The sequence below is a fragment of the Pteropus vampyrus genome, unplaced genomic scaffold, assembly GCF_000151845.1.
Source record: "Pteropus vampyrus isolate Shadow unplaced genomic scaffold, Pvam_2.0 Scaffold92, whole genome shotgun sequence".
Taxonomy (NCBI): Eukaryota; Metazoa; Chordata; class Mammalia; order Chiroptera; family Pteropodidae; genus Pteropus; species Pteropus vampyrus.
In genome coordinates, this window is record NW_011888873.1 from 1,857,818 (window position 1) to 1,922,415 (window position 64,598).

Below are 64,598 nucleotides of genomic sequence, written 5' to 3' on the forward strand. Positions count from 1 at the left end.
CGGGGCCCCCACGGCCGGCACGGTGCTGAGGCCGGCACGGCTGCTGTCGGTGGCATCGGGGTGCATGCTGCTTCCTTTACCGCTAAGGACAGGCACATTTCCTGCCCTGCTGTCCCCTGGCGCTGCCCTGGACGGTGGCCTCTGCGCGGCGCCTCCTCCCCTCGCCGCTCTCGCGGCGGCTCCGGAGGCAGAGGGAGTCCGTGCTCATGCCCTCGCCGGCGGCCCACGGAGGGAACCGCTCCAACAGACGCCCGTGAGCACCTCTGGGCGACCCCTCAGCGCCGCCACCCGGCGCCGGGCCCGCAGCTGCCCGGGCGCACCCTGGCAGTGGGGCAGTGTTGTGACTTAAGCTGGCAAAGCCCGAGGCGGGGCGGGGGCGGGGGCGGCCCCGAAGTGCGTGCCGGGCGCGGGGCGGAGAGCAACCGCGGCCCGCTGAGTGACGGCTAAGAGGCTCCCGGCCCCGCCCGCCCGGCCGCCCTCCGCGGCGAGGGGGAGGGGTCCCAACAACAGCTCCCCCACCGGGGAGGAGGTGCGACCAATGGCTGCCAAAACGGCTCTGTTCTGCGCCTCCCTGTCCCCCCAGGACACCGTCTGTTGATGGAAAATTTTGCTGCAGGTGTCAGAACCATTTGTAATTCTCCAACTCAGGTGATCCCTTAATCCTCGCTCACCGCACACTGCTGACAACCTCCTCGCATGCTTACAACCCCCTAAATTACTGCCTTATTTTCACCTATTTAAATAGGCAAACATTCCTGATCTTCACTTTTAACAGTTTCCTAACAGCCTTCCCTTTCCCATTCGGCCGCCTCAAGGAAGGAATCAGACAAAAGTGAAGGAGTAAATGAAGCCTGCAATTCCTCGTCGTGCAAAGGACCAAAGAAGTCGGCCTGGTGCCAGACGGTGTACCAGCTGCCATCATTTTTTTGGCTCCAAGTCCCTACATTTTTGTTGCCAAGAATTCAGTACAAATGCTATTGCCCACGCAAATGAACGTGGTCCAAATAATTTTTAGAGTACATATTTTCCTCTTCTATTACGGTCTCAATGTTAATATACAGATAAGACTTACTGAGAAGATGCCAATATGGTAGATAAATACCAATAATTACTACTAAGATCAATAAAGAAGCCGATTTATCTTTAATGGATAAAGGAATTCTAAAAGGATTAATAATTATTTAAAAGGGATGTGATAGAGACAGCATATCCAGAGTAGAAAGGGAAGGGAAAGAAAGGTAAACAGATGAGAGAAGCAATGAGAAATAAAGAAGGGAATAGGAAACATTGACCAGCAAAAGCCCAGGTCTCTTTCCATACAGCAACCATGAAGAATGTCAACAGTTTAAAAGCACTATCATCTAATAAATTGAGTTATATGTTGCTTCCCAGGAAGCATAGTTAAGAAAAATAAGCATTAAAATTTGGTACCAGTGTGTTGTTCTATAAGAAATCATTTGTGTCATTTCAACAAAGAAAAAAATACAACATTCATATTAAGTAAACAACTATTTAGTGGATATTTATTCTTTTAAAGTATCATCCAAGAAGTTATTATTCGAAGAGAAATACCAGTGTCCATGGACATACACAGCCCACCCATGTATTTATGTCTGCATTATTAATTTCCCTAGAATGGCATAGGTTCAAGTGGGAGATAAAGAGGTCTAAAAAAATTATCCCTAACATTTAGCTCTAAAGAAACAGCATATAAATGAATTATTTTATATAGCTATATAAAAACAAATGTATTTACATTCATCATTTTTAAAAAGCTTTTGTTTTTAATATGTTTTCATGGGACACTTTATTTTTATCCTTTGTAAGTCAAAGACAAGGAGATAATTAGTGCCGTATGCCAGATGTGCCTTTGCCATGCCTAGGTGATGCTGTAACCCGTATCCCCCCCCCACACACACACACACTTAGGGGTATGCAATCTCATTTCCATGGGGCTAGCCAGTTTTAGGCTTAACTCGTCTTCTACCACATAGTGTTTTTAATAAACGAATATTTCTCATATTCACTGAGTTGAAATCCATTTCTTCGGCAGTGAAAAAGACCTAGAGGTGTGTATTACTGGAACTCCAAGTGGCCCCAATGGTGACAATGCCATCAAAAGAAGTTAAAACCTTCCTGTTCTCCTTGCCTTCTCCCTTCTTTTTAAAAAAAAAAAAATAATAAAGCAGTGTAACTGATTTTGAAGGAGCCCTTTTGCCTCTAAAAGTTAATATTCATCCCACAGAGGCTCCTCAAAGTGTAACCTACTAATCCAAATTATTTCCAATAAAGCATGGTACCTGTTATTACCAACAATCACATCTTCATTTTTTGACCATTTACATGCCAAGGGCTGCGTGCTGAGGGCTTTATATATATTTTCCAATTTAAACCAATAGCTGACAATAACAGTAACTAATTGAACACTTACTGTGTGCTAGATACTGTTCTAAGCACTGGACACGCTTCGTCTAATCTTCACAGCACCCCTGATAATTTATCTGTACATGAGGAAACTAAGGCACAGAAGGTATAATACTTGCTCAACACTATAAAGCTAATAAACATCAGTGCTAGGATTTGATTATCATCCTACATGGGTCTGGCTTTAGAGCTTATGCATTTAATCACTATGCCACGGTGCTTCTAAAAACTGTCATTTAGTCATTCCATATTACAGAGGAGGAAAAAAACGGGTTAAATCTAAAATCTTAAGACCTGTATTCCATGCTTGTTTTGTTGCTTTGTGAATATAATATAGCTGGCACCATAGACAGCACTCTGACAAGTGTTAAGTGGTTATAACTTAAACCAGTAAAGGAGAAACTGATCTGACTTTTGAGAGCCCTCATCTGTAGCTCTAAAGGCCATCTTTCCAAAACACCAATATACTGTTCCCAAAATAATGCAGAGCTGAAGAAATGTACACACATGGTCATAATATATAAAGCTTATGCCAATTTGGTGCTAAGTCAGCATGGACATTTCAGACTTTTTCTTAACATCTAGTAGCTGGGCCTCTACCCAGTGTAGGGTTTGAGGAACACTAAGAGGTGAGGTAAAAGGGTACAGGGAAGTGAATAGACCAGGAAGTACTGAGGGAGATGAGTCTGGAAGTCAGGTATTAAATTAGAATCCAGGTGTTCCTTGCCAGAAGTCAGTGTTGAGTCCTTCTAGGTCTAAGGGTTAAAGAGCAAATTTAAGTAGGGATACCTTATATTCCTTAAAACCAGTACATTTTGACAGGGTTTGATTGAATGCTCCATAGGTTATCTTCATCATTCTCTTAAGATGGGAATGACATCTGCTTTATTATAAGGATGAACTATGGAGGCGAGGGGCGGGGGGGAGATGACCTTTAAAATGTTATGCAGTGTAAATCGGTAGACACCACCTGATTTCTGCCAAAACGACGCATCTTTTCCTTCACTATTTCTCCTTCAACCCACGGCCCATCTTGGAGATAGCCACAGGATTTGCCCTTGGCCACTTTGGGGAAGATTATGAATAAATATGTTAACATTAGTCAGAAGACCTAGATATCATTCTTCTAGTTTCTTCTGATTCACTATAAGACCCTAAGGTCAGTTAACCCCTTACTTTCTTGTAAACTTTCAAGCAGTAATTGTTTATGAAAAATATAAGTATTCAAACGTCAAAATGGCCTAAGTGTTCAAGTGAAAGGAAGAGTCAAGTCTCTCACTTTAAATCAAAAGCTAGAAATGGTTAAGCTTACTTAGCGAGGAAGGCATGTTGAAGGCTGACAGGCCAAAAGCTAACCCTCTTGTACCAGGTTAGCCAAGTTGTAAATGCAAAGTTCTTGAAGGAAATTAAAAGTGCTACACTCCAGTGAACACATGAATGACAAAAAATCAAAACAGAACAAAACAGCCTTATTGATGATAAAGGAAATTTTAATGGTCTGGATAAACCAACAACAACATTCCCTTAAGTCAAAGCCTAACCCAGAGCAAGGCCCTCTCTTCAGTTCTATAAAGGCTGAGAGGGATGAAGAAGCTGCAGAAAAAGTTTGAAACTAGCAGAGACTGGTTCATGAAGTTTAAGGAAAGAAGCTGTCTTTATAACATAAAAGCGTAAGGTTAAGCAAGTGCTGATGTAGAAGCTGCAGCAAGTTATCCAGATCTAGTTAAGATAATTAATGAAGGTGGCTACACTAAACAGATTTTCAAAGTAGATGAAATAGCCTTCTATTGGAAGATGCCATGTAGGACTTTCATAGCTACAGAGAAGTCAATGCCTGGTTTCAAGGCTTCAAAGAACAGGCTTTCTTACTAAGGGTTAATCCAACTGGTGACTTTCAGTATAAGTCAATTCTCATGTACCATTCCAAAAATTGTAGGGCCCTTAAGAATTATGCTAAATCTACTCTGTCAGTGCTCCATAAATGGAACAAAGCCTGGATGAAAGCACATCTATTTACAAGATGGCTTGCTGAATATTTTAAGCTTACTGTTAAGACCTATTGCTCAAAAGAAAAAATTATTTTCAAAACATTGCTGCTCCTTAACAATGCACCTGGTCACCCATAAGCTCTGATGGAAATGTACAAGATTGTTTTCATGCCTGCTAACATGGCATCCATTCTGCAGCCCATGGATCAAGGAGTAATTATGACTTCCAAGTTTTACTCTTTAAGAAATATAATTGTAAGGATATAGCTGTCATAGACGGTGACTCTTCTGACATATCTGGGCTAAGTAAATCAAAACCTTCTGAAAGGATTCACCATTCTAGATGCCATTAAGAACATTTGTGATTCTTGGGAAGAGGTCAAAATATCAACATTAACAGGATTTTGGAAGAAGTAGATTCTAACACTCGTGGATGACTGAGGGGTTCGAGACTTCAGAGGAGGAAGTAGCTGCAGATATGGTGGAAACAGCAAGAGAACTAGAATTAGAAGTGAAGCCTGAAGATGTGAGTGAATAGCTGCAATCTCGCGATAAAACTAATAGATGAGAAGTTGCTTATGAATGAGCAAAGAAAGTGGGGGGTTTTTTGGTTCTTTTTTTTGTTTTTGTTTTTTTGGGTTTTTTTTTTTTTTTTTTTTGACAGAAATAAGGATTTATTAGTGGAAGAGAGGCAGCATGAAGACTCATGAGTGCAGGGCACGCCATTTGTCCAGGGGGCCACGATTAGGGATGTATTTGACCCCACAGCCATCTGGGATGAGCCGCTTTTCAGCCACCATATCTTCAAACTCATCTGCATTAAACTTAGTAAAGCCCCATTTCTTGGAAATGTGAATCTTTTGACGACCAGGGAACTTGAACTTGGCCCTGCGTAGAGCCTCAATCACATGCTCCTTGTTCTGCAGCTTGGTGCGGATGGACATGATCACCTGGCCAATGTGGACCCTGGCCACTGTGCCCTGGGGCTTTCCAAAGGCACCCCGCATACCTGTCTGGAGTCTATCAGCCCCAGCACAGGACAACATCTTGTTGATGCGGATGACATGGAAGGGGTGGAGCCGCACTCGGATATGAAAGCCATCTTTGCCACAGCTCTTCACCATATACTTGTTGGCACAAATACGGGCAGCCTCCAGGGCTTCGGAAGAGAGCTGCTCATATTCATCCGACACCATGTGGCCACAGAGTGGGAACTCATCCACTTTTGCCTTCTTCCGCCCCAGGTCAAAGATTCGAATCTTGGCATCAGGGACACCTCGGCAGAAGCGAGACTTTGGGTATGGCTTATTCTTACAATAGCGATAACATCGGGCGGGTCGGCGGCCCATGGTGAAGCAGAGATCTTCAGTGGCACACAAGAGGAAATGAGCAAGAAAGTTGTTTCTTGAGATGGACTCTACTCCTGGTGAGGATGCTGTGAAAATTGTTGAAATGACAACAAAGCAATTAGATTACATAAACTTAGTTGATAAAACAGCAAACTTCATTGTCTTATTTTAAAAAATTGTCATAGTTACCCCAACCTTCAGCAACTACCAACCCGATCAGTCAACAGCCATCAACATCAAGGCAAGATAGTATCCCCACTAGCAAAAAGATTACGACTAGCTGAACGTTCAGACAATGGTATTTTTTAGCAATAAAGTATTTTGCATTAAGGTATATACATTTTTAAGACATAATGCTATTGCACACTTAATAGACTATAGTACATTAACTTTTACATGTTCTGGCAAACAAAAAAGTGTGACTCACTTTACTGCAATATTTGCTTTATACTGATGATCTGGAACCAATATCTCTGAGGTATACCTGTAAGTAAAAATATTCATGAAACTTTCAGGCACAAATGACTTTGTATTAATTATCAAAAAGAAAGAGAATTACAAAAGGTTGTAAATTAAAGTAGCTGGTATCAAGTTAAAGAATTAACAAGTATAGATCACAAAAACAGAATAATTTCAATTTACAGTTAAGTTGTGACCTGCAATTTAGGGAAGTGTGGTATGTCAATTAACTTGCTGTATAACAAGTTAATTGTTGTATAACAAACTATTACCAAATAACCATTTTATTTGCTTATGATTTTGTGGGTCTGCACTTTGGGCTGGGGGCACTTTTCACTCTTCTTGCCTGGGGTCACCAGTGAAGCTGTGCATTGCCTGGGGCTGCTTGGTCTATGGAGCCTCTGCTGAGATGGCTTGTCTCTGCTCCCTGTATTATGCTCTAAGAGGTTAACTAGGGCTTCTTCACATGACAATCTTAGGGTTGCGACGTGCAAGTTATTTTTAAGCTCTTGCCTATCATATTTGTTAATGTCTCATTGGCCAAAGCAAATCATATGGCCCAACCAGAAGTTAAATAAGGGAGCAGCCAACACATGGGTTTAAATACAGGAAGGAGTAAATCATTGGTTCTATTACTTTAACAACCTACCACAATTTACTTTGACAGAATACACTAATTACAGTTTCTGGTGGATCATCTGGCTGCTCACCCAAATCAGTAGCATCTAGTGACTTATCACTCAAATGTTAAAGTTCACATTTCTTGTTCTTGGAATTTATTGTTATTCATTATTGAGTCCCATCTACCTATGAGATAAAGAGCCTGGGAAAGGGAGGTAGTACACAACTATTTTTGCCAGTTGGGAATTTGGTAATATCATTTAGCTTTATTTTACTCTAATACAGCCAATATAAAGCCAAAAAAAAAAAAAAAATCTAAGCTCACTTAGATTTTGATATTCAATATTATTGGGCAGCAGATTACGAAGAATTGTGTTTACTTATTACCTAATTTCTCTAAAATGCATGTGAACTGAGAAACTTTTTCAACTGATCTATATGCTGTTTCATGATAATCGTCATGAGCAGAGTAAAATAAAAGGTAGGCAGTACACAATTATTAAGTGTACTTGCATAAATTAGAAAAGATTTTGAATATTTTATTAACACTATGTACATAATATTAAATAAAACTTTTATATATCACCTAAGTCAGTGTCTTTGATTTGTCATTTATTTGCTATAGGAAAGAGAACACATTTTTAGTATTAGAGAATTAATCAGAGTCCGGAACATAGGCTGGCACAGAGTAGGCCCTTAATATTTCTGAATGAATAAATCTGATATTTTTATAATATGTCTAGAATAATTACGTAGACGAAAGTCTGTAATAAAAATAATATCTCATATTTGAACACAAACTTTAACTTTTGGAAATTATTTTTAAAACATGTTCCTCACCACAACTCTATAAAAAGTTTTATAATCCCATTTTGCAGATGAGGAAACTGCAGCTCAGAAGTTAAATGACTTGCCCCAAATCACACAGCTGGATGGTAAGACCTAAACTATAGGATTCTCTTTCATTATGCTATCTTTCAAATACAATAGTTAAAAGCTATGTAATGTCAAAGAACAAATACACTGGTTTTTACATTATACAAATAATGTCCTTACAAAACCAATACAATAATGGCATTCATCTGGCTTTTAAATAGATGACAAATTTCTACAAGGTATTATGTGACTTCTGTTCATTCTTTCCTTCTGTCTAAAAATATTAGCCAGGTGTTTTAGAAAATAGTATAAAATATGGTCTCTGTCCTTGAGCTCACAATCTAATTGGGGTGGGGGGAGAAAGAAGGTAGGAGAAAAAGCATAAAGCAATATAATACATTTTATAATATAGGCATTACAAAGTTCTATGGTGACAAGACTGCTACTAATTCTGCTTTGTGGGAGTTAAAGGAAAATTCGATCCTTGTCTGTGACTCTATGTCATTCAGATTTCTCAACTTCCTGTGTTTATTATAGCATTGGATATTTCGAGCTACTCCTTTAAGATACTCAAAAAATATGAAACTTAACTAATCTAATTTAAAATTATTTATAAACTTTAACCCAGTAAAGCTTTCATCTTTCAAAATTTGATTCTTAAATTAAAAAAACAAACAGCAAAAAAAAAAAAAAAAAAAAAAATCTGTCCACTGGTGTGTAGTTACTGTTCATAAGGAAAGTTTAGCACAGATGAAAAAACTTCCAGATAATATGGATAGGTCTCTTAGCAGCTCTCTATAGATATAGCTAAACCTATATTGTTTCAAGAGGTTTATAACTGAGAATTTTTAAAAAGGAGATGGGGATCTTATTTACATTTTTTCTGACAAGAGTCCAGATTCAGTGATTGGGAAGTACCTTTTTTTCACCCAAGAATTGATGATGATCTATGACCAGAACTATGAAGAGGCACAAAGCAAATAAATTCTTAGTCCTGAAAGAGCTTATTTACAATCTAGTTCACACACTTATTGGCTCATTTCTCAATACAGGCAACTGAGAAAGTGTTCTTTGCAGGAAAAGAAAACCAGAGGAAAGGCAAAGCTTTACAAATCCACAGCCCAGAAAGAGCCAAAATTAAAGTTTGAGATATAATAATTTCTTCTGTTTATGTTTTATCATGGTATAATACGCACGAAACTTACTATTTAAACCATTTTTCAGTGTACAGTTCAGTAGCATTAAGTATATTCACATTGTTGCACAACCATCACCAGTACCCATCTCCAGAAAATTTTCATTATCCTATGCTGAAACTCTGTACCTATTAAACAATAACTCCCTATTCCCCTCTCTTCTCAGCCCCTAGTAATATCTTTTCTAATTTCTGAAGTGAAAGCATACAATATTTGTCCTTTTGTCTATCTTCTTTCACATAGCATAATGTCTTCAAAGTCCAACCATGTTGTAGCATGTATTATTAATTTTATACCTTTTTTGGCTGAATAAAATTCCATTGTATGTACATACCACATTTTGTTTTCCATTCACTACTGATGGACATGTTTTTCCCCCCATCTTTTGGCTGAGAATAATGCTGCGATAAACCTGGTTGTACAAATACCTGTTTGAGACTGCTTTCAAATTCTTTTGGGTATATAGTCAAAGTGAAATTGCTGAGTCATATGCTAATTCTACGCTCAATTTTTTGAGGAACTGCCAGTTTTCTCCAGCAGCCATACAATTTTACATTCCCATCAGCAATGCACAAGGGTTCCAAACTCTTCACATCTTTGCCAACCCTCGTTTTTTATTTTTATATTAACCATCCTAATGCGTGTGAAGTGGTAACTCATGGTTTTAATTTGCATTTCTCTAATGATTAGTGATGTCGAACATCTCTTCATGTGCTTATTGGCCATCTGTACATCTTTGGAAAAATATCTATTAGACTCTTTTGCATAAAAAACTTTGACTACAGAGTAGACAAGCATCCCTGGGAAATGGTGACAGCACAGTCTCATCAAGCAGAATGAAGTGAAATTCTACCTTTCGGCCTACAAAAAAGAACAAAATGACTTTCTGTACAAGTACGAAATGCACTGTGAAGAACAAAACTAGAGCCGATTCCTTAGTGAGGCTGCCCAGGATATGGCTAACCCTTAGTTCCTAACTTTCTTTGCACTTTATGTAAAAATATTTGAGTACCTGTTTTATTAGTTTCCTACTGCTGCTATAACAAATTACTACAAACTTAGTGGTTTAAAACAACACAAATTTATTCTCTTTACTGTTCTGGAGACCAAAAGCCTAAAATCAAGGTCTTGGCATGGTCTTCTTTTGGAGGCTTCAGGGAGAGAATCCCTTTTTCTCTTTGTCTGTTTCCAAAGGTGCCTGCTTTCTTTGGTTCGCAGCCCCCTAACATCACTCTGATCTCTTGATGCTTTTAATTAAAATTTTTTTAAATTCATTTTTAGACAAAACAGACATAACATTGTCTAAGTTTAGGGTACACAAAATGATATGTGTATATCACAAAATGATTACAATAGTCTAACATCTATCACCTTGAACAGAGAATAGTTTCTACTTGTGATCTGAATTTTTAAGGTTTACTCTTTTAACAACTTTAAAATATACACAGTGTTGCTAACTACAGTCACCATGCTTGTACTTATCTTTTGCTTCAACGGCCACATCTCCGATTACTGACTTGCTTGCCTCCCCTTTTATAAAGACCCTTTTGAGTACATTAACCTGGATAATCCAGGTTAGTTTTCCCACCTCAAGATCCTTAATCACATAACTAAGTCCCTTTTGCCATGTAAAGTAGCATATTCACAAGTTCTGAGACTTAAGAGGTAGACATCTTTGTGGTGACATTATTCTACCACCCTATTATGTGCCTGTGAATTCAAAAATGAAAAATTATGGCATTCAATATATTCTAGAAATCATTTTTCTCTTAGATTGTTTGACCTACCCACCTCGTTTACTGGTGGGTGTTACCAGCCCCTGGAATTAGTTGTCTGAACTGAAATTTGCTGATATGAACAATCACAAAGATACAGCCGCACCCATTGTTTCTGCTGTTGCTGTTTGGGTAAGGAATTACAAAAAAATGAAAGCAGCTTTTCCTATTAAATAGCCACCAACAAGCAGACTCATCAGCATTGCCGTTCACAGTGGGAGAGGCAGCAATAAGGCCTTGACGAAGCACTGAGCAATTGAGGGCCTGGACAATTACTCTCTGGAAGCCCATTACTTTCTTCACGTGTTCCTTCCCCTTGGAAAATGGCGGGCCTTACCTCTTGTTCCGCGCCACCCAGAGCGGGCGGGGCAGATAGAGCCTCTCTCTCGGTCGCCACGGCCCACCGTGCTCTATGACGCCCGCTGCCAGGAGCGACGAAAAGCCAGCGCTTGGCACCGGCCCGGGAACCGCGACGCTCGCGGATCTGCCCTTGCAACCAACTTCCCCTTTCCTCTCTCTCCGCTTCCGGAAGCCGAGGGGTGCTGCTGGGAGCCCGGGGGCGGGGCTTCAGGAGCGCGCCGGCGCGTGCGCGCGAGCGCGAAACGTCGCGGGCGGCGCGCGTGGAGGCCGTAGCGGCCTCGGCTCGCAGGTGAGCGGCGCGCGAGCATCCTCTTGTCCGCGCCCGCCTCCCTCCTCACGGTTCGGGATCCGTTTCCCCTCTCCGGAGCCGGGCCAGCGGCAAACACGCAGGGTCGGTATAAGGAATCCCGCGCGGGGGTGGAGGAGGCGAGCCGGCTGGGACCCCCACCCCCAGCCCCTTGCCCTGCCGCCTCTCCAGCCCGGCCAGCCCTGGGCGCCGGGTGTAACCACAACAGAGGCTTCCGAGCCGGCAGGTCCGTGGGGTCGTCCACACCCGCAGCGGTCCCCGAAAAGGACGGCCCGGCCAGTCCTCAGGACGCGTTCGGGCTTAGCATGGGAGTCGGGGTCGGCCCGGAGTTAAGTGGTAGCGACCAGGAGCCGGGCTTAGGTCACCGCCTCTCACCTCTGCGGACCTGAACCTGAATCCTGAGGCGTCAGGGGTTGTCAGTTATCCTCTGCTACCTGGCGGGATCAGGAGGGATGGTGAACGGAGCTTCAAAGTTCCGAAAAACAGATGTTTACTTTGGGCCTAGATTTTCGAGTACCCAATCGGTTACCTTCTTTGGATGTATTATATATCTAACTACAGAAACGTAAAGTCACAGTAACAAAATGACAGTTTGGAAATTTTCAGATTCTTATTTGTGTGTTTTCCTGATCTATCATGAAAGCATTAGTATTTCTATTGTCGGCTTTGCAGGCAGCTTTGGCAAATACCTCATTGAGGACCAGAAGGGTTATTAAGTTCTGATGAGCAATCATTTATTTTTTACCCTTACCCAACGTGTTGCAGTGACAGCACCTAAACCCGAGAGTGGGGCTGTGTAATATTGGGATTTATAAGGCATTTAGTTCTCATCCACATTTCCTAGTTATCTCCCCAAATCCTTGGAATTTCATAAGTCAAGAGGGATCCTGGTGTATTTGTTAATGAGGTGACTTTTGGACTCCTCCCTAGGGTGAGGACTGGGGGTTAGAAGAACTGAGCAGATTTGAGGTTTGGAACTTTAAGTCCCACCCCTGCCCTGTGGGGTGGGGAGAGGGGCCTAGAGATTAAATTGCCAATGGCCAATGACTTAGTTAATCATGACTATATAATGAAGCCTCCATAAAAACCCAAGAGAACAGCCCATTGGTTGTTTTTCTGAGGGCTTCCACGTGCTTCGGTGCCACCTCCAAACTCCATAAGGACAGAAGTTTCTTTATTCGGGACCTTGCCCTATGTATGTCTTCTTCTGGCTGTTGATTCGTATCCTTCAATATCCTTTGTCATAAATTGGTAATCTAGTGAGTAAATGGGTTTTCTTGAGTCCTGTGAACTGTTCTAGGAAATTAATCGAACCCAAGGCAGGGGTGCTGGAATCCTCTGATTTAGGGCATTAATTTGTTGTAGGAAATAATGTTTCTTTTGTTTTAATATTTACTTGATAAAAGTTTTATAATCTAATTTTTCTTAAATCTTTAAAATTTACCTAACATCTTATTTTGGTTTAAATCTAGTAATGTTTTAGAATTTTAAAACTCATACTTTAATTTTCGCTTAGTTTACATTTCCCTGAACATTTTACACCATTTACAAACTTGCTTAATAAACAGCACAATTGCAATTTTAGTATATTTGATTTTCTTAAATACTTCAAACTCCTGACAAGGCACGCTTATAGACGTAATAGAGGACATCTTCCTTAGCACTTAGACATTATTTATAAACCTAGGAAGTCTAAACTTTCTGATTTAATCAGGTTCTCTTAAGTGTTTAAAAGTAGATTACAGTTAAAATTTTATAAGTTTAATACATCATAATCTCTTCTATTTTTTAAAACCTTAAAACCAGACAGATTATCCAGTGATGATAAAATGTATTACCACATATACTTTAACCTATCATATTTAACTTATCACATTAATGGTATAAATTTGGTTGATTTTAAAATCATGTTTATACTTGCTTTTATAAGTTGCAGCATCACTTAAACAATTAAAGGCTGCAGAGTGTCATGACTGATTTAGGTTACAGATTACATAATCATTGCTTGATTGGATGTTATTTAATCATAATTTGAATATAGTAAGCACATAATTAGATTGTTAGATATATGTTATTGGAAATTTATATATTTCTTTCCTTTAACATAACTCATACTATTTGCCCCTTTTGATTATCATTATGGACTCATGACTTTCCCCAGAATTACTTTTTCCTTTTTACGTATATTTTGTGTTTTTTGTTTTATAGTGTTAAATTGTCCAGCTTGGACAGTCCAAGCACCTTTGAACTGGATCCTTTGTTTTATTACCACTACCCCATATCTGGATATTGTGCTTTCTGGCAACAATAAGATATTCTGGGCCTTTCTTGGTTTTTTGGTTTTTTATTGTTCATTTGTGTGTTTGTTGTTTTTTCGACTCCAGAAATGGAATCAGATGCCTTCCAAGGTCCTCATTTTTAAAAAAATTACTTTAAAAGGTTATGTCACAGTTTGTGATTAAATATTCAGAGGTCTGATTCCGAGCTACCTGTATAGCCTATGTATGTGCCTTAGTGGTTTTATTTGAAGGGATTGAGGCAGTTTTTACTTTTAATAGGAGTCATCTTCTTTCTGCTGCTGTTTCAGTACCTGCACTGTAGGACACAATAGGGCAAAAACAAGTGCTGAAATGGGGAAGTGTGTCAATCTTCATTGGACTACTTCCACGAAAATAATGTGTTTGGGCTGGCTTAGCTGATCTCATGAGGTTTTAACATCATCTTATTCTAAACTCTAATTGTCTTTAATTTATAGAAGGCAGATTTTCCTTGGCGTTCACCTAAGTGTCCATGTTTGCAGTATGCCTGCCTCGATGATCTATTATTTTCCTATGAACTGAACTATTAGACCTATTTTCAAATCATTGATATAACTTGATATTGCTCTTGTCACTCTGCTGAGTTGTTCTTTTTGTTTTTTTAGGCTCATGTTTCTTTTTATATATTAACCAAACTTCTCAGTTTGGGAAAATTAGGAATTATTATATAAAGATGAAAAATATTTGGAAATTACTCTTCAGTCTGATGGTTATATTTTTCTCCTTTTCAGATATATTTTTGTCATCATGGATCAATTCGGAGATATATCAGAAGGTGAAGTGGACCATTCTTTCTTTGACAGTGACTTTGAAGAAGCAAAGAAAAGTGAAAGTAACTCAGTTTTTGACAAGCAAAATGGTGACCCTAAAGAGAGACTAGACAAAGATACAGAAGATGTAAACTTGAAATTTGGAATGCAAAGAAAAGAAAATGATCTTACTGAGAAAGAAAATGAAAGAAAAGAGAAAATTCCTCTAGAAGAACACCCTGTAGAAAATGACAATACACAAATCAGAAATTCTTTATTGTTGACTCCTTCTTCAAGATCAAAAAAGATGTGTGATGCTACAAAAGGACATAAAGTACAGTTGACCATTCCAAATAGAATTCCCAAAATTGTAAAAGAAGGCGAAGATGATTACTATACAGATGGAGAGGAAAGCAGTGATGATGGGAAAAAACATCATGTCAGGTCCAAGTCAGCTAAACCATCTAATAACTTTAAAAAAGGCATAAGTAAAAAATATTCCAAAAGTAGTTCCTCTTCCTCTTTGTCCTCCTCATCTTCAAGTTCAGGTACAGATTGTTCAGATGTAGGGTCTGATATCAGTACATCTGATTCACCTCCATCATTAAAGAAACATCTCTCTGGTGTAACCCACTTGTCACCAAAACATAAATATAAACCACGAATAAAATCATCAGGAACACAGCCTTCAAGTACTAAACCAAAAGTCGGTGATTACACTGAGGAATCTGAAGATACTGTGACAGATGTCACTCCTTTATCGACTCCAGATATCAGCCCTGTTCAGTCATTTGAACTGGGTGCATCAAATCATCCAAAAGTAAGAGTTAAAAGGCAAGAAAATGTGAGTCAGGAAGTGTATGGAAATGTTGAGGATTTAAAAAATAATTCAAAATCTTCGAAATCGACCAAAAAAGGGAAAGAAAAACCCGGGTCCAATCTCACCTCAAAGTCTTCAGTGTTAGATTCCAGTGGAGACCACAGATATAAACAAAAAGACTTACATGACACAATGGACCTGAATCATCTTTTGAAAGGTAATTTTATTTTCCTTTTTAAAAACTGTATATTGAATTTAAATATTTAATGGTATATTAAGCTTAAATATTAAATGCTATGAATTTGCATTGGTTTTTCTAGTAGATATGTTTTATTGTTTGAGATAATTGATACTATAACTTTACCAAACATTCCATTTTACCATAAAAATATTAGGAATGGCGTTATTTCTAGTATTACAAAGCTGAACAGCTAAGACTAGAAACTGCTTCAACTAGAGGGACCAGATGAATAAGATAATGAGAGAAGTGGAGCTAGATTTTCCCATGTTTGATAGAGACATTGGCATTGAATATATTTTACTTCCTTCATTAAGGAAGCCAACAGCAAGCATTGAGGATAAAATAGCTGACCTGTTGTCTTCATACCAGAGAAAGTGATAAGAATGCTGGCAAATGAAAGAACTCAGAGTAAACTATGGGGTACTATTCAGATTTTAAGTTAAAAGCTAACAAGCATTACTTGAAAATAATTACCTAGTTGACAAAATAATGTAATTCAAGTTTCAGTTGCTTTAAAATATATTTTTGAATTAGAATCATCTTTATTGCTGTATTTCTGTATCAATTTATTATTATCCATATTTAGTTTGAAAGGAACAGTACATTCCAGGTGAAATAAAAGCAGCTTCAATCTTTCCTTTGGACTCATTTATGTAAACTGTAAAAATATTGGGCTTGCAGGTTAGATTTAGGTCAGTTAACATTTTTAAGTTGTAAATTGGATTCTCTGTCTTTGAAATATTAATTGAAAGGATAAATCTTTAGCTTTATAATTTACATATTGTGGCAATATAAGGGCATAAATAAATCTCTTATTTAAAATAACTCGTAGTTGGATCGATAGTGTATTTTGGAGCAGCTTACACTTGTGAATGTTCCCTCCTTTGTAGGTTTTTCTTTTTCCTTTGCTCTGATTATATCCGTTGATGGTTTAGTGTGTATGAAAAATTGAACTCTCCACTTTGGCCATCATCAACTAGTGGCTAAGCCTCCACTCAATATATCATTCCTGATAAATACTCATTCAGTCTCTTAAAACTTTGAGGATTGAGGCTTTTTCTGTTCTTGCCCCTCTGCTGCTTCTGCTAACAACAAGAGTGACCTTTTAAAAAGTCAGTCAGTCTTACTAGTTTCTTTCTTAATTCTTCAGTGGGCTTACTCTTATATTAAAAATAAAATTTAAATTCCTTATCATAGCCTAATAGACTTGATATCAGTGATTCTTATCCCAGGTGGTATATTAGCATCATCTAGAGAACTAGTAAAACAAATTATAAAAACAAACTATTAAAACAGATACTGATGCCTAGGCCCTGCCACGGGGATTCTGATGCTATTGGTCCAATATGCTATTAAGGTTGATGAGAACCATTGCTCTGCATCATATCCTGTTTTTTAAAGTCTCCTATTATTTTACTCCAGTCACACTGCTTTCTTACTTTTCTCAGAACACACTGCACATCTGTGGGGCATTTGCACTTGTTGCTCTTTTTCTTTGCATAGTCTGCTGCTTTTTCTCAGGTCTCAGCTTATATATCACCTCTTCAGAGAGACTTTTTCTTAACATTCTATATGTTGTAGCTTCATACCCTCGACCCCTGCCTCTCTGTCACAAAAACCTATTTCCTTCCACAGAGTACTTATTAGATCCTGGAACTTGTAAAGTTTGTTTATCTCTCCCGCTGGAGTGTAAGCAATATGAGGGCAGGAACTTATTCCTTGCTAGAATCCCCAAATCTAGCCAGTGTTGGCACATAATAGACAATATTTGTCAACTGAAGGAACTGTGAGGAAGTTTCTATTGTTGCACAACTCTAATAAGAAATATATTTCACATTTCACCAAAACTTCATTTTTGTAATAAGTTACCCATGAAATACATAGAATAAGTCTGTGCCTCCTTCTGTATTATAATAACCTTTAATATATTTGATATTCTTCTCTAGAGAAACTCTATAATTCTTTATCAAGCCATCCAGTGTAACAATTTCCACTTAAAAAAAAATTCTTATGGCCACTTTCTAGTCTGTAAGATTATTTGTATGATTCATCAGATTGATGATTTCATCAAGTTGAGAACTGCATCTACATCTCTTAGAGTTCTATTTACCATATTAGAAATTAAATCAGAAATTTAAAAAAATATTAGTTTATTAAAGAACAGTAATAAATCTATTGTGTATTAACATAAGCTTTATGTAAACATAAGTTAAATATGTTTTATTGAACATAACTATATTTCCAAAAAATTAGTGATCTTTGCTAATCGCTAATACCTGGCAATAGAAGGTAATTGGATTCTCATGTCAGCTTCTGCATGAACTATTGTGATATATTGTTTTTGTTGAAGTATGTGAAGAAAATCTGACCTCACACAGATATGATTGGAAAATAGAGGAATCTTTTAATATCCTCTTTAATTTTAAATATTCTTTGCTACCACACCAATATTCTACAAGTAGTAGTTTCTTAAATGTTAGTTGCAATGTCAAATTTGAAATGAATATTAATTTGTCATCTGTTACATTAGAATTATTGATTTGTCTTACATTTTGAATGATTTTTGTAGCACTGATAGGTTATTTAAAAAATGTTGGTTCACTGAGCTTACAAATGTTGACACAGTTCATAATACACTATACAGAAATCATAGTCATTAATATCACTACCAGTCTGGTTATAAAGCTCTTGGAAAGCTGCCAAACTCAAGTTTACCAAAAATTCTAATTTTTACTGAAGCGCTCATATTTTGTTATTGCCAACAAATACTGTCAGTTTTTTTCCTTAAAGTGACAGGATTATTTTTTAAAATCATATTTTTAATGCAAAAATTGGAAGGTGATCAAAATTAAGCCATAAAATCCATCCAATGAGATCATACTCACTAATATTTTGTTTAATAATATGCATCTTAATATATTTTCCTTTTTTGTTTGTCAAATTTCTATTGCTGTATTGTTTTTAATAATTTCTACCGTGATTTATATGTGTTTAAAAGTAGCGGCCTAACACATGGCATTATAAAGTATCTTATAAAAATTTCTTATGAAATTAGGGTAAAGTAAGAATATAGATATTGAAAAGATAATGTTATAGAAGATAACAGTGTATAATATGACTTACAAGTTTTATTTCTTTTTAAAAATATGGTCTTATTTGACTAAATCATAATTTTAAAGACTCACTCTTTTATTTTTTATTTTTATAAGTACTATTTGATTCCACAAATTATAAGCACCACTCTGTTTTCCAAATGAGAATGAGCAGACATCGCCAATAAAAAGCTTATTTTAGGAAGAAAACACTTGATTTTCATTTGGAATTATCCGGTTTTTAAAAACCATCTAATGGAAAAATAGTCTGTGATATTTGAGCTTTTCGTTCAGGACCATCAATGATTATCTGTTTGTATTGCTTAGGATGATTTTGGATGCAAAAAACAAATTCCTAATAAAACCATGTTTCTCACATAACAGGAGGTCCAGAGATAAACAAAGCTTGAGGGTTGACTGATTCAGTGGCTGAAAAATGTCTTCAGGGACCCAGGTTCTACCACCCTGTTCCCCTACCCTGGTATTAGCTTCATTCTTAGGTTGCTAGGAAATATCTGCAGCAATGTTTAATATTCACGTCCAGACATGACAGTGTTCAGAGAAAGAGAAATTGTCTCCTCTTCATCTTAAATTAGAGGAAACTTTGTAAAAAATCACTTTCAACTGACTTCCACTTATGTCTCATTGCCCAGAATGGGGTTATACTCCCATTCCTGACATAGTTGCTGACAAGGGTAATGGGATTATTCCAGGCCAATCGGATTCACCCTAAAGTTAGAGGTGGGAATCAGGAGGGGAGGTCAGCTTCCCCTGAAAGACATGGCTTCTTAGGAAAGGGATAAAAGTCTTTAAAAAAAAATTGGGGATCTGTTAAGTAAGGAAGAGGAAAATAGGAATGTATGCTAATTGGGCAACCAACTTTATCCACTAGGCCAGAGCTTGTCACCTTTAATATGCATACAAGTCACTTGGGGATCATGTTAAAACATAGATTCTGGTTCAGTAAATCTAGAGCAGAACCCAAGAAGCAGCATTTCCATCCAGCCTGGTGGTGATACCATTACTACTGATCCAAGTACCACAATCTGAGTACCAAGACACTAAAAAATTATTTGGTTCCATGGAAAATAAATACAGGTGTCTTTCACTATTCTTACCTAATTCATTTCTGAAACTTAGTTGGATATGGAGAGCCTATATATTTTTAAGTTTGAAATGGGAATAATAACAATCACGCCTAAAATTCCTGAACAGTTTCCCCAAATATAATAGAAGCACTGAAATACCGTTTCAACAGGGAAACAGCTAAAATGTAGAAGAAAAGCTTTATTCATACTGTTGCACAGTAGGGAGCCCTGATCTCGCTGACCTGCTAGTAAGTGGTGCTCAAGGCTTTTAAACATACAGAAACAAAGGTGGCATTTGCCAGTTGGTACCTCTGTGTTTGAAATCCAAATCATAACAATCACCATGGAGATGTGTGCATGACTATGCCATTTCTGCACTCATTTCTCACTATACATTATCACTTTCAACTACTACTATATGGGCTTTTCTGTGCCTCTTTGTCTCACCTACTTCCTTAGAATATACTTTTCTACTTCCTTAGAATATAAATTTACTTAATGTGAGGAAGATGATAGTGATGATGCATACCACATTTTAAAAATTATAAGCACAAGACGTGATCCTATCAGAACAGCTGAGGTGCTGAGGTAGGAACACAACATACTCTACATCCTCTCAATTTAAACATTTTCACTAATTTTTGATTCAGATAGTGAATTTTGAGTGACAAATTTTCAAGCCATTACAGCAAACATTGAGCTAGAGTCAGATAGTGAGAGATGCCTGTTTAGCTAACAGTATTAATGTTATTTATTAGTTTAAAATAAATTTTGTTAACAAATTTATTAATAAATTTGTAAATTTGAAAGAATTTCACACTATGAAAGCTTATGAAACAAAGTGTGATAAAAGAATATAAAATCAGGTATCCCAGTTGTAGGCCCTGGAATAATGAAACTGTTGAATTTGGAAACGTACATAGCGAGGTGAAGAAAATTCTGCAAGTGGATTAAATATTTTAGGCTTCTGGGTGTTATTCACATGACCATAGATAAGCAGTAACTATTCTGTGCCTCCGTTTCTTCATTTGCAGTGTGAGCCATTGATAGAGGTTGCTAAGGCCTATTCTAAATTCAGGGTTCTGGAGTTCTATGAGAAATATAAGAATAAGGGAAAATCAATATAGACTAACATTATTAGACATCTGACTTTAAAATAGACCTTGAAAATTTATTAGAATTTCTGAATATTTAGCCTCTTTTAGCTCAGTTGGATGGCTGATTTGAGAGACCTCCCACCCCTACCCCAAGCCTGCTTTTGCTATGTAAATGTTCAAAGCGAGTAGTAGCCTAAACAAAAGTTTAGACATTGTGTTTTGGCATGAATCTCTCCTACTGGGAAAGTAGTAAAGTAATTTACATGACTAGATTTGAAGATATGTTTCATACTTCGTGTAGGTAAAATTAGATCAGTTAAGGAAGACTATGGAGGGCAAAATAGAAACACTAAATGCTCCACTTCAAATTTTACTGCATAGATTCTGTATGAAATAATTAGATATATCATTACAGATGTATCCTAAGAAGAAAAACTAATATAAGAAAAAGAAATATGATTAAAGAAGCATTGATGAGCAAATAAACTGGTTAAGCTTATTGCTAAACTGACAACAACATAGGAGGGAATGAAGCAAAGTACCTTATTCAAGGGAGAGACGTGGACCCTGTTACACTCCATAAGAAAGAGGTTACCTTTACAGTAGTCTTCCTTCTTATCCTCAGGGGATATAGGCCAAGATCCCCCCCAACGGATGCCTGAAACCATGGATTTTATGGAACTCTATATATACTATGTTTTTCCCTATCATACATACCTATGATAAAGTTTAATTTATAAATTAGGCACTGTAAGAGGTCAACAATAACTAATAATAATGGAACACTTATAATAATATACTGTAATAAAAGTTATGCAAATGGCCTTGGGGCCATTATTAAGTAAAATAGGGATTACTTGAACACAAGCACTGTGATACTGCCAAAATCGATCTGGTAACTAAATGGCTACTAAGTGACTAAAAGGGCGGGCGGGCAGTGTATACAGCATGGATATACTGGACAAAGGGGTGATTCGCATCCGAGGTGGGACAGTGTGAGCTGTCACACTACTGCAAATAGTGAAACTGTGGATAACGAGGGGTTCCTATACTGAGATTAGCTACTAGCACATCCTCCCTGGCAGCATGTTTTATCCCTTTACTGGCAGCCTGCAGTAAACAGGATCCAGCTAGGTGAGCAGGAAATCTAAGATATCTTCAACACACTGCCAAGTATTACCAAACATTTGAGAAAAGCTAAAATCAAGGGAGGCTACAGACTGACAGATAAAGAACATAATACTTGAAACAGTTAAAAATGAAGCTCAAGGATTTTAGAGGGGATCTACAAAGACAAAACTATTTTCACTAATAGCACTAAGCTGTGATTTGTTTTTTTATACTCTTCTGCCATGTGTGTACGATGGAGTTTTCCAGGGGCTACATGACAGTGACTGCACAACAGAGTGAAAGCAGAAGCTGATATGAGAATTCAATTGTCTTCTATTCTATTATGGCAAGCATCAAAAGATTTGCAAAAATGTTAGATTCTGCCACTTTTCTCACTAATTTTTTTGTTTTTTATAAAAATATGTTAACATCATTGGTTTGTTATTTTCAGATGAATTAATATCTAAATTTTTTCACTTTTATTTCTAACGTAAATATTGATAGATGTACCCCACATAAGCATTCTTTGGGGTCCTTAATAATCTCTAGGTAAGTAAAAGGGTCCTGAGACCAAAGAGTTTAAGAACTTTCATTTTAGAAGAATAGAATTAGATTTGTAGTCTGTTAGAGAAGAAGGGAGAAAAATTAGAGTAAAGAAGAAATTGAAGTGTTTTTTTTTTAAAGATCGTAGAAGAGATCAAACAATATAAGGAGATGGTTTTAACTTATCAGAGGATATTATCAGAGGGGATTAAAATTTTTAAATCAAATCCAACCTAAAAATATATTTTAAGTAATCTAGGAATAATAAAAATAAAGGCTTGAAAAATATGTCAGGTAGGTATTAACAAGGAGAAGATAGAAGTATCAATCCTATTAGCATACAAAATAGAATTAAAGATGTAAAAAGCACGAAAAGGGACAAAGAAGGTTTGACAATAATTAACTAAATACACCAAAAAGATTTAACAGCCATTGATTTGAAATGTATGATAAAAGCAAAACAACTAGATAAGGAAATTGACAAAGCCATAATCACTATGGAAAATTGATCAGTTAGACTTGCCCTTCCCCCAAAACAAAAAACAACAACAAAAAAACAGTAATTACCTGCCTGTTTGTGGACTGCACTTTGTCCACAGTTATTTTGTTTGTCTATCACTATATTTTTCTTTAAAGCGATGAAATATCAGTTGCTATTCCTACATATGAAATTTTCCCACTGCTTAGGATTTGGAGAGACTCAAAGAGCAGAGAACTGGAGTCATCTGAGAGCTGGTTTACTCACATGTCTGGTGTCTGGGTTTGGGATGATTTGAAGATCAGGACTGCTGAGCAGAGGGCCCGCATGTGGCCTCTGCATGTGGCCTCTGCATGTGGCCTGGCTTCTTCACAGATGGCGGCCTCGAGATAGTTGGACTTCTTACATGGAGGCTCACAGCTCCAAGTACAGTGTTCCAAGAAAGCAGAAACCTCATCACCTTTTATGACCTAGCCTCAGAAGTCACATAGCTTCATTTCTTCCATATTCTATTTTAAACAGTTATAAACCTTCCAAGTTTCAAGAGGAGGAGTACAGACCCTCCCTTTTAATAGGACTGTCAAATAACTTAGGGACATGTTTTATCCTCTGTTCACACAATAATTTCTGTTCCTCCCAAACGCAAAAATAAATTTCCCCTTTCCAAAGATTTTCTAACCTTAAGATCCAGGGTCTAAAACAGGTCCAAGTGTAGCTGAGGCTCCTCAGTCATGCTTCCTTAGTTACATGTGGCTCTGTGTACTTTGAGAGTCTTCTGCCAGGAGAGACTAGGAAGAAGGAGTAATTATAGTTTAAACCCTGTAAGTCCTGGCTCTTATATTCTCTCAAAATTTTGCTTGAAGGCTGATTAAGTCCCTTTTTTAGTCCATCTCTATATATACTGTCTTATTATTGTGAATAAAACAAACCACTGATAACTTTCAACATTCTGCATGAAGATCTTCTTAGCCAAATCCACCAGCATCAGTAAGCACCTAGTCACAGCCAACAGTGTTCCTAAAATTCTGCTACTTCATCCTCTTCAACAGTCTCTAGGCCCTTCCATCTCTACTCGTCACCTGATCTTAAAGCTAGTGCCATGTATTTGGGGTTTTTACTATAGTAGTACTCTAATTCCTGTTACCAAATTTGTTTTAGTAACTTGCTCTGATAACAGATCACAAAACTTAGATGTGTAAAGCAGTAGCCTAGGATGACTCAAAAGGTTAGGATCATAGTGCCTGCACAAAGCTTTATGTGGTTTGATTTCTTAACAGCCTGGCAGCCCCAAGGCAGTCAGACATATAGGGTGGCTCAGGGCCCCAGGGGCAAGTATTTCAGGAAGCAAAATGCTTAGCTTGAAGAGACACACCTTAGCTATATCATATTGGCCCAGCTGTATCATATTGGCCTGTGCAGTCACAAGCCTGCCCAGATTCAGAGGAAGGGAACTGGAAGAATGTCATAGGATTTCTCATCTGACGAGTTCATAAAGAAGACAAAAAAACTTAGTAAATTTAATTGTTATTCTTTGAATTATGATCTCAGCTTATAAGTGTTAGATTTTTATTTTAAAAAACTTTTAAAATTACTTTAAAAAGCAAATACCATTTTTATATATATATATGGGATCATGAATATGTCTACAGGGTGGATTTTTTTTAACCGACAAATATATTAATAAGGCTTAATATGGCTTGGGATACAATTTTCAGTGGTAGCATTATACATGAAATTTTTAAATTCTGGCCGTGTCTTAGCTTAGAGAAAGTAAAGCTCTGATACTCCCAGTAAACACTGATATTGAAGTACTATGTACTCCCAGTAAATACTCCCAGTAAACACTGATATTGAAATACTATCAGTGTTAAACACTGATATTGAAATACTATAAAGGGCTTGAACAAAATTGTTTCGTTGAATAAAATTAGGAAAAAACAATATTTCCTAAATATAAGTTTAAATATGTACATATCTGTATAAATGTTTGTATCCCTGCAAGTTTATTCAAGTTAAAAAGTTTTTAGATCTTAATTAGAAAAAACAGTGGATCATATATTTAAAGTTGCCTCATACTAAAGCATATAGCCACTTTAGAAAAATGTAATAGTAATACTAGGTATCGGTATATAAACACTCCATACTTTGACATCAGAATTAGAATGCTCTTTTAAAAAATGAATTATGTCGAACTTCTGTATTTCTTTATTGCTATTGCCTTATTTTACTTTTAAATACTTTTTTTTAAATGCCATTAGGAAAATAGCTTACTTTTAATTCTCTTTATAATTTCATTTTAAAGGCTTTCATACATGGCTAGATCAATCTAAAAACCTTATTAAATTTTACAAAATGGGCATTTCTGGGAAGCAAGATAATTATGTACAGCACATCTATATCTTTCTAAATGTGTTCTCATTCAGATTTTATCATTAACTTGGTATGGTTTCCAACAAATTATCAAGCATTAATTTCCTCATTTTTCCTGTCAAGAAGCCACTGTTAATTTTTTTTTTTAAGTTTCTGTAATCTTTGTCTTCAGTTAAATGTAGGGAGGTAGACTTAAGTTTTTGTGACTGCTCAAATGTTTTAAGTTTTCTCTAACAGTCACATTTTTAAATGGGAGAAAAAATGCCATTTCCCCTTGTAGCACTGTGCTTTTAACAATATAAAATACTCAGCAAGTAAAAGGTACTTGCTTAATATAAAGGTACTCAAGTGAAAACGAATAATGGTTACTTTAAAAATTAAAAACAAATACGCCAGTATGTCATATGATATAATATATTCATTTTTAGTACAGACGTAAGCTGAAACATTCGGGGAGCTTAATTTAGAAACTTCTAACAAATGTTTAGTAATAATTGTACCGGAAAATTGTTATAAAATTTAATTGTTATAAAATTGTTATGAAAATTTAAGAGTTGTTGAAAATTGTTATGTGGAAATTTAAGAATTAAACATGTTGGTAAAAAATTTTATTTAATAATTATAGTATACATAATAGGTTTCTTGGTTAAAAACTCCTATGTAATGTCTTCATTTTGTCTTCTGTTTAGTTAGGAATAACATGTTTGACTTTTACAGTAGAAGTATTTGTTTTAATGCCAATATTACAACCATAAGTTGAAAGTTTCAGAATATTCTGGGTTTATTTTTGCCATTTTCTAGCCATTGTTTCCATCAGTCATTGCTGAGGACTTCTTTTTTTGAAGTGTGCCTTCCAACTAACAAAAACTGTAGAAATTAAGTATTGTATGGTTCACTCAACCAGAGGTTTCTAACCTCCCCAACTATTAAGCTACCTTAGGGAAACATAAAATGAACATAACAAAAGCATTTTCCATAAATTATAACCTATCTTAGAACCAGTACCATGTACATTTCTAATTAAAATAATTTCATTGTATTTGTATAGCTTTTATCCCTAAAGAACCCAATGAGCATAAAACTAGGCTGCCTCTGGGTTTTTTCTACACAATTGTAGTTTAGATGTCATTAACATTATTTCATACTTACCTTTTCATGAATTAATGTAGTTTCCATTTTTAAGAGTTAAAGCATGTACTATCATATTGCTGTGCTACTGTCTTTAACTATTTTTCCCTTTTTCGTTCATTTCTGTAGCTTTTCTGGAATTAGATAAAAAGGGACCACAGAAACATCACTTAGATCAGCCTTCAGTAGCACCTAGGAGAAACTACTCTTTCACAAGAGAGGAAGTGAGACAGATTGATCGGGAAAATCAGAGACTTTTGAAAGAACTGTCAAGACAGGCTGAAAAACCAGGAAGCAGAAGTACAATTCCTAGATCGATTGGTCATCCACCTAAGTTATATCACAGTGCTCTTAACAGACAGAGGGAACAACAAAGGATTGAAAGAGAAAATTTGGTAAGTAACTGAAATTTTTTAGTCATCCAAGAAAATGAATTTGTACTGATTTTAAGTCCAATTTGCCAGAAACTCAAATAGAGCCCAATTTTCAAACTTAATCACATAAAAGTAGTTATAAATATGTTTGTCATGAAAAATATATTATGAACTATAAGCCTGCTTTTTTTTTTTAAATCTAGCAAACTATAAGGGAACATTAAATGAAAATACTGAAAGCTCCATTATTTATTAAATCACTGCAATAGTACATGAAATAGTGTCCAGGGGTCAGATACATATATCTTCTGTGAAGTATTCAGTCACTAGCTAAATCTATTTCATTTTATCCTCAAAAGGTAAAAAAAAATTATATATCATTTATTTTAAAGGATAAATAAGTTCTCAAAGAGGCTAGATTTGGTGATCTGCTACTCAAATGTATGAAAGAGATTGATTATTAAAAATCATAGTTACATTTTGATGTTCTAAGAAATGTATATATATGGAGACTGTAGAAAATCTTTACACTAAAAACTATTAGTCATAGCCTTTTCCTTCATAAAATTCAGTTAATCATAATTGCTGATATTTACTGAGCTCTTACTAATGACAGACATTATTCTTAGTGTTTTCCAAATGTTAACTTATTGAATCCTGACAATATTTTTCAGGTAGGCACTTTTATCCATATCTTACAGATGAAATAACTGAGACCTAGAGGGGTTAAATAATTAGCCTAAGGACACGGAGCTAGTAAGTGGCTGAGCCAAGATTCTAAACCCAGGTGGTGTCTTAAACTAAAATTAGATCCTTTATGAGCACATAAATTCAGAATTAAAATAATTGATAAACCTTTATAATTACTAAAAAAGTTTACAAAAATTCACCCTTATGTTTCATCATCAGTAAAGTCCTATTTATGTACTTACCTGAAATTATTACAACCCTTATAAATTTCTTTATTACCATCACTAACACCAAGAGTTGGGGAGCCAGGGTGTATATTTACAAAAAAATAGTAAAGTCTTAAATCTTTCAGGAAGATTACCTTGCATGTGGCAAGGAGTAGATAGTAACAAAGCAAGTCGAAATGAGGTTGGTGGGTAGTGAGCTGGTGATAGCTTTCCTCACATCACTGTAGCAATTTCAAGATTCATTCATAATTTATGAAAAGGCGAAATCACTGTGCCTTTTTGGTTTATTTGTTTTCACTCTCCCACATGGCTCTGGAGCCTATTTTATTGATTTAACAAGCAGTTACACAGTACATACTGTTTTATAAATTGTAGGTCATTTAATCCTCTTGGTAACCTTATAATATAATCACTGTTGTCGTGGTGGAGTAAATGGGACACTGAATGGGACACAGGGACTCCCTCAAGGTCAAAGAGCTAGCAGGGTCAAACAGGTTACCTAGCTTTGGGTGACTTTTTTTAACAGCTCTTTTGAGATAGAATTCATATACCCATTTAAAGTATATAGTTGATTCAACTCAATTGGTTCTGGTATGTACATTGTTGATTTTTTAAAAGTTGTAGTAAAATATAACAAAATTTGCTATTTTAACTGTTTTTAATTGTTCAATTCAGTGGCATTAATTACATTCACAGTATTGTGCAACCTTAATACTATCTATACTCTGGACCTGTTAAATAATACTTTCCATTCTCCCTTCCCCTCAGCCCTTGGTAACCTCTGTTAATCTATTTTCTGTCTTTAAGAATTTGTCTATTGCAAATATTTCATGTAAGTGGAATAATACAGTATTTATTGTTTTGTGTCTGGCTTTTTTCACCTAGTATAATGTTTTCAAGGTTCATCCATGTTATAGCCTATATCAGAATTTTATTACTTTTTATGGCTGAATAATATTCTGCTATATATATGTGCCACATTTTGATTATCCATTCATCTGTTGATGGACACTTGGGTTGTTTCTACCTTTTGGTTATTGAGAATAATGCTAGAGAACACTGACATAAAAGTATCTGTTCAAGTCCATGCTTTCAGTTCCTGTGGGTATATACCTAAGAGTAGAATTGCTGGGTCATATGGTAATTTTAAGTTTATCTGTTCAAGGAACAAACTTTTACTTTTGAAAAGTTGGAAGCATTAATATCTAGTGGCTATTCTGTATCTGAATAAGATGAAAACTGTTAGCCGTTTCTGTTTATAGCTTTTATTATCCCCCAAATCAGTTGTATATTCAAGCTATAAACAATGGAAAATTATCACTATTTTATCTTTACCTCATATACTTAGTAATTTTTCTCCATTTTATAGAAAGATCTTATTTGTCATACTCAAGAACATTAGAAACATAATGCGAGCCACATAATATAATTTAAAATTTTCCAGTAGTCAAAAAGGTCAAAAGAAACAGGTGAAATTATTCTGATATAATATTTTATTTAACTGAATAAATTCAAGATACTACATTTTAACATGTAAGCAATATTAAAAATTAATGATGAGCTATTTTGCTTGGGTTTTTTTTTTTAGTACTGCCTTTGAAATCTGTTGTATATTTTACACTTAGAGTACATCTCAATTTAGACAAGCCACATTTCAAATGCTCTGTAGCCAATGACCTTGGACAGTGCAGCTCTGAATAAAAAACTAATTCATACAGAAGTGAAAAAAGTAGCTTAAAATTAAACAAGAAAGTAAATATAATTTATTATAAAATATCATTTATTACATTTTGTAAGGAAAGCTAATCTTCCAGATTTATGTTTAACCCTTTATTCTATAAACCAAAATAAAGCTAACTCTGTATCTTTTAAAACTTTTCTTGGCTTTTCTTTTGCATTTATTCTTCATAAAGACTGATTCTTTTTTTAAAAAACCTATTATAAATTTTCATTGGAATTGTGTTAAATTTATATTTTAATTGTGGAGTAGCACTCTTAAAATATTACCTTCCTTGCCAAAAATATGGTATGTTGTCTCATTTATTCAAGTTGTCTTATATTCTATCTTAGTAAGGTTTCGTAATTTTCTTCAAAACTATATATTATATGCTATTGTGCATGATTATTTTATTACATTTTCCAACTGCTTACTTTTGAACTATTGATTTTTGTATATATATTTTATAACCAGCCACCTAACAAACCCATATGTAGAGCCACATTGCCTCTAATCATTCTTCAGTGTGAGCTGATATACTTTTTAATTTGTTTGCTAGGCTGTTCATAGTCAAAACACATGTGTCCATGCACATGTACACATACACACACTTTTATAGTTCTGTGTCAGATGTACTGCACAAGCAGAGGCCATTACTTTATAATTTTTATGATTTGTATTTCTTCACTTTCTTCATCTCTAGTGATAGAGATCAATTCACATGGCTAAACAGCATGATGGCTAAAGCATTTCTGTTCCATTTCTGTTGCATGTTACCAATCCAGAGGCTGTTCAGATGCATATAATTCAAGACAAAGAAGTAGTGCTGTGCAGAGGAGGTAGAAAAAGAGAGGAGAGATATTGTATAAAATTGAGTCATGAGCTTTAGTGTTAAAAGCATGGTGTTAATCTGTCTTTCTGGTTTAGTTTGAGATCTTCATTATTTGTTTCAATAGGCAAATATACCTTTCCCTCTCATTCACAAGGGAAATAAATCAAAGGAATAATGAAGAAAAAGTAATTTTGTCCAGTAGAGGGAGTGCTTGCTACATATAGATTCAATTATATTAGAACTTTATTATTTCCAAAAATGGGACTAATTTTTTATTTCTTGAATCTTGAAATATCTTCATCTGAACATAATATGAATCATATTTTTATGAAAGAGCATAGGAATAATCTTAGCAGAAGAAGAGAGGGTCAGCAAGGATATGTAGTTTATAGTTTCGCTTTACTCTCTAAAAGAAATGAGACTATTTCATTCTTTTAAATGTATATCAAGTTTCCTGAGCTGTGAAAGAAGGAGCGGGGGGGGGGGTGGTAGTAATTGATGAGGGAAGAAGTAAGATTCCTATAGGAATGTATCAGGATTAGAGCCTAGAGTTCAAATGGAGTTAACTTATTTTAATTTTAAATCTAGAGAAAAATAAGTAGACAATAAAGTAGACCATAATTTTTCCACTCAGGAGTTCCTGTGTTAAAATATTATTTTTAAAATAAAAGTAATGCACATATAAATTTAGAAAATTCCAACTGATCTTAAAAACATTAAATAAAAATAAAATCCTCTCCTGTTCTTTGCTGGTCTAGGAGAGTAATTTTAGAGCTCTTAGAATGTGAAGGCTATTAAAAGCAGAGTGATATGTTTTCATAAAGATGAAGATTTATAGCAAATCTTATACCTGCTATAAGTATTAATCTTTTGAATAATCGGTACCTTTATTCTAAGATCTTGAAATAATTTACAGTTTATTCAACCTGGTTTTCCTTCTTCTCTACTTAGTGTCTGTTTTCTCCTTCCATAGAAGAAATAAAGCTAATGATAACTAAGTATGACTCCAGCTGTAGAAAATTGGGGAACAGTCTTGATTTTTCCCAGCTATAGGACAGTTGTTAGTCTTTAATCCCTTCAGGGTCTTTGCTTTATCACTTTACAAACAATTAAGCAATTCCTCTGCTGACAGCTGTAGAAATCTTTAACGCATTAATTATTCATTCATTTGTTTTAACTTTTCTACCTCAGAAGACAGACAGGATTCAGGCTGGGTTAATTTTCTTTCCAAAAACAATAATACTTCCAAGATAAAAAAAAAAAAAAAAAGAAATATTTGGATTCATTATTAGAATCAGATTCGAGTAGCAATTCTAAAATTTTGTAAAACAAATTGGAATATAAGTAACCATTCTTACCATTTTTCAATTCTGCAAAGATGTCTAAGACACTGCAAAGAATATTGAAAATATATTAAATAATGCCTTGTCAAGTAATTTATAACTTAGCTGGAAAGATAATACTATTACTTGTTAAACAGCTAGAAAATAATATGAAGCAACATTAATGATAGCATTCATATTTAATAAGTTTTTCCTGTATATGCCAGGCACTGTTCTGAGCAATTCATGTATATTAGCTCACTTATTACTCAAAACTGATTCTGTGAAGTTATTTCATTGTGAGGATAGTTCCCTATTAAGTCATTTGACCAAGGTAACACAATCAATAATAAAGCTAGGATTTAAATCCAGGTCTTTACTACTAGAGAGTTTACATTTTTATTCAGTCTATTACACATGTTACAACATTTTGAACTATCATTTTTAAGTTTTATGGAGGCGTATCAAATAGATTACTAAACTGAAATGTATGTGCTTTCTAAAAATTTATTTTAATTAGTTTCAAGTATACAGTTCATTGGTTAGACATCTATAGAGTTCGTAAAAACAATCCCCCCAATTGCTCCCTCCCTCCCCTGACCCTCCACGTAGCCAACGTATTAATCCTAACTGCATTCGCTATGCTGTGCTCCCCATACCCATGACCATCCATCAGGTACTAATTTGTACTTCTTTAATCCTTCACCCCATTCTCCCAGCTCCTCAAACCCCCCTCCCCTCTGTCCATCACCAAATTGTCCACTATATTTGTGAGTCTGTTTTTGATTAATTCGTTCTTTTTATTCCTTAGATTCCGCATCTAAGTGAAATCATAGAGTTTATCATTCTCTGTCTGACTTAAATACCTTCTAGGTATTTAAATCAATATCTTTTTCCATCCCCTTCCTTTTAGTCTGTATGTGTCTTTTAATCTGAAGTGAGTCTCTCGTAGGCAGCATATGTATGGGTCTTGTTTTCTTATCCTTTCAGCCACTCTATCTTTTGCTTGGAGCACTTAATTCTTTTCCATTTAAGGTACTTATTGATAGGAATGTAGTTGTTACCATTCTTTATTCCTGTTTTTGATACATGTTTTTTCTTCTTAAAGAAGCCCCTCCAACATTTCCTGTAATAGTGGCTTGGTGTGATAAATTCCTTTAGCTTATTTTTATCTGGAAAGCTCTTTATCTGTCCTTCAACTCTAAGTGATAACTTGTCTGGATAAAGTATTGTAGATCCTGGGTCTTCATCCTGTCAAATATTTTTTGCCAAGCCCTTCTGTCCTGCATAGTTTCTTTTGAGAAATCAGCTGCCAGTCTTATAGTGTTCCCTTATAGGTAACTATCTGTTCTTCTCTTGCTGCTTTTAAGATTCTCTCTTTGTATTTAACCTTTGGCATTTTAATTGTGATGTGTCTTGGTGTGGACCCTTTTGGATCCCTGGTTTTTGGGATTCTCTGAGCTTCCTGGGGTTTTATGTCCATTTTCTTCACCAAGTTAGGGAAGTTTTCCATCATTATTTCTTCAAATAGCTGTTCAACATTTTGATTTTCTTCAAGTACGGATATTTGGACCCATAATACTGTCCTATATGCCCCTTAAATTCTTTTAGTTTTGGCATCACATCTCTTGCCATTCTGATTGAGTGTCCTTGGCTTTCCCATCCTCTAGATAGGACATTTGATCCTTTTCTTTATTCACTTTGTTTATTCTTTTGTTTATTCCATTTAATATATTTCTCATCTCAGATAATGTGTTCTTCATTTCAGACTGGTTCTTTATAATTTCCATTTCCATATTTATGTTTTTTATCTCTTTGTTGAAGTTCTCCCTGAATTTATCTACACTTCCCAAAAGTTCATTGAGCATCTTTGTAACTAGTGTTTTGAACTCTGCATCTGTTAGATTACTTGACTCCATCATAGCTGGATCTCTGTTCTGTTCTCTCATATGGTGTCTGCTTCTTTGTCTTCCCATTTTGGCTGCCTTTCTGTGTCTGTTTCTTTGTACTAAGCAAAGCTCCTAGTCTTACTAGTGTGGATTTGTGAAGTAGGTGTCCAGTGGCACAGTCCTGAGAGGGGTTGAGCTGCAGGCCATACTTAGCCCAAGCCTCTACCCCTCCAGGGCCACCTGTTAAGATTCAGCAAGCAATACACAAATGCTGTGTTTATAGTTGCCTCAAAAGGCCATGCCAGAAACCAAGGCCAGCTGCCTCCAGAGTGAGTCTAGGCACTGCTCAGCAAGGAGCACCTGACTTACTGAGGGTATATGTACCTGGATGTGGCTTAGGTGGAGCCGTGAGTTGGGAGAGGCGTGGTTTCAGGGGACTCTCTGGGTGGAGCGACCTCTGTTATCCAGTTTGATGATGTCACGGCTATGGCAGCACTGTGTCCGGTGCACTGGAAACAGAGAGGGCTCAACAGAGAACAATGGAGACCACCAGCACTTCTGTACAGAGCATGTCTCACCTTGGCCCTCACTCTGACAGTGTCTCCCTGTAAGTCCCTGGTGCACCCTGAGCACAGCCAAATGGGCACTGGTACTCAGAGCAAGCAGGTCCGTTACCGCAAAAATCCACTCACGCCGCAGCCCCTTTAAGAGGCATCTGCCGCTGCAGCTGCCTCTGCCACAGCCTCCATCTCACTCGCTGCTCTAGACTGGGTAACCTCGTGTCCTTGCCCTCTCCTACCTTCTGCCGTTGCAGGGTGATTTCTTGGATTTCTCCCTCGTTGTATGGCTTGTTCATCAAGATCTCAGATGATTTTTCCTTGCTGCTGCTCCTTGTTTCCATCACAACTTTAATTTGGTCTCCAGAGAGATGAACAGAGCCTCTATCATCTATGCCATTCTTTTTCCTCCTTGAAATATATATACTTTTGACTTTAGGTTTTATACTGTAATTATTCATATTTTGATATCATTTATACAAGCAAGAGCTATTTCTATCTGAAATCATTCCTTTAGCTTTTGCTTAGCTTATTTAATTCATATGACACAGACTGATAACATGGTATGGTTCCATGTGGTTTGGATGGCTGAGCCAAAGCATTCTCTTATTTCTCCCGAGTTTCTGCATGTAAATCTGCAGAATAATGGGTTTACTTTTGGCCTTATTGTGAAATTATTTCAGAATTGATTTTGATGATATTTATATGTTTTACATCTGATTAATATGCATTGTAAGTTTCTTAAAATTTTATGAAGGAAAAATACACATCCAACCAAATAAACTTTAAGAGTTTATCTAAAAAGTATTGAAACTTCCACCAGTAAAAAAGCAAAATTAGTAGGTAACTGAAAATAACAAGTTTTCTGTCCCATCCATTTCACCCTGTACATCTCAATAGGTAGTTAATAATAGATAATTAGATAAAACATAAAATGTTGCTCTCCCCAGTAAAATACATTGATATGTGTGATACATAGGAAGTTTTTTAATCAGTCTTAGACCTGATAAATGTCTTAAACCTGCAATGCTATTATCATCCCAGCTAAGTTACAAATTATAGATGGCAGTATTCTATATTTTTTCTTATATTCCTTCCACTATCTTACATAGCTCACAGCATTTAAAAACTAGATAGAGAAGATACAATCTTAGGAGGTTTTGCCTCCTAAATTATACAACTTCTCTGTCTACAAAAAGAGAAAGACACGTGACGGAAAGAACATAGACTTTATAGATGGAACCATGTTTAAATCGTAACTCTCAACTCAGCAAAGAAAACCACTAACTAGTTGGGTAAGGCTTCCCTGAGCAGTTGACTCTTTTCTAGCCTTGGAAAGCTGTAAACTGAGGAAGTGTGTTGCATGCAGAAAGAATAGTTGGCAGGCTAAGTTCTTAGTTAGTATGTCTGTTTCTTCATGTGTTCTGCACATCCACCATTTGTCTCCCAAGTTCTGTTTATTTCTATAACATCTTCCTTCGCTCTCTTTTCTAAATAGCTTTTCCCCTGTATGTTTTGATTTATTCTTCCATCATCTATTCCTTCTCTGGGATTGCTCAGGAACACTGATAATGGAACCTCAGAATAGAAGGGTAGGGGTTGAAAATGCTAAAAGCAAAACACTAGGTTGGGAAAAAGTTCTGGAAACGTTTCATGGTGATGGTTCACAATGATGTGAATGAACTAAATGCCACTGAATTAATGCTTAAAATGGTAAATTTTATTTTGTGTATATTTTACCACAATAAAAGGAAAATAAATTGAAGAAGAAGAGAAAAAGATTGTGTAGAGGAAACTTGTCCTATGACAAACTATGAGGCTTATTTTTTAATGTGAATCTTGGTGAAGAATAGCATTCTCTTTTCAGGTAAAATTCAACGTGCTACAGAGAAATTTTAAATCAATAAAGAAAACAATGAAACACAACCATGGATCAGTTCCTCAATCCATTGATCTGCTTGAATAATCCTTTCTCAATGATACCTGAGAAAATCAAACAAAAGAAACACCTTCACCTTCTGATTTGTGAAGAAAGAAAATAAAATTCAGAACATATATATTAGACTCTTACTAATCATGTTAAAGAAAATGCCATGTTATTGGATATTATGTTGCCTTGGCTAGTTGGTTTAGATATCCTTTAAAAAGTTTTATATTCTGTGGTAGTTGATTTTCAAACTTCTTTGCAGCATAACCATTTTTACCTCCCAAACTAGATTTTAGGAAGAAATGATAATATGAATCCACCATAATATAAAGATAATATAATGATACCATATAACATAAAGAATATAAAAGACAATTCAGAAAGCATAGTTGGGTTGGTAGAAATTAGTAGTGAGAGACCTAAGAGCTCTATCCACTTGGCTTTTCCTCAAGTCCTACTCGCCCTAGAGGCACTGTTAGGAAGTCGGAACAGGTCAAAAGCCACCGCTCTATAATCATATATAGAATTTATAGAAGTTTTGATGTTTATGGTTATTTCAGGGCTCTTAACATTATGATTCCCATTATGTCATTTCTATGAGAAAATCGGGTTTAATGTATTAAAACTTACAGCACCTTTTCTAAGATTGTAACCTGACGTAAAAGAAAGCTGCGCCTGTAATCCGTTGTTAAAATCATAGTGGTTTTGGTTAGTTATACAATAGGTGAAAATCCTTAAAATTTCCTAAAGGTATATTATTTGAAATATTTTTTTACATAGTATAAGTATTTGCCTTTTTTAAAAATATTGTTATTTATCTAACATTGAATTTCAAATTGATTGTCTTTAAATGAAGGCTTTATTGAAAAGACTTGAAGCTGTGAAACCAACAGTTGGTATGAAACGCTCAGAGCAACTGATGGACTATCATCGCAACATGGGTTATCTTACCTCATCACCATCCTCAAGACGAGTGAGGTCGACTCTTGGCCAATATAGCCCATTAAGTGAGCACATTCAAAATTATTTTGTACTTGTTTGTATCTCTAATCTTTTTTTAATGTTATGTTTTTATGACAGAGTTTTAAAATGCTGACTTCTGGAATGAATTTTGTTTGCCTTGTGTTAATTCACTTAATCTCAGGTTTCATTTACAGCAGGTAGTGGCAACATAGGAAGAAAACCAGGAAAAAAGAAAATTGAAAATATCAGTAGTTTTCTTAGATAATGGAAGGGAGACTTAATTTCAATATGTTTATTAAAGGAAGAAATGAATAGATGTGCCATTTAAATGTTGCCGAAACATTCTGCCTGGCCAGTGGAGAATTTTGGTAATATCTTCAGCCCTCAGATGTACTTTGTCTTCCTCATTGAGTAACTAAAACAAAAATTAGCAATCTGTGGAGTCATCAGATATAGTCCCTCTTAATGTTTGATATGTGATCAGTTACACATCTAGTCAGTGATGTATCTCAAAGAATGTAGGCACAGAGTGACCACTTAGTGCTAAGTTATGCAACACACAAAAAGGCCAGACCTCTTCCATTACACAAATCTGTCCTGTTACTTCATGTATGCATTCTGAACTATGAAAAATAGAAGCCAATACTAAAAGAAAGTTGGAACCACTTAAAGTGCCACAACTTCCTAGTACTCATGTGAGTCTTAAATAATCAAATGACTAGTAATTCCATTCATTTTTTTCTCCAAGTATCACTTCCTTGGTATAGTGACTAAGATAGCGTCTTGATCCAACAACTCATACTTAGTATTATGTCTTGAATGTGGTAAATTATTTGTTGAATAAATGTATAAATGGTTATACAGAGATTTTTTTTTCCACTTGAATCATTTCAGAAACTTTTTAAAACATTTTTTTCCACCCCAAATCTATTGAATCAAAATCCCATAGAGTCTGGCCATGTTGAACTCTGAAGTACATTTCTGGTTGAAAATTATATTAGACTATTAAACACGTGAGAGAAGAAAAATTTAGTCTGGACTTAAAATTAGGAGAGGAAGTTTATCAGATGATAATTTTTATATTTAGTTTAAATAATTCAAATTATTTCTTATTTTTCATGTATTTTCAGGAGGCGCTTCTAGGACATCCAGTGCTACCAGTGGTCTCAGTTGTAAGAGTGAGCGATCAGTTTTTGACACATCAGGCGGCCTGTTGCTGAGACCTAAGCCCCCTAATGTCCGTACAGCTTGGTTATAAAAACTTTTTATTTTAAACACTGTTCATCCAATTCTTTTTGAAGTGCTCTTGTATATTACTATAATTCTCTGTGTAATAACCAAATACTATAATAACTTTTAAGAATTTTAAGGTATACAACAGTGAGTTGTAATTTATTATAATTCAATGCAAAATTGTTTTCAAAAAAAGACCAAGTAAAATCAGTGTTTCCTATGAAGATGTATTTATATGAGCTGTATACGTATTTAACAGAGAAATGGTAGTATGCATGTATATTTTCTCAACATAGAAATTGATTCTGCTGTCATGCTGACAAAAACAGTTATGATAGTATCACTGCACGTTGGACCTAAGATGTTAACTACGAAGGTCTCATTTTATGGTTTCTTTGGTTGTTTTTTTCCATTTGTTGTAAACTTTAAACTATGAGCATAGCTCTTAAATTTGACTGGCTTTGTTTTCTTTTTGTTTCAGAATTTAGGTGTTGTGACTCATAACTTGATTGTCAGTTATACTTTCTTATCATAAAACAAATCTTGAAATTTGTTTTCATTGGTAGAGCTGATTTAGATTTGATAAGTAGATTGAGAGAAGCTTGTACTGGAGCAATCCTCATGATTTGCCAGAGATATCTACTACCTCTGTGTAGGTGTGCTCAGTTAGATCTTAAAAATTTAATCAACTATTCCAAACCATTTCAAACTGTGAGTATTAGGAAGTTCAACTTAGAAGCCCTTCTTTCATGTTTTTATACATTCAAGTAAAATGCTGTTAATGATTCTGAGAAATGAGGTAGGCTTTAGAGCTACAATCTACTGCATTATGAATAGTTTGTCCAAGGATCAGTACATCATAAAGACAAGTATTTGTCGAATCAGCAAAATAGCACTACCAGTTTGAAGACTAAGCAGATCCTGAGTTGTGTCAGAACGGTGTTTTAAGTGATACTATTAACAAGTTGTGTTATATTTAGTATTTATTGTAGTAAAAGAAGATAAATAAGAAATACATTGTCTCACAACTTTAGCAATCCCAGCTAGAGTTTTTAAGAGCTGAAAAAGAAAACTAAAATGTAAAGGGGAGAAAAATCACATATTCGTTGAGACTACTTTAAATGTCTGCTAATTTTCTTGTCTTGTTTTGGTTTGGGCTTACAGATTGAATCCTGGAAATATTTTTGCCAGTTCCACTTTTAAAGGACTAGTAATCTTAATGGAGTTAGTAATGCCAAATAGGGTGTAATACAGTTGACTTTTGAAATTAGAGTATTTTTCTGGCAATCTATAGGTGCTTATTTTATCCAACAAAGTGCATCTCGGTCACAGTTGCTTTGCTGTCCCAGTTATCACTGTTTCTCATTACTGGCCTTTTCAGTATATCTTTAGAATGTATTGGAAAGTTTCCATGTTAAATGCCAAACCTTTTTTTAATAGACATATTTGATCTGTAGCCACAAGAAGAAGATTTGTATTTTTCTGGGTTAACTCAAGCACTATAGCATGTATGCTGAACTTAACTTTTCTTAACCCCTTTAGAAGAAAGCCAAACTGCATTCACTAAACATCAATTCAGAATCTCTTGGTCTTAGTTTGTATTGATAGGTTCTGTTTAGGATAGGGCATGTGAAGCATGGGAACAGTGGAGCTAAAAAAAACACTTCATGTGAATACAACCTGACTGAGATTTTTGTGCTTCTTTTTTTGGGCTACGATGTTCATTCATTGTTATTTGGTGCTCTCTGTTATAGTGAACAGGTTTTTACATCATTTAGTATTCTGCTTTATACATAAACTTTAGCTATACTAATCCAAGATTTGGTTTTTTAACTTATTGCACTTTTAGTGTTTGTATAACGACCTGTCTTTAAGGAAGGATAAGATAATGCTGAATTTAAAACTCAGCATTTGAACATCTGTCCAGTAGTGATTAGCCAATATTTTAAAATTGATTTTTAAGTTGTTAGGGGAAAATATACATGAAAGCTTTTAATGTTCATAATGGCATTAGTCTCTGAAAACATTTTACATGGTTTTGCTGCCATATGTCAAGTATAATATATAATTTCATAGATAAGTATCTAAAACTTTGATTTTAGATACTAATTTAATGCCTTTAGTTTTTACTGCATTGAGAGGGGAGGTTCATCTAAGTATAACAGTGATTCATCTTGAAGTAAAAGTTGGGAAAAGCAACAATTTTTTTTTTTTAAAGCAGAATTTACAACTTGTCATGATTACTTATATACGATAAGTATAAGGATAGAAGTTGAAAAATGTGATATTCTCATAAGTCAAGGTACTTTGAAGTTGTTATGGTTTGAGGCATTTTTTTGAAGGAATCTTAAGTATACTATTTTCATTTTCAAAGCACTACTTTATATTTGGTTCACTGTACCTTAATATATATACTGTGAAGATTTATATCTGCAACCAGAAATTATATCAACCCAAGGTCTAAATTATTAGGCAAGATTCCTATTGAGAATTATTTTCATACCTGTCAAATGTTAAACTAATGTTGCCTCCTTTTTAATAAGGTTCTATTAAAGACTTTGAACTAAAAGTATTTCCTAAGGAGAGCTGTTCTTTCATGCTTTCCCTACTTTTTTTACTCTCCATAAAAAGCTACTTTTCTTAACTACTACTCCAAATAAAGTTTTTCTAGTTTGCTTATAAATATAGTGTAATGCAGTTGTTTTCAACCCATTAACCCAAATATCCAAAATGGATATTTAGGCAACTTTAAAAGGAGGTCATTGTGTGCTTCTCATCTTCAGACTCAAATACTGCACACTGTGAAAAGTATTATGACCAATACAATGTTGGAGATACAGGTTTATTATATTTTGATAATTAAATTCATAAAATGTTTAATATCTTAATGCCAAAGTCTTTACCTATAAGTAATTGTATACCATCCTAGAAAATATGCTTACTGCTAATGGCTACTTTAGTTCCATGAATAAAGATTCATAAGAAACTTAAAATCAGTATCGTTTTTAAATTTTTCAGTCCATTGTAGTGTGTTTTAAACATGAAGAACTAGCTTGGCACAGTGAAGGAAGAAATAAAAGACTTAAAATAACTGAATTTTGATTCTGTGTCTATCTCTCAAATGCATGGTTTTGTTCCCATTTTAAAAATTAGAATAATAACTTTTCGTGCCTTATAAGACTAAGAGTTAGAATGAAATTGAAAGGAGGGCATTAGTTATTTATAGAGTTTTTAAAGAGTTTGCTTACTGTTCCATTCTTGATCATCACTCTTTAAACTACATTATCTAATTTGTTCTATAAACCTGTTAGGATACTACAATGGACACTTATAGACTGAAGGAGTGTTTTTTACATATATCTGTCTATATCAACATTTCATATGTATTATATGTCTTATGAGTGATAAGAAATATTCTTTTCAAAACTTGCTGCTAAAACATCAGTTTAGGATTTTTTTGATAAGAGTTTAATAACAACAATGCTATTGGAATAAATCACTGAGTCGTTCCTGCAGTAATATATTTGAGCTCCAACTATGAAAGTAAAGGATGCTTATAGCAAATAACATTATTATACCAGAAAATTTTATTTGGTTTAAAAATTCTGGTTACTGTTTTTTAATCCACTGTGAAGTAACATGTCACTATTTTACTATAACGAGAGACAGGGTTTTTTCTTATGAACCTAATTTCACATTTCCTATTATAAGACAGTAAAAGAATTTGTATAGTCACCAAAAATGATTAAAAACTATGTTTCTGAATTCTTAGAGTATATTATAATGATAGTCTTCACAAAAAAAATCACATATCACATTTATTTCATATATTGGGATTATAGCTGACCTTCAGGTTTGGAGTATGCTTTATTTCATTCTGAGAAAGGAGAAAATATCCAGAATTATGTAAGCAAATATACCTGCTTCCCATGTAGTTATGTATTACTAACTAGAAAAACTGAATTCTACCATTAATTTGAATTTTTACTTGAAATTATATTTTGGGGAATGTGAGAGGGATGTGGACTTTTAGGTGAATATCCACAAGAAAATGACATTTCATAGATTTTGTTGTTTAAATATTAACAGAAATACAGAAAAGGGCACAAAACTTACAAACATACGACTCATGTTCTCACAAAGTAAACACCTGAGTCACCGCTAGAATATTGCCAGAACTCACAGGATCCCTTGTCATTACTCTCTTTGCCTGCCAAGAGGTAACTACTATCTTAACTTTTAAGTCTTGACTGTTTTGTTTTGTTTTTTTTAATGTCATCTAAATGGAATTATATTCTTTTGTGTCTGGCCGCTTTTGCTGATCATATTTATGTTTGCGAGATTCTTCCATGTCACGAGTAACTGCAATTAGCTTGTTCTCATTTCTGTATACTAGTATGAATATACCATAATTTATTTATCTATTCTGTGGTTAATGAGCATTCGAGTTGGTTTCCAGGTTTTGATTATTACAAATAAAACTATTATGAAGATTTTTGAAGGTATTTCTTATATACCTCTGCATGCATTTAGGTTGGGCATATTTTTAGGAGGGGAGCTGCTGGGTCATAGAATCTACATATTTAGTAGGTAATGTCAGAGCTTTCCAGAGTGAGTGTACCAATTTACTCTCCCACACAAGTGTATTAGTTACTGTCACTCCTTGTTCTGATATTTAGTATCAGTCTTTAAGTTTAACCATTTGGGTGGGTATGTAATAGTATCTCATGATTTTAACTGCACTACTCTAATGATCAGATTGAACACTTTTTCATGTTTATTGGCCATTGAGATATCTTTTGTGAAGTGCCTTTTCAAGCTTTTTGACTATTTTTCTTTTGGTCGAATGTTTTTCTTGTTAATTTGTTATGTGTTCTGTATATAACACAGTACTGGTGTGAGTTATGTTTCAAAGACTTTATCCTAGTCTGTCTTACCTTTTCACTATGAATGATGTCTCTGAACAGAATTTCTTAATTTTACTTACTCTGCTTTATCAGTCTTGTCTTTTATGGCACTTTTGAAAATGTTATATTTTGAAATTTTAATTTACCTGAGGGCACAAAGATATTCTGCTATATTACTTTCTAAAAATTTTGCCATTCACACTTACACAGTTCAGCTGGCAGTTGATTGTCTCTTTTTCACCAATTCTACTGCTATCTTATTAGAGTTTTACTCTTTTGAGTTTAATTTGCTCTTATTTTTCTAACTTGAAATGGATGTATAGTTCAGTGATTTTCAGTTTTTCTTTTCTTATAGATGTACTGAAGGCTTTATATTTCTTAGCATAGCTTTAGCTGTTTCTTACAAGATTTGATAACGTGGTATTTTTATTTTCATTAAGTTCAAAATATTTGAAGTTTCCATTGTGATTTCCACTTAAATCATAAGTTCTTTATATTTTTGATTTGATGTGTTTTAAAGTCATATAGTGTATATGAAAACTCGTAGAAAAAACTTGAAGCTCTAGATCAAGGGCAGCAAGTTATAGCCCATGGGCCAAATTCAGCAACCTAGAGCCTGTTAATGTGGCTTTTACCTTTTTAAATGGGTTTTTAAAATCAAAAACATTTTGTGACATGTACATATTATATGAAATTCAAATTTCAGTGTCTGTACATAAAGTTTTATGGAACATAGCCACACTTATCCGTCTTGAGAACTGTGTTGTGTCAAAGACCATCTGGCCAACGAAGTCAAAACTATTTACTATCGCATCCTTCAGAGAAAAAAATGTGTTGCCCCTGCTCTGGATATTTTCTTCCAGACAAGATTTACTTTGTTCCTAGCAGGCAGCAGAGGTGCTCCTGTTCTCAAATCACCTTAATCCAGTGAGGGGATTGAGATGCTCTGAAGGTTGGTATCAGTGACTGCAAGAGTCAAGTCATTCATTTCTTACTGCTAGTGTGTCACCCTTATGGGATCCCAATCCAGAACAGGTTTACCAGGCTTGCCCTTCTTTGGCAGGCCAAAGATTCCAGTTTTTGTCCCTCTCTCTCTCGGAGGCTTTCAGACTCCTGTTTCTCAGCCTCTCAGCTGCATTTTCTACAGTTTGCAAATACCTGATGGGGAAAACTGACCCAAATATCAGACTCACTTCTCTGAGTTGTCTTCTCCCCAAATCTTGGTCCCATAATTTTCCACGCCTTGTTAGCCTCCCAGTGCCTTCATGTAGATTTTTATTTTAAATAGTTTGAACTCCTTTTCTAGTTGTTTTCAGAGGGCACATTTGTTTGCATTACCTAGTCTGCTAATATGGAAATCCTTTATAAACCATAAATATACTTTGTTTTAAAAGATAATTCTTAGATGTTACAGTAAAAATGTCAAGTAAGTGTCCATCTTGAACCTGAAGATGTTTGGGTAGCCATCATATGAAGCAGTAACATCTAGCATATATTTCTGTTAAGAGATATCTCCTAGATTAGGATAGATGTAACCTTGGATATGGTAAAACAGACCTTAGCTATTATGGTAAAACAAGGCAGCAGTGAGAAGGTGGAAGAGCCTGGGAAGGAAGGCAAAGACAAGGTACAGAGGCCCTGTACCCCTCAAACCACCTAGCAGGAGAAATATACATGTGCCTGCCTTTCAGGCTTTGCCTACGATGTAAGAACTTGTTTCCTCCAGGTCCTTCTCAGCAAGCTAGGACTGTATGAACTTCTTGCTCTTCTGAACCAAAGTGCCTCATTCCCCACTTGAAATTGTAATTATTTTCCTCTTGCTCACAAATTGAGTCAGATCCAAAATGGACTTTTTCTCTAGATCTTGATAAATTGCTACAGAAAAGTGTTAGCAGATATGTTCTATACCCGTATATCTAATACTGACAAATAACTTTCTATACTCAGATCTAGTTATTTTCTTGCAAGGTCTACCTTCCACCTTTTCCCGCATTTCAACTACTCACTTCTAGTCCTTCTCAACCAAGATTCATTGTATTAAACATTACATTATTTAACAATGCCATTTCACTCCTCTCCCCTACCCCCATTTAAGCTTCTTTCAGTATAAGTTCCTGTCTTTCCATGTCTTCCACAGAACCTAATCATTAAATACTGGCTTACTAATCAATTTTCAATGAACTGTGTCCACTTGTCATAAAATTCTAAGTATCACAGTTCTCTAACAGTGCTAATACAGAGCCTTTCCAAATCATGCAAAACTCTAGAAACTATGATTTTAAGCTGCGGTCCCCAACCTTTTAGGCACCAGGGACTGGTGCTCGTATGAGAATCTAATGCCTCATGATCTGAAGGGGAGCTGAGGCATTGATGCCAACACTGGGGAGCAGCAGCGAATACACATGAAGCTTCGTTCATTTGCCCACCACTCACCTCTTTCTGCCTGGTTCCTAACAGGCCACGGACTGGTACTGGTCCATGGCCTGGGGGCTGGAGATCCCTGATTTAAAACTTTTAGCAGAACCTCATAATTCCTGAAGACTGCCATGATCCGTGTTACCACTTTTGAGCCTACAGCCAACATGGCATGAGGTGAGAGAGTCTAACCTGTTTAAGTTCGAAAGACCTTTAAGCATTCAAGGTACTTAAATGATACATAGTATAATATTTGACATTTTGAAGCTGGGCCACAGATTTATAAATAAGTCCTGTTAGAAAATACGCATTTGTGGTCTTATTTTATAATCCATTTGGCAGTTAATAATTCAACTGAGAATGTGCATTAAGTGGTCTTTATTGGTTTCACATTCAGTTATTTTCTTCATTATCAGTTCTTCAGTTAATTGTACAAGTATGATATGTTATTTCATATTTTCTGTGGGAATTTAAATGTAAAATAAATACAAAATACATTTGTGGTTCAATGAACACTCAGTGAAGCTTTTGTTTTTCCTGAGGTATTCCTTTCAGTCTGGTTTTATCCCAGATTTTTCTTTTTACTTCCTCTAGGAAAAGTCTATTAAACCACACAATGGGTCTGGAACCAATGAACTTTAATTACATTAGACGTATTTTTTGATCTCATCATACAACACCAATACAAAAGCACCGCCCATGCCTCTCAACACGTTGGACCAGGCACCTTTGAAGAAAGCTTTGGCTCCTTCATCTTTGGCAATCTTCCTCCAGCAGTCCAGTGTCCCAGTGTACATAATATCCGCTGTGAAAACAAATGCTGGTAAGGGATCCATAATTCTAGAAGAAAGAGACTTTTCCTCTGAAAGACATCTGCACGTAGTGTTAACAGTATTATAAATAAGTCACTTGAGCTTTAAGCCCCAACTCTATGCAACATTCAACTAGATATCCCCTTCCCCTGCATAGCTGTTAGCCAGGCTCTCTTGCCATTACTATTCCTTTAACTCAATCAAGGGAAGAACTGGAACAATTAACCAGCTAATTCACCAACCAACAAACTATAAAAAAGGGAGGGAGCAGGGTGGAGTGGAAGTGTCAAACTGGGTAATGCCCTTTTTATAGATGAGAAAACAGTCTTCATCTCAGGTTATACTGCCCAAGATTATGCAGTTAAAATAAAAAGGTACAACTACTGGGTTGAACCACATGAAACTAATAATACTTGACTTTCTGACTTTAAAAAATAGCAATTTCATGTTTCAACCTATGGAAGCCAAAACTTTTTCTATCATGACAGACTGCTTCAGGCCATCTCTCATCCAGTTAAATCACCCTTCCCTGTTGACACTACTACTAACTAGATAAGAGAAGACTTATTTTTAAATAAACCAGCAAATTACTTCAATTCTTTCCTCTTGTTTCTGTACCCAGGCTGTAAGGGAAAACAGCCTAAGGCCTCTATCATATTAGATACCTAGTTAAGGTAAATATCCCATTTTTGATGTTCTTATCTATGTGATACAATTCTCTAAAGAAATAATTGAGAATGTTACAGAGGCTTAATTTTCTTTCTTTCCTAAATTCTTAGCACATAATTTTAACAATCAGAATAGTGAAGACTGAAAACAGCACCGAATAGGGTTTTCCTCAGGCAGAAAAATGATTTAGATCAGTAGGTGCCAGGCTTACCCCCTTTCCGGCCAGACTGCATCATCATCCTACGGCGGACAGTGTCAAAGGGGTAGGACACCAGCCCTGCGACCGCTGTCACAGACTGGGCAATCATCCAGCTGACAATAATGTGCACATTCTTGGGATCGGGCAGCATCCCTGTGGGCAGAGCCAAGAAGCCAAACAGTGATGAAGTGATTCCTCTCAGCAGCTCAGCAAAGAGTAGGTGGGATGGGGAAGAGGCTACCAAACCTCAAACTCCAGGCCCCGCCTTCCAGACGAACCTGCTCCTTTTGGGGTGCCTCACATACAACCAGGTAACCAACAAAAGTTGGTGGCTGCCCTCTACAGACCCAGGGAAGCCAGAGTTCTGCCCAGTGTACAGGGCATGTTGAAGTGGCTCCAAGTTACACTCGGTAACAGATAGAGCCATGGGAAGAAGGAGCGAGGCTGCCCCTTCTTCCTCTGAATAACTCAAGGCCAGATTTATTTCAGTAGAGGACAAGGAGAATCCTCTAGCTCTACATCCACACCATGCCACCTCCTCATTGAGAAGTCTCAGGTTAGCTCAGGGACTAGGAAGAAACAAGATTAATAAATATAGAGCCCTTCGTGGGTTACGGATCCCTCAGGAACCCAATATGCACGTCTTTCTCCCCACTCCGCACTCCGAGGCCCTTCTCTCACCCTTGGCAGTATCATAGACTCCGAAGTAGGCAGCTCTGTAGATAATGATGCCCTGGACAGAGACGCTGAAACCCTGGTAGAGACCCTTCAGGCCATCAGACTTGAAGATCTTGGTGAGACAGTCACCCAGACCACTGAACTCACGCTGGCTGGCACCCTTGCCCACGTCGGCAGCCAACCTGGTCCTGGCAAAGTCCAGTGGGTACACAAAGCAGAGGGAGGTGGCCCCAGCTGCCCCACCGGAAGCCAGGTTACCAGCAAAGTAACGCCAGAACTGCTTATGCCGGTCCACGCCCCCCAGGAAGATCTGCTTGTACTTGTCCTTGAAGGCGAAGTTGAGAGCTTGGGTGGGGAAGTAACGGATCACGTTGGCCAGGTTACCCCTCCAGAAGGAGAGAAAGCCCTGCTCCTTGGGGATTCTCACCACGCAATCAATGATCCCTTTGTACTGCTTCTCAGCACTGATCTGTTTGCTGGCATGCTGGACCTGTGGGGGTACGGGGTAGAGGGCATGGGGGAAGAGTTGGGTGTTACAGGATAGGCAGGGCAGAGGGAAAAGGAAAGAGGACAGGAGAAAAAGAACAGTTGCATTTCCTTGATTTCTTTTTTTAAAAAATGTATGGGGAAATCAAATGAATATTGTAAATAAATGTTAGCTACTTGGATAACAAGCCCAAAATTCCAATTTTGCCTCACTTATCGGGGCATTTGAGAGAAAAGGTTCTGCCCCATATAAAAAGATGACTTAATTGTGTGAGGAGAGTCATTTATGTATTGCATTTTCCCTAGGTGCCAAAACTATGCTAGGGCTCAGAACTGATTAAAGACCCCTGCCCCAAAGGGCTCCTGCCCTGATTTAATAGACATGATGGCTAGTAGGTGAAGATACCTCAGTCTCACTCCAGTCTTCCTGGAGGCCAGAATCTCTGAGAAGATGTTCTAACAGAAGAATAAATCCACGAGGCATTAAAGCCTGGAAATTTTCAGGCAGATTATCCAACTAATCAATCACTGAGGGGTTTGTTGCTGTTGTTAGCAATGTGTGGGATTTTGTTATTGGTAATTTTGACTCTCAAATTGAAGAGGCCCAATTCCCCACTGAAGGGCCTTTGTCTTTTAGGCAAGTGGAGAAAACGAGGATAGGTGGGATGATGATGACATGAGGAGGATGATGACAAGCCATTCAGAGAGCAGGCTGAGGTGGAAAAGATTTGAGGGCAGGTTGAGTAAGGAAGGCCATCTGAGCTTATTCCGAAATTGTTTCTTAATCTCTCAAAACCTGTTTCTTCATCTGTAAAATGGGGGAGATAATACCTAGATCACAGAGGTTATATAAAGATGAATGAAATACGTAAATGTCAGCCGACTGGATAGCACATGGAACACAGTAAGGGAATTCTCGTGTACCAATTATACTTTTATTGTAAAAGGTGGGTGCAGGTAAAAAGGTGCAAGGGACATTGAAAATGGAAAGGTGAGGCTGACCTAAGAGGCCTGAGTGGACTGCCAACTGCTGTCCCAGGCGCAGGATCTGGCTGGCTATAACCCACTCCGGGTGGGTTTCCATATATAGACACCAGGACACGGGGCGCCACCCGACACCAGGAATCTGCTACTGACTCTGGACCTGTCTGCGCAGAGGGCACCTTCCCCTCGCGCAGGCCGGCGCCGGGCCTGTGGCCTAGCGCAGATTTGCTGCAGCTCCCCCGCCCGCCCGCCCGCCCCGCTTCCCCACTGCGCCTGGCCGCGTCCCGCGCGCCCCGCCCGGCCCGTCCCGCTAGCCGCGCCCGCGCCGTCCCCACCTGCAGCAGCAGTTTGACCCTCTCGATGGGGGCGACCGCAGTCTTGGAGACGGCAGCGGCGATGCCGCCTGCCAGAAAGTCCTTCACGAAGCTCAAAGCCTGATCACCCATGGTGACAGCCGGGCGCACACAGCCTCCGGGAGCCGCGCTCTCACTCTCTCCGCCGCCCGGCCAGGCTCGGCCACCCGGTCTCCAACCTTGCGCGACGCCAAGGGGCCGCTCTCCTCGCCCCGCAGCCCTCCTTATATCCCCCACCAGGCCTCTCGCGAGAGGAGGAGGGACCCCGGGCCGGGCGCGCAGTGCGCATTGGCTGGGCAGGTGCTTGGACACCCCCGCGCAGTCCCCCTCTTCTGCAGAGGACAACCGGGGCGAAGGCGCTTCCGGGAGGCAGGGGTGGGCTGGGGGCTGTGCTTTCAGCCTTGGGACGTTTAAAGGGCAAATTCATGTTATCTGTCCGGGCAAGCAGAGGGAACACCGTGTCTCTGCAGCATGTGGGCCGCTGTATTTATAGCACAAGAAGGCTTAGGCCGGGGCGGACTTGGGGGCAAACACGGGACCCGAAGCTTCAGGCAGGGTTTTCTTTAACCTCAGGCCTGCACGGGACCGCTCCTGGCCAGGAGATTTCAGGCTTATTTTTTCTTCTTGCCTGGAACAGTGTCTCTCATCAGAGCTCGCTGCCTGGATTTGGGCTCTCATAAATAATTAATATCCTCCAAAATAAATACTAACGTCACTGATGCTGTGATTACCTAATACAATCTGGCAACCTGCTGAATCCCCTATTCTCTCCATTCAGTTGTTCAATCAATCATTCATTTTGCTAGCTAATATATGCCTGGTGCTCACTGACACCAGGAATGGCCGAGTGAAAGGGGCCACTAGGTGAGTAGTTGTTTTAGAAGGGGCGTGCGTGTGCGTGTGCGTGTGTGTGTGTGTGTATGTGTGTGTTGCTTTTCTTTTAGGCCAACCTGTCACCCCATGACATACCTGATGACGCTAAGAACAGGGATTTTATAGGACACTTCTTTTGTAAATATTTTAAGGGCTTAATGTGCCACTCTGCTCTCAATGGAATCCCAGCACATATTCTGGGCAGAACGTTCTCAAGACAGCTGGCAGCTTCTTGAGGGTCAGTGCTGTTGGCCTTCCCATCCGAGTAGCTGGGTGACCAGAATATTAAGAGAATGTCGAGTCCTTGGTTGTATTTGCCTCTTTTTAACAGCCACCTATTAAAAAGACATATACCATCTAGTCAAGAAATCGATTGCAATTAATTTTTTTAAAAGTATATTACTATGAACTTTGATCTTTAATTTTAAGCAGTTCGTATAATCATGCAGGTTTTCAAATACAGCTGTTCCTTCCTTTTGCAATTAGTTTTTAACTCTAAACTCTTTACCCTACTCAATTCTCTTTCTATGTTTGTTAACGTTCTTTTGTACATTTGACAAAGTTTATTCATTTATTTCACAAGCTCATTGATGAATGCAGACATCAGGTAAGTGTTTATTGAGCTGCAGCTGTGTGTTACCCTGGATCTGGAGCTTCAGTAGAGCAGAGGTCACTTTTTGGGTGCCAGGACTGCAAAGGGTATGCATTTATCTGAAGGTGGGACAAGCTAGAGTTCGGAAATACAGGTGAGCAGTGTGAAAGCTAGTGAAGTGCAAATTTACCAAGGTCGCAGCAGGCAAGAGGTCAAGACTTTAGGACAAACAGAAAAGGCATTTATGCATTTATTCAACAACCACTTGAACACTTACTGTGTACCAGGAACAAAGTCTGGCTCTGTGGATTCAATATACGTAAGATATAGCTCAGTCCCGAAGAAACTTTCAGTTCAGCAGTTGACATATTTGTCGCTTGTTCAGCTTTATCTATGACAGCTTCACATGTAGATTTCCATGAATCAACATGATTCACATATTAGTCATTTTTAATTATAATAATATACTGTATTCCATCCTGTTAATATAGAGCAGTTGCCAAAGCCATTTTCCTTTTAATTATACATTAGAAATGTTATTCTTATTATGATAATGTTGCTATATAAATACTTCTGCACAAATTTCATTTTCCCCTTCAAGTTTTTTCCTTCTGATATATTCTCAAAATGGAATGGATAGATTGAACATTTTTTAAATTTTTTGTTTGTTTAGCTCCTGCCACATATTAAGAAATTGCTCTTCAGAAATGTGGAGCCCACCAGCAGTGTAGGTGGCCCTTGTTTCCCAAAGATTCTCCTCCAACACTGGCTTTTTTAAAAAGCATTTTTTAATTATTTGTGCCACTTGTGAGTTCTAATTTGTACCTCTTTAATTGCTATGAAACTGTACATATTCCATATGATTCAATTTACTTGTCAGGGTTTTCCTTTTATGTAAATTTTTTGTCTTCCTCGACTACTTACATAGTGAAAGCAGAGAATTTCTCTATATTTACAACAATTTTTTATATTTTGGGCAATAAATGTGCTGAGTATTTTTTATGTTGTTGATTTTCTTTTGATATTTATTTTGTTCTAACACTATTATTTACATTGTTCTAACACTGTTATTTGTTTAAATATGAACAGATTCATAATATGATGATAGACTTCCACGTTCTGATGTAAATGTATGTCTTTTGTGGATATATTTGTCTATTCGTCCTAATAGATAATTCATCTATTTTCTTCTACTTCTTTTGGTAGTTATTTAAAAAAATCTAACACATTACAAATTGTAAGAGAGTATGATCCAATTTCATTTTTCTTCATAGCATTCTTGGGTATCCCAACCTTAATTCTTAAGATATTTTCTTCTCTCCATTATTTGTCATATATATTACTAATTCTAGTTTGTCATATAACAAGTTCTTATAATAGCTTTAACTTATGAAATCATCATATCATGACTTATTTGATCACCGATCTTTGATCTTAAAAAAAAGAACATCTTATATGTGATTCTACAATCGCTTCAAAGATAAAGTTTTGTCTGCTTATATGCCTGGATTTATTTTTAGTGTCAAGTTGTTCAGTTATTTAAATGTCCCCAGAAGATTTTTAACAGACATTTAAATTAAATATTAATTTAGGAATTAAATATGTCTTTGCTAGACTTAATTTCACTAATCAGAACTTTTGATATTTTCTAAAATATCCTAGTTCTGCTTGGCTTCTGTCCAATTATCCCGTTATGTTGGGGGAGGTGGAGCTGGAATCTTTGACAACAGGTTTTTCCATGGAAATCCATATACTGTCCTCTCCCTACATTGACTTTCTCAGAAAAGAGAGGCCTCAGATGCCCTTAGGAGAGTGAGCTGCCTGTAATCACAAGATCCAGATATCACTTACACAGGCAGGGAGAGAACGGTGCTCAGAGGAACATGTGTCTACCCTCCATTTCAGTACCCAGTGGCTTTCTGCCAAGGTGAGAATGGACAAGGCATCTAGGAGATGAGAGAGAAAACTCTGCTTTCAAATGTGGCATGGTATCCTGAAGACTGAGGGTGGGGGGAAGGCTATGTAGAAGTAAGGTATTGAGTTAGTCTTTGAACTTTTGTTGGAAGCTTTTCAAGAATTAATCTCTTTTACCTAATTGGGAATAGAGAATGGGAGCTGCTGACCGGTAAAAGGCCAAGAAAAACACTTAAGGATCTGCTGATAGCGGTGATATGCTCATAATGACCTAAAATCATTAGGAATTAGAACACACCATTACTATTTGTTAACGTGGTAAATTTCAGCATTAAGCAAAGAGGAATGAATTCTGAAAATTTAATTTTCGATCATATAAGATCACATATGTATTGCTAAATTTAGAATTAATAGACTCATTCACATTTGATGCATTGCTTAAGAAAAATGCAATTATTTCTCCACAGCTGTTCCTCAGGGTAGCTTAGTTAATTAGAACAATACTTCAGTTAACATTCTTTATAATCAAGTGCCTTTATATAGAGAGTAAAGTCCTTATTAAAGTGGACACAAGCACACCATACATGTCTTCAGAAATCATGAGTATTCCTACAAAACACTCCAACCACCAGCTCCTATTTAGCTAATGCCAAGTAAAATTATGGACCTGAAAATTGTGTCATTTTTTTAAAGACCCATTTGTATAATCTTCTTACTCTTTAGCGATCAACTCCCTTGGGTATCCACTTTCCTCCTACTCTTTCTCATCAAAATAGAAATTATCCGATTCACATATCATTCATTCATTCACTCATTCATTTTTCCTCTTTTCATCTTTCAACAAGCATTGTGAATGTATACTCTAAACACCAACACTGGTGATAAAAAAAAAAAAAAACCCAGAAAGGTAAGAATGCAGCCCTGGAAGAGCTCACATGGCAGAAAGAGACATGTTTGTATTGCCTACAAGGCAGTGCCAATGCATTGTGACAAGGATCCAAGGCGGGCTCTGGTTTTACTTCCTGGTGAATGACTGTCAATGTGTTATCTCAGTCAGAACTTGTATTTTTTACATTTTATGAGTGCTTGTGAAACAAAAAAAAATGTTAAAAGATTTTAGGCATCATTATTTAAAGTAGGTGATTTCTGAAGGCAGAGGACCCAGACCCTTGCATGATAAAAAGAAAACAAAACAACAACAACAAAAAGAACGTGGTCAGAGGGACTTCTCCCCAAAGACCCTCTTGCCTGGAGAATCAGCTCAGCGGTTGTTGGGGGCAGGTAACCTGGGCACTCTGCACCCCTCCCCCAACCCCTGCCCCAACTGACACAGGGCAAACCCTCCCATTCCTAAAGAAAATTCCATAATTTCTCTCCCACTCCCAGTCTTAGTGTCCCCTCCTCACTTTATCCAAGACTCGAACAGAATATTCAGTATTGTATGGCACAATTAAGCTTATTTTTGTAATAATGCCTTCTGGCCATAACCGTCCACCTTCCACGTGGACCCTTTCGGTTTCACTGACTTGCATTCTCTGTGAATAAAGCCATTACTCTCCTGGAGTGGACTTGATTGATTTCTAAGTACATTTTGAACTGGGTTTTCTAGTATTTAGTGTTTCATAAACCTTACCAATCATACTTTAAATCACTTGCTTTGTCTCTATTATTATTAAAATCAATGTTTAATAAATGTTATCAAAGAGCCCATTTCTGGTCATCTGTACTGTTGAAGACAATATTTTACAATTTTAACATTTGAGGTTTTTATTCCCAGATGCTTGCTTTGACTCCATAAACCTTTTCTCATTCAGTCAGCTAGACATTCTGTGTCATTGCCTAAGGAAAAGAAAACATTCAGAAAGCAGAGAAAATAGTCTATTCTTGGCAATAGAATTTCCAAAGGAAAAAAAAGAATTCAAGTATAAACAGTAGATTTGGTAGCATACCTGAGGGAAAGTAATGTTTCCTGCTCACTCCACCCTTCCAATAATTATGTCATTTTTCCAAACCTGAGGGGAAAGATTGTCAGAGAGAGGAGAAAGAGAAAGAGAGGGAGTGGGGGGGGGGCGGGGAGAGGGAGAGGGAGGGAGAGGGAAAGGGGGAAAAAGAGAGAGAGAGAGAGAGAGAGAGGAATGGAGGGAGGAAGAGAGAAAGAGAGAGAGCACAAAGAGTGAGATATTAGTGTGGGTCCTTGAGAAAACGGGGCCTGCTCTCTCCCCAAGCCCAGTGAGGGAGCAAGAAGCCAGGGGACAAATGGCCAGATGGTGCTTTAGCACACAAGGTCAGAGACAGCCTCACAGAATTCACCCAAGCATGAAAAGGAGCAGAACAAATTCCAGACGCCTGCAGGTTAGCCTGCTAGTGTGAAGGACCCTGGACAGCCCTCACCAGTTTCCTCTCCCCAATGTGGTGTGGAAGCAGCAGAATAACATCTAGTATTCAAGGGAAGCAAAGTTAGCTAAGAGCAAGCCAGAACCCAAGAGCCTCATGGTTGGAAGTAAGGCAAGTGTCAGGAGTGACCTCAACAAGGCAATGACTGAAGACCAGAAAGGAATAAGGGCCAGCGGCTGATGCCAGCATAGATAGATAAAGACCCAGACCACATGTCCCTCCCTCTCGATCCTTAGTACTGTAGAAATCCCTGGGATTTAGATGTAATCCATTGGAAAGCAGTAGAAAGGCAAGAAGACCACAACTGCTTCCATCGCTTGGCAGAAATTAAGTTGAGTTTGTGGACCAATATTCATTTTTGCTATATAGTATTTTATTAGTCCTAAAAGATAATATACTGAAGACATTATAATTTTGGAAACTCTTTACTGTTGTTTGTTCCATTGAGCACATTTCTTTAAGAAAGAAACCCACGCTTAATCGAGTGTGTGGTGGGGAGAGAAGGACTTCAGCATAATTTTTCCTGTAAATCTCTATGAAATTCCAGCTTATGAATTTCTATTAAATAGCTAAACTAATATGTACAACTAACTCTTTTAACATGATATTTTAAACATAATCATTGTTGAATACATGTTCATTGAATGAATAGGGAAATAACCTGCTTCAATTTCTAGTACAATAGTTCTCAAATTTTTCCAGTAATGGAGCACTCAGAACCCACCATAATTCTTGTGGTGAATTATGAGATGTAGGTATATGGAATTCATCATATAGAGTAGGAGTAATTACACCAGCAGAAATATGATTGTCTGTAGCATGTGACTGCTGTATAAAATTATACACACTTTGATGGTGATTTATCAATTTCTCCTCACAGTTCTGTCAAATTTTCCTTTACATATTTTAGGGCTTTATTTTTAAAGGCATACAAGATTTTAATTGTTACACCTTCTTGGCGAATAACTTTTTATCGTTAAGTTATAGTCTTTATTTGTAGTAATTTAAGGTTTTTGCCTTAAAGTCTTTTCCCCCTAAATGAACAGAGTAATATCTGCTTCCCTTTGATTTGTACTTGCCTAATTTATCTTTTTCTATTCCTTTACTTTCACCCACTCCATATGTTTGAGGTACATTCTTTGTAAACTTCTATATTTTCTTTTTCCATTTTTTTTTTTAAATTCCAAATTGACACTCTTATTCTTTTAGCTTGAGAGTTTGGATCCATTTCAATTTAATATAACCAATGATATTTTTTAAATTTTATTTTGAAATAACTATAGATTCAAAGGAAGTTGCAAAGTAATCACTACACATATTTAAATTTTTTATTTCTGCTATTTTATGTTATGCTTTCTATTGTCTCCTTCTACATATTCATGAAAGTCATCACTTTATAGAATTTACCATGACTATATTATATCAATTATTAAATATGTTTCCGAATTATTTATTCAGATGTTTATAACACCATAATTGTTATTAATTATTTTAGGTGGCTACTATTTTACCAGGTTCCGAGAGTGCCAAGTTTCCTATTTAGGTGCTGAGTATTTATCAGGACCATAACACTAGTTTCTCTACTTCTTCAGAAAACACCAAAATCAAATTAATAAAGAATGACACAGCTGTCAAATATGCTGTAGCTTGCACGGCTAAATGGAGCTGTGGAAGAATTTGAATCTCATGACATTATTCAACATGGCCACTAGAGGGCGATCACATATAGCTGATCCTTAAAATAGTATTCCAGGTCTCTAATTTTTATTAAAAACTTGTGAATAGTACATACAAACTAAAAACAAAACAAACAAATTTTTTACTTTTAAGGAGACATACAAGTGCAACCTCGTGATAGTAAACAAAAGGAATTAAGTCAAAGCAAAGACAGTCACATGGGAAAAGAAAGCAAGACCGAGGTATACATAGCCACAGAAATGCACTTTAAATATAAAGACATACATAGATTAAAAATTAAAAGGTAGAAAAAATATATAACAGAAGGAATATTATCAGGAATAAAGAGGGTCATTTCATAAAGATAAAGGGATTGATTTATCAAGAGGACATAACAATCCTAAATGCATTTAAAAACAGAGTTTAAGACACATGAAACGAAAATTGATATAACTTCAAGGAGAAATAGGCAAATCCACAATTAGAGTTAGAAATTTCAATATCTTTGTATTAGTTTCTTGAGGCTGCTGTAACAAATTACCACAAAATGAGAGGCTTAACACAAGAAATTTATTCTGTCAGAGTTATGGAAGCTAGAAATCCAAAATCAGAGGTTAGCAAGATAAAAGATCAACGTACAAAAATAAATCGTGCTTCCATATGCTAGCAATGATCACTTGGAAATTGAGCGAAAAAAATTAACATTTATAATAGTATCAAAATACTAAATACTTACGAATAAATCTGACTTAATAACTCCAATGCAATCCCAATCAAAATGTCTGCAGACCTTTTTTGAGGTAGAAATTGACATTCATACGGAAATGCAAAGGACACAGAATAGCCAAAACAATTTGAAAAAGCAGAATAGGAGGACTAACACTACCTAACTTCAAGATATTTTAAAACTACAGAAATCAAAACAGTATGGTGTTGGTGTGACTCTGAGTTTTCTTTTTGAGATGTCTGGGTACTCCTGTATTCTTGTACTGTTTATATCTAACTTGCCTAATGTAAAAATATTTTTAATTGAGATTGCATTAACTTACAAAACTACTTTAAGGAGAATTTACATTTTTTATAATATTCACTGGTTTTTTTTCCATGAAAACTGGATGTTTTTGTGACCTTCATTCATGGTAGATATTTTGTCTTTTTGCGTGCTATTTCAAATAGGATTCATTGTTATATTTCTCCAAAGATTTCTGTTTGTATAGAGAAAGACCATTGGCTCTTTAATATTTGGACTGAATGATCGTAAAGAAGTGTAACATTGTTGCAACATTTTTTCAATTGATTCCCTTGAGTTTTCTAAGTCAGAAACCAAATCATCTGTGAATTATAATCATTCAAGTAAAATGATCTTTCCAGTTACTGTGCCTCTTGTTTTTTTCTGTTTAATTTCATTGGCCAGCATCACCAGAATAACATTAAATAATAATGGAGATGGACAGCCGGTGTTCTTCCTGACTTTAATTGTAATACTTCTAATATTTCCTCATTAAGCATGATATTGGCTTTTAGCCATATATTATTTTATTGTATGGCTGTAGCTTTAAAAGCTATTTTAAAAAGCCATTTTATTCTATTTATCAGATTTTTTTTTAAATTCAAGAATAGATTTTACACAAAAATAAAAGAAAATTAGCTATGAAAAATCAATAGACTTCATTGAACTTCCATTAATCAATTACACCATGCATCAGTTTGCTAGGGTTGCCATAACAAAATGACCACAGATTGGTGACTTAAAAGTACAATTTATTTTCTCATAATTCTGGGGACTAGAAGTCCAAAATCAACAAGTGGGCAGATTTGACTTCTGCTGGGGCCTCTCCCGTTGAGTTGTAAATGGCAGCCTTCCTTCAGCGTCCTCATTTAGTCATCCCTCTGTGTAATAATTTCCTCTTCTTATTAGGACAGTAATCATATAGAATTAGGGCCCACCCTTAATGACCCCACTTAAATTTATTTACTTCTTTAAATGCTCTATATTCAAATACACTCATATGCTGAGGTACTGAAGTCAGGACTTCAACATATGAATTTCAGGGGAGGAGGGACATAATCAGTATGTAACAAACTGTTAAGAGTGAAAATGCAAATTAACCCAATTTAAAAGTGGATAAAAGCATGGACAAAAATATAGACTTCACAAATGAGATTATATGCATAGTTAGTAAGCACATGAAAATGTGTTTAACATCATTCTTCACCACAGAAATGCATATGAAATCGCTATCTCTGCAAGCCAGTTGTCAGCATTTTCATGATTCAAAACAAAAACAACCCACAGTGAGACACCACTACACACCCTAGAATGCTAAAATTAAAAAAGATAGTTGGCAAGTGTCAGCACGAATGTGGAGTAACTGGAATCCACATACACTGCTGGTGGGGATGTGAAATGGTAAGCCACTTTTGAAAACTATTTGAGCCCTTAGTAACTCTAACCACGTGCCTACCCCACCGTCTACCAATTCTATCAAGATACAAAACTGAACATTGACCTTGGGTATCCTACAAAAATGTCCTAGGGAAATGCTAATAGAACGACCTGGTCAAAAGAAGATACGTTCTAACGTTCGCGGAGAAGCTGGTGGAGAGATACCCAGTCCTCAATATTTATTTTGAGAAAGCATCGACAGCGGGGCGGGGAGGAGGCATGGAAAACGTATCTGAAGCAGCACCTGGTGCCTGACTCGGTCAACCTGGGCTATTCCTCTGATTTACCCCGAGGAGAGCAGGATGATCATCTTAATATAGAAGGAACAGAGCTATGGTCAGATTAACTCTCTCTTGCAGTTATCTTCTCCTGCCAGGCCCATTTCTGGGGTTCCGAGAACTCCGACATCCCTGCGGGCTGGAAGGCGCCTCAGACGCAGTTCTCCACCCTGGCCACCAACCCCGCTGCAAGGGGCTGGCGCCAGCACCCAGTCTCCCTGGGGGAAACTCGGGCCCTGGGGTGGCGGACACACAGCCTGGGGTGCGGCGAAGCTGTCTCCTTCCCTCATCCCTCCTCTTCGCCTCTGCAGGGCTCTTCTTCCCGGCTTCCGGAGATGAGCTGCTGGGAGGGGACGCAGGGCGCTCTTTCATGGCCCGTGGCACCCCCCACCAGCAGCTCGCAGAGCCCGCGTCGCACAGCCCGGCGCCTCGCGGCCCCTTGGGGAACCGTAAGGGCGACTCCAGGAAACAGCAGCCGAAATTGCGCGGCTGCTGGGACACGACGAGGGGTGTGAACTAGGGGCGGGAGGGGAGGGTTTCGAGTAGAGGCTGGAAGAAAGCTGGCTCTGATCAGAGCACCCCACATCCTCGGTGCCCCCTCAGCCAGCAGCAGCCCAGCCGGCCGACGCCAGGAATCCCGAGCGCAGGGTGCGCGTACCTTCCGCCGGCCCTCAGCCGCCGGAGAGACCTGGTCGTCCTGGAACCAGGGGCGGGAGGGAGTGCGCCCCTTTTCTCCCACCTGACCCTCAGTCCTCGCGGTCCTCCCCAAGGGACGACCGCCTCCCTCCGCGCCCCGAAGGTATCCTGCACCGCAGTCCTGCCGCAGCGCCGGGAGCGGCTCTGGGTGCGTGGCGCGTCCGGGGGCAGTGGACGCTCCAGCCCTGACCCCGCACCGCCACGGTCCTCCCCAGGTAGGTCCCCGCAGTGGCCCTGGCCAGACCCCAGGCGGACCCGGAGGAGCCCGCCTGCAAGTGAGAGCGCGCGGGGCGTTGGGCTGCAGCGTGGCGTGCGGGGTCAGCCCGCCCAGCTTCTGCGGCGCGGAGCCGAGTGCTGGATCTGCTTCCGGGCGACCCCCAAAACTGACATCTCAAACTCGCTAAATCTAGCTCTCTACCAGCCCTTCACAGGTCCCCAGGGTTCCTTCCTTCGGTTTGTGAGGCTACCACCTTGTAGGAAGGACACCGATCTCCCCCAAACTTAACTCAGATTACTTTGTGCCGCGCACTGTATTAAGCTCTTGACATCCGTTGTCACGTTTAATTCTTTCAGCAAAATGGGGGTAGGCGGTATTACCTTTATTTTCAAAATAATTTGCTCAAGGCTAGTAAGAGGCCCTCGCCTTATAGGACCGCTCCTGGCCTGGGCAGGACTGTGGGGCACCGTCAGTAGTGGCCTGCTCCCAGCTTCCACAAGACTGAAGCTTTTAAAAGCCCCACCATGCATACCTCGCTGTTAATTTGGTTCAATTCAGCACTTTATTTTTTTTCCCTCCCTCCCGCCTCCGCTCTCGTTTTTCTTTCTTTATCACCAGGTATTGTGCTTGACACCAAGGAAACAAAAAACGACTCAGATGCTGACTCCGCCTTCAGGGAACTTACAGTTCAGGTGAGTTTGTGTCTTTTGAGGGGAATCTGCATTTCAAGCCTTCTGTCTAACTGGGAACCGAAAGGCTCCTTAATCTCCCCACCTACCCTTAAATTAGGGAGTTGACCTTCATCTTGGTTTGTGTTACTATGAGGTGTTACATCCCTGCTGGAAGACCTATGAGATGTCTCCCCGCTTTTTACAGAATTAAGTCCTAACACCTTCAAAGCTGACTCACCCTCACTTCTCCCCAGTCATAAAGCTCTTTAGCTTACGATTAACTGCCATGTCTAGTCTTGATCTCTGTTTTTTAATTAATTTATTTTAATTAGTTTCAAGTATACAGTACATTGGTTAGAAATCTACATAGTTCATAAAAAGATCCCCCCCAAATGCTCCCTCCCTCCTCTGACCCTCCCCCTAGCCAACATATTAATAGTCCTGATCTCTTTTCTCAAGCTGTTCATCTACCTGAATTTTTCTTAGCCACCCAATGTGGCTTAATTCCTCCTCAAAGCTTACTAAACTGCCCTTTTAGAAATCTTTCCCTGCTCCACTTCCCTATAGTCTTTGTACTCTACTCCGCCATCTACCACGGTTTTGTTGATTTTGTCATGGTTTTGCCGTAAGTCACCTATCTGACCCCCAGGCTCAGGTGTGAAGCCTTGGAAGGCAGAAAGTGCATGCTAGTCAGAGTGCTCTGCATGCACAGATATCTAAGAATGTTTGCTGTTTATGGAAGTGATATTGCCTGACTATGCTAAATATACAAGTAGATAGAAGTCACAGAAACCAACTGATCTTCAGCTGTCTCTCCATGAACAAGATCAGGAAATGAGCATTTAGTAATTACCCAACCAATTTGAACCATGTATGAAGCTTATTTGACTGATGAAATCCCACAAAAGAATCTTTCAGGGCCTACCTGTAAGATGAGTCTGGTTACAGTGACCACATTAACTGGTCAACAGAGCATGGGTACATGGCCCTTGGTGTTATGTTGGGATCAAGCAGAAGCCTATCTTTGTAGGTGGCTTTCTCCTACAAGAGGTAAAAAATCTATTTAAGTTCCTTTCAAACCAGAGATTCTCAGTATTACTCTTTATTAACATATAATAACCAACTTTTAATAACACTTTATAATTGTAAAGTATCTCACTTTTTTACATTTCATGTCATACTTACAAGTTACCCTATGAGGCAAGTCATCATCTTTGTTATATACAGATGTAAACTGAAATCCAGAGATGGTCTGTGGCTTTGCCCAGGCCACGCAACTAGTAGGCAGCAGGGCTTCTGGTTCCGTATTTAACACCCCCTTACATATCTGGATAATATAGATATTCCTATAAAGTATCATGCATTTTAGCTATCAAAATATACACAAATGCTGTTCTATGTGATTTTTCAGGTGCAGAAATTAAAGACGTGCAGGACTTAGAAAACAAGGGATTGTGTTATAATTAAATTATTTTTATTTTATGTAGCTTGAAATGTCTGTCAAATAGTTCACAGTCCCATTTTAAAAGTGATTAATATAATTTAAAGGCAGTAGCCTTTCAAAACCCTAATTACCAAGTGTTACTTTTGAAATCAATTCCTAGACATAACTTTCTGGATTCATGTAACAATGTCATATGTATAGATTGAACCACATAAACATGATATTGGATTGATTTTGTCCCACAAAAACACAATTTCATGTAGTTTGACCTAATAGAAATATTAGTTATTTTAGTTTACCGTCTCAGTTAGTTTTTTGCCTGCAACTCTGTTCCTTTTTTGGGAGTGCGGGGGGCGGGAGGGTGGATATCACTCTGACTGGTCCTAAGAATACTTTTGTGAAAGGAGTTTTGTGATGGAGTTTGTTTATATATTTTGTAACCTGAAACCCAATGAAATTTAAGGGTTATAAAATCTATCTCACTCTCCCTGCCTCCTCGCCACACAGACATCATATGATAGTTATCAATGCAACTTCCTTTCCGGTGATCCTTTGAGCAGGACTAATAAAATAAATTTCTCAGGTGGATTAACCTTCTTTTGCTTTTCTGTCTAAGCCACAAAGTGCAAGTTAATAAAACAATTTAATTGCTCAGCCTCACAATCGTGTTACTAATGATTAAGCCGATAAGGCGTAAAAACGCCCTTCTGCTTCTCTGGATACAGGTTAGTATTTGAATTGTGTCTCTACGTTCTGATAGCTTAGGACTTCGAGGACATTTCCTAACTTTGCTGAATTTTAGTTTTCTTATCTGTAAAATCAGAATACCTGTGAAACACTTCTCATGATCGATGTATGTGTGCATGTGTGTGATTAACGTGTGTGAAATACAGGCACTGGAGAAAGGTTCGTTCCTTCTTTTCTCTTCCCTTCCATGTCTCTCTGACATGTATGGCTAATCCTACTTCATCTTGTGTGTGTGTGTGTGTGTGTGTGTGTGTGTGTGTGTGTGTGTGCGCGCGTGCGCGCGCGCGTGCGCATGTATTTAGGCTGTAAACACCTCAATAGTCAGCGAGAAGTGCCTTCATCACACGAATAAGATAGAATAGACATTATCCTTATTTTTATGATGGGGAAACTGAGAATAGACATGGTAAATAATTTTCTTAAGGATAAAATAGAAAAAATAGAAAACACTAAATCTATTTAGAAATGCAGTAACAGTAACAAATGTATCAAATATTTATTACCAGTTCAATTACATAGCATCTAATGGGTTCTGTAAACCAAATACAAATTACTGCCTGTAATTGTACAGTTAACTACTTCAGATGCCTTGCAGTTAAAATGTTTCAACCATCATCTAAGTAAGTGACTATTAAGAAACAGAACAAACCTAAAGTTTATTTTATTTTTACTCAACAGTGCAAAAGGAATAGGGGAAAAGAAGGGAACTAATATTTAGATTTTGTACTTACTATGTACCAGATTTGTGCCAAGTTACATATGTACATATTTTATATTTTATAATTCTGTGAGGTAGGCATCTCCATTTTACAGATGACAAAGCTGAGGCTCAGAGAAGTTAAATAACTTGCCCAAATCATTCCATCAATAAGAAGTAAAATTAGATTCAAAGTCATTTCTTAGCGCTCATACATTGTTGGAGAAAGTACCAATCTGTAGACTTTTGGAAGGCAACTTTATCAAAAGGCTTAAATATTTATTCTCTATGACTCAGTTATTCTACTAATTTAAAGTTATCTTAAGAAA

The 64,598-nt window shown here is 37.1% G+C and overlaps 3 protein-coding genes across 4 annotated transcripts; 1 reads left to right on the plus strand and 2 right to left on the minus strand.

The window, feature by feature from the left end:
* Positions 1-3,893: 3,893 nt before the first annotated feature.
* Positions 3,894-11,208, minus strand: LOC105294701 (60S ribosomal protein L10). The gene is made up of 3 exons (XM_011364010.2): positions 11,026-11,208; positions 6,189-6,245; positions 3,894-5,847 (listed from the first exon to the last, which is right to left on the minus strand). Exon 3 carries the CDS (start codon positions 5,759-5,761, stop codon positions 5,117-5,119), a length of 645 nt encoding a protein of 214 aa, XP_011362312.1. The 5' UTR covers positions 5,762-5,847; positions 6,189-6,245; positions 11,026-11,208; the 3' UTR covers positions 3,894-5,116.
* A 38-nt stretch (positions 11,209-11,246) lies between these two features.
* On the plus strand, positions 11,247-41,216 carry CFAP97 (cilia and flagella associated protein 97). Of its 2 annotated transcripts, none has more exons than XM_011364012.2 (5): positions 11,247-11,337; positions 14,405-15,459; positions 26,519-26,784; positions 36,781-36,931; positions 38,018-41,216. In XM_011364012.2, exons 2-5 carry the CDS (start codon positions 14,421-14,423, stop codon positions 38,143-38,145), a joined length of 1,584 nt encoding a protein of 527 aa, XP_011362314.1. In that variant the 5' UTR covers positions 11,247-11,337; positions 14,405-14,420; the 3' UTR covers positions 38,146-41,216. The 2 variants fall into 2 exon arrangements, with proteins under 2 accessions (XP_011362314.1, XP_011362313.1); XM_011364011.2 differs by having other exon boundaries at positions 11,297-11,439.
* A 4,587-nt stretch (positions 41,217-45,803) lies between these two features.
* On the minus strand, positions 45,804-49,848 carry SLC25A4 (solute carrier family 25 member 4). Its single transcript, XM_011364013.2, has 4 exons — positions 49,606-49,848; positions 47,804-48,290; positions 47,135-47,275; positions 45,804-46,247 (listed from the first exon to the last, which is right to left on the minus strand). The coding sequence occupies exons 1-4, from the start codon at positions 49,714-49,716 to the stop codon at positions 46,090-46,092; spliced, it is 897 nt and encodes a 298-aa protein (XP_011362315.1). The 5' UTR covers positions 49,717-49,848; the 3' UTR covers positions 45,804-46,089.
* Positions 49,849-64,598: the final 14,750 nt, after the last annotated feature.

Bases quoted from the DNA above. Each gene is read 5' to 3' on its own strand.
- LOC105294701 (XM_011364010.2), bottom strand. From the start codon at position 5,761: ATGGGCCGCCGACCCGCCCGATGTTATCGCTATTGTAAGAATAAGCCA.
- CFAP97 (XM_011364012.2), top strand. From the start codon at position 14,421: ATGGATCAATTCGGAGATATATCAGAAGGTGAAGTGGACCATTCTTTC. The intron at 26,785-36,780 runs GTAAGTAACTGA...CTTTAAATGAAG, and splicing joins GGATTGAAAGAGAAAATTTG to GCTTTATTGAAAAGACTTGA. The intron at 36,932-38,017 runs GTGAGCACATTC...ATGTATTTTCAG, and splicing joins TGGCCAATATAGCCCATTAA to GAGGCGCTTCTAGGACATCC.
- SLC25A4 (XM_011364013.2), bottom strand. From the start codon at position 49,716: ATGGGTGATCAGGCTTTGAGCTTCGTGAAGGACTTTCTGGCAGGCGGC. The intron at 48,291-49,605 runs GTGGGGACGGCG...GTACCCCCACAG, and splicing joins GGGTCAAACTGCTGCTGCAG to GTCCAGCATGCCAGCAAACA. The intron at 46,248-47,134 runs GTAAGCCTGGCA...TTGTTTTCACAG, and splicing joins GCAGTCTGGCCGGAAAGGGG to CGGATATTATGTACACTGGG.